The following is a 72089-nucleotide window of genomic DNA, read 5'->3' as shown; positions in this document are numbered from 1 at the left end:
TGTGAATCTCGGTAGGACTAACTCGTGTCACAGATAAATATTTATGAGACCGTCTCACTAGAGACTTACTCTAAAAATATAATTTTAAGTTTCCTCTCACCTTTATATTGAAATCCTGATTACGTGTAATAATTTCAATTAGATACAATATTTATTTACTAAATAATAAGAATTAAGGGCCAATTATACCATAAAAATTTTGTGGGGAAACTTACAAGTTTGGTTATTAAAATGCGTCGGTTTGCAATTTTTGGTGTTCTATATTATTAAATTTTATTTTAACAAGTTATCTTTGCTTTTCCCCTCTCCAATTTGGAGCTTAATTTCTAAAAAAAAGTTTTAAAATTGTAAAATAAATGACAAAATTTTCAAAAAATGAAAGATATATGGCTAAAATTGATAACACAGCGGATCAAAATCACCAAGAGCCAAATACAAATGACGGAAATATAATTTCTAAATTTGTCTAATAAAAATATTTTTACAAATGATTTCATTCTTTGAAGTCATTTTATTAATTTTAATTAAAATTGAATACTCGTGACTTACAAAGCTATATACATATATAAGTATATATATATAATATAATATAACTATTCAACGGTGTGTGACAACTGTATCTTGGCAATCACATGCTTTGATAGAGAGAATCTTAATTGATCAGTGTAATTTTCCGTGATATAGGGTTTGAGATTCTCCCATGAATCCGAAATCCTTTGAGCTGAACATGTATATACATACAATAAAAATATAATATCATATTTAAAATTAATATTGCTAAATAAAAACAATATATTATACAATTATATTTACAATAATTTTAATATAATATTTTACTATTATATTGTGAGATTTTGATATTATAACGTGCGATTTTATATTCAATCTAACATCAGATTTGATAAATAAATTTTTTGTATTGAAATTTTCTGAGTACACAAAGTTTTGTATAATTTTTGGTTATACTTTTATCATTACTCATTTAAAATATATAAATGTACAAAGATTTGACCCACAAAATAAAAAATAACGAAGACTCTCAATGACCGGGTTAAATTCAAGGAATTTAAAAAATAATAAATTATATGTTTATTATTTAAATGACAACAAAATTAGTTATGTAGACTCTTCCACATAAATAATACTCAATAAATTAATAGTTTTCTAAAATAATATTTTTTTGCTCAGTTCCGATTTGGAAGATTTATTAAATTAATAATTTCGATAAATTAATGAAATAATAATTTTTCGAAAAAAGTTATATAAAATATTTATGATCTCACTAATATCACAAAATAAAAATTCTCTAAAATTACAAGCATAACTTGGATAATTTAATAAAAAAATTGATTTTATTGCAGCTTGGTCTCTTTAAAAATTTAAATTTAGTTGGATTTCATTTCTAAATTTCTCAACGCATCCAAACGCTCCGGTGTTGCGTTATCAAACAGCGACAAAAAATCCAACAAAAAACCTTGAAGAGATATTGTCGATATAAGTGCTTCATTTCGCGTGATTGGTTCCAGAAGGACCATTGGCCACAATTTCTTATAAGATTTGAAACACTAAACATGCATCTCATTCACTCGTATGATCTAAGAAGCGATTGACGTCCATTTTATTTAGGTAACCGAGATCGTTAATCGTTGTCTCAACTCTCAAGTCCCTGAATGTGGTCTTCCGTATATAGTTGCTCCATTTGAATTCATTGAGGCTTTCGTTGAGGCTATTTGATGATGTAGGAGTCGGTTAGGTGAATTGGTGCACAATTTATCGGACATAGATGTTTACTTTTGTGTGAATATTTTTTACTTGATGAAATGAGCCCGGGTTGCTTGGCCTACACTGTGAGTACTCTTGACCGGGTAGGATGAGATTGGGTGGTCTGGTGTGGCATGTATTATGAGTACTCTTGATTGGATAGGATGAGCTCGGGTTGTCTGTTCTGCACTCTAAGTACTCTTGATCGGGTAGGATGAGATCTTGTGGCCTGACCTGTCCCGTACTGTGAGTACTCTTGATAGGGTAGGATGAACTGGGGTGGCCTTGCCTGCACTATGAGTACACTTGACTGGATAGGATGATCTCGGGTGGCCTGACCTGATCTGACCTGTACTAGTGAGTATTCTTGACCGGGTAGGATGAGCTCGGGTGGCTTGGTGTGTACTGTGAATACTTTTTTGACCGGATAGGATGAGCTCGGGTGGCCTGTAATGGAAACATAGAGAGGAACAGACCCCTCGATTATCGTGGATAAGGTCCACAATCACTTAACTTAATCTTCTTGAGTAAGCATGCCTTTCTTCGCCAAGGAAAACTCTGAAGTGCTGCAAGTGCCCAGGGTGCCAAGGGCTTCCCTGCCTGGCCAGACATATTTTCTACCCGGGCAGTTTCACTCAACCATGTCTTGTCTTGCCAAGAATATGAGCTCAGGCTTGTATGAGTTCACAGTGGTCTCTCTTCCAGAGGGATTCCTCTGATTTTAGTTTATGTAGATTTGATTTTCCACACACGACGTTAATGATGCAGTCAGAGTCAATTGAGTGAACTGGGTGGACAATCTACCAGACAAAGATGTGTACTTTCCATGTGAAGATTTTTGACTTGATGAGATGAGTCTGGTTGGCCTAGCCTGCACTGTGAGCATTCTTGACCAGGTACGATGAACTCAGGTGTTCTGGCATGGCTGTACTGTGAGTAATCTTGACCGGTTGGCCTGACCTGCATTATGAGTACTCTGACCGAGTAGGATGAGCTCAGATGGCTTCGTATGCCCTGTACTGTGAATAATCTTGACCGGATAGGATGAGCTCGGGTGGCTTGACTTGCACTGTGAGTAATATTGACGGAGTAGGGGTGAGCTCAGGTGGCCTGACCTGGCATGTACTGTGAGTATTCTTGACCAGATAGGATAACCTCGGGTGACCTGACCTGTACTGTGAATACCTTTGACTAGGTAGGATGAGCTAGAATGGCCTGGACTAGAAACATGGATCGGACCCCTCGATTACTCGTGGATAGAGTCCACGATCACTTAACTTAATCTTCTCGGGTACTCTACATTGCCTAGCTAAGGAAGACTCCAAAGTATTGCAAGTGCTCGGGATGTCAACGGCTTCCGTGCCTGGCCAGAAACCTTTTTTTTCTCAAACAGTATCATTCAACATTGTCTTATCCGGCCGAGAATATGGGTTCGGACTTTTATGAGTCCATAGTGATCTGATATGCTTCTTAGATTGTTGCATGCCCGAGGTTTTTTACCCAGGCTGGCTTCCTTCTGGTCTCCTCTTGGCTTCCTGAGACCAACCGTGGACTGGTCCTGCGTTGGTCCTCCCTTCTTGTCCGAGTTTAAGGATGACTCAAGTCCTTTCCAAGACATCACTACTATTTTATCTCATGATTTAAATTCATTTAGATTTGAGGGTACTTCATCCCTGAACGAATTTTTATAATGTTGGATTTTCTAGTAAAGTATTCTTTAAAATATTAAATTTTAAATTTGTCGCTAATAACTCTCTATATTAATAATATTTCATGGTATCAATATTATTAATTTATAAATATTTTAATGTATATTATTATTATTTGATAAAAGATGAAGGTGCTATACAGCAAAAAAATCTCTAGTCTTTTGGTGCCACTACAAAAATACAAATTTTACCCATATACTAAATTAATCTAAAATTTTATAGGCCGAAATATTATCCACAAAAAATTACTTCAAAAATTATCACGTATAATGATTTTCTTAATTGATGGATCAAATAGTTTAAAATAATTAATTATCATATAAAAAATTATCACGAAATGATATTATTTTAAAGATAAAATTTACTATATAATGCAATCTATATATGTCACTTTCTTACCAATATTTGTTAATGTTATCTCATACGGTATGTAAATATTTTTTAAAAATGTAAATTAATTAGCTGGAAATTTTATTTAAAAATAAATAAACAGATTTGCTGGAATTGCACGCATTCATGGCAAAATGTCATATATAGCTGCGTCCATATTAAGAACAATAATGTATCCATCATTTTGACAATTATAATTTTTTCCAATTTTGGTTCATTTATATTGTAAACTTTTTATCTTAATTCAATGTATCTGTCAAATTTTAATTTTTTATTTCATTTTACCGTGAGAATGTTGATGTAACACTGCACTACGTCAATGCTCACCGACTCCCCATTAAAAAAAACTACAATTATGAGAAAAAATAACAAATTGATACTGAAATTTAACAAAATATAAAATCAATATTACAAATTCACTTATCGAAGTTTAGCTAATCACAAGCGATTTTTCGAATAATTCAAACTTTAAATAATTTTTCAAATTTTACGTATCAAATTGTCTGGTCAAATACGGTAATAGAATTATTAGGAAAAATATTTGGAGATATTAAAAATTATTTAAAGAGCCGCCGATTTTATTGGCTCCTTTGCGAGCTCTTTCTTATTGTCCAGAACCCAATGTTTCGAAGCAAATTAAAATGTAGTCGCATTTGTTTACATGCTGGCGATGTTGTAATATTAATTTTTTATTTTGAAATATTAATTTTTTACTTCATTAAATATATGAGTATTTAAACATACAATAAAATTATATATAATTGAAAAAATTTAAAATTATACATAATTAAAATTTAAAAGCTTACACATTATTTTTAAAATATAATTAAAAAATAACATATATAATTTAAAAAAATAACACACGTTAATATTTAAAGACACATAATTAAGAGGTTAAGATGATTTTAATTTTTTAATGATTTTTTTTAAAATAATAAAATGATTATAACTATTGATCTACAATAACCAAATCATCCCATTCGTTTTTTTTAATGTTTAATTATAATAATAATTTTTTTATTATTAATTTTAATAATTTAAAATCAGATTAAAATAAATAAATAAATAAATAAATTTAAAAAATAAGGTTGCAGGCAGGCTTCAACGCACTGAAAGAATCTGCGCGGCCCCGCCTGCATTATCTCACGAGGATTCCTCGTCAGAGGTGGGTATGATACGGTATATCGTATCGAACTATTATATTATATATCGTACCGTAAATATCTGTATTGAATTTTTCCATACCGATACCGATACCGGAAATTCGGTATACCGCACATTTGGTATATCGAATTTTCGATATGAAAAAAATTCATACCGGATACCGTATCGACACCGAAAATTTTGTCGGTATACCGGAAAAATGTCGATATACCGAAAACATTTTCGATATACCGATATTTTTTCGGTATATCGAACTTAAATTTTAAAAATAATAATAATAAAATTTTTTTCGGTATTTTGGTATATATATCGAAATATCGAAAAAAATAATTCCGTATCGATACCGATACCTAAAATTTCGTACCGTACCGAAATTTTCGGTATATCGATTTTTTCGGTAATTTCGATATTTTTTTGATATTTCGGTATTTTTTCCGCTCCTCGTGTAACATTCTCGTCCCTTTAAATGGGCGAGGAAGCCCACGCGAGTACACGTCCTTATAATTCAAACAGAAATAACTTAAAAAAACTTATTGCAAAAAATGTCCAAGAGAGGAGGGTAGTGAATAATAAAATTTAAAATGGATCGTGTTCAATTATGATGATACTCATTCTATGTGGATTCATTGGAATCAATCGAAACATGATATTTGAGCTGTTGTATGATTTAAAAATTAGATTTGTATCGTTGCCATCAACTATAAATTTTAGTAAAATGACAAGTGTTTGATCTTACACTTCTAACTATATCAATTTTAGAATCTTTCATAAATTTATTTTAGAATTTATAAGATTGTATCGTCAAATGTTTCTTGGTACTGGTGTGCTAGGAGGCAGGGACGGAGCCACCCCAAAGGCTGGGGTGGGCTCCAGCTCAGTCTACATTTTTTGACCTAATTAGGAATATGAATTGAGTTTTTTTTTTTTTAAATTTTAGCCTTGTATTTTTAATTTTTAGCCCATTTTCGAAAGGTTTTTTTTCACATCCGTCCTCCCAAAATGGAAACAAGAGGATGAGAACTGCTAGTCTCCTGCTGGTTGAAAATTTCACGTGAAGCCAGTTGTTCCCCCCACAACCTTCGTTGGCTTAGAGGTCAGGTTTGTTTATCGATTCATTCAGCCCAGGAACAAAATATTTTCTGACTACGTCCCTGATAGGAGGTGATTTTTTTTTTAAAAAAAATGTATTTATTATTTTTCATTTCTACATATATGCATATACATATATATATATACACATGAGACATAAAACTCAAATCGATTATCAAAATTTCCATGAACTCTTGTAATCCATTTAAAAAATCATTAGCCTTGTAGTAACTTGCAAGTCATTATTCTGACAAAAAAATACATGTAATATTGTCCTCCATCATTGTCTAAATTGACAATTTTACGAATTAAAATCTAGTAAGATTGATTAATTAATTTATTTTGTTCATTTTATTTAATATTTATGACGCAAGATTTTAACTTTTATGCATAACCATCTAAAATTGACATGCATGCGCACAATTATGTAATAATTGTCACAAACTATTTTGTGTTCATGAATCCAAATGTCAACGACAAGTGAATCGTGACATTATTTGATTATTGAATAATTTCAAAATATTATTATATATACTATATATTATATATAAGCATTCATATTATGAAAGCGGAAAATTCTAAAATTGACTAAGTTGATATATATACATATATATATATATATTTGGTTAGTTTGTTGATAGTATAATTAATTAATTAATTAATTTTCACTCACATCTAATATGATTTTCATAGTTATAAGATCAAAATTCTAATATTTAAGTTAATTTATCGTACATTTCTATAACTTTTCACACACACAAACGCGCGCGCGCTTATACAAGCATTTTTTCAATATAATCTTTTTATTTTTCTAATTTTATCATCATATTCTGCAGGGCCCTTTCTTGATTGAAGGAATTTTTCATGCTGTTTTCCCTTGATGTGTTGATTAGGAAACGAGGTACATTATTCTAAGTGTGTGTGATCATGCCCGATGATATAAATTGACATTTAACAAAGTGTCGTTTCTTGTTTCTTGTATATGTGCAATGAGTAGGTCTGGTCTCACGATTTTTTATCTGTGAGACGAGTCAATCTTACCGATATTCACAATTAATATTCTTAGCATAAAAAATGTTACTTTTCATGGATAACCCAAATAAGAGATTCATCTCACAAAATATGATCCGTGAGACCGTCTCACACAAGTTTTTGTCATGTACAATTTATAAATTCTGTAATTTTTTTTGTCAAATTGTTTCTAAGTTCTATATTTATTATAATTCAACGACTTAAATATATGATATGTCAAGTAAATCTAAAATCTATTAATATTCCTCTATATATATATATATATATATATATATATATATATATATTCAAAAATTGACAAATTGTACACATGTATGCCGCGGATAATCTTGAACTTTCAACAGATTGCAACTTTGCAGCGTGCAATGCGTGCTGTGGAAAGCCCATATGCGCGCTGCGGAAAGCCATTTTTGTTGTAGTGATAAAAAATTTATTATTATTATTATTAAGACATATAGAGTCGGTGAGAGGAGTCTTTTTTGTGTCGGGTATGACTTTACTGCATTACCCATAAATTTAAAGGAAAAATTGTAACAATTTGCATCTGCAATTGGCAAATATGGAAGCACTTACTGATACCACCTAATATGGTGCACAATATCTCTTTTTCGTATCATCATTTATGATATCATATTGTAAAATTTTGACATAACATTCTCAATCTCCTGAACGGCTTGTGAAGCGGTAGAAATGATCGCTACCATCTTGCACTCAATAGAAAGGACCGGTATGTCGACAACCACAAGAGCAGGTCATTCTAAGGAATATTGATCCCAAGATGGGGAAGAAAGATTGGCAATATGATGACTACTACCGAGAACTGGATTCCGTTCCTTTATTCGAACCAGATCCTGAACCAAAAGATAGGCAGAAAGTCGTTCGTTATCTTGAAACTTAGGTTGTATAAGAATATGTCCAATGAAAGAATCCCTGAAAAAAGTTAATTATGCGGAGGATACTGGACACGTTGTAAGATCAAGATGACGATCATGATGTGTTAATAATTTGGTTGCTCGACTTTTAATGGTCATAATCTTTTGGATCAATGATAGGGAATGGTCTGTGGCTTGGGTTATGTGAGTTTAATACTGCAATGCAGCGTTTGGTTTGGGTGATTAGGTAGGTTTATTTTTTTTTTTTAACCCACCTAATCACACGTTTGGTACGTTTTTTATTTAACCAAGTCAATCCCTCCTATGAATGATTAGGTTATATTAGTGTGATAAAATAATCACTCTTCACCCACTAGGATTATTTATCTCACTCTTAATCCATCATATTTTTTCAATTTTACCCTTCTCTTAAATCCAAACTCACAACAATTTCCCTCCACCGACCGCCGGACGACCACCCCCGCCGCCGACCGTCGCCGCCCGCCGCCGCCCGCCGCCGCCTCCTCCCGTCGGCCGACCGCCGTTGTTGTCGCCGCCGCCGCTTCCGGCTGCCGACCACCGCCGCCTCGGAGACGCCACAAAACTGGAAGGACAATTTTGTTCATTCGTCAAAAGATTATTATTTATCTCATTCTTAACAATTATACCAAACATAATATTATTTTATCATTATCTAATTCAATCATTTTTTTTATCATTTTTCTCTTAATTATTTCATTATTTTATCATCCAAATCAAACGTAACACAAGATTATTATATATTTTAAGTTTGCAACACCTAGCTTTATTCATTGTTTATTTTAATTTTTTTAAAAAAATTAGATTTTCAAATTTTATTATATGATATACAATGTGTTATTATTAAAGATATTTTTTTAAAATAAAAATAACTCGATTGTTAAAAAAAAAATCGATCAAGTTGAATGATCGGCCTCAATTATACGACACTCCATTTAGGGAAAAGGGAAGTAAATTTTTTAATTATAATAGGTGTATTACTAATTTGTTTTTATATATTTATAGGAGGATATGGTGAATATAGGAATAGACGGATATTTATATCAAAGAAATTTGTTTATATTAAAATATTTTTTAACCTAATATTTAAAATCATTGCATTTGTTTGGATACATGTAAATTAAATTCTTTGGATCGATCAAGATTCCATTCATTTAATTTTTAGTTTGAATTTAAATTAACACAATTTTTTTTTGAGACAGTCTCGCGAGTCAATTTTGTGAGACATATCTCTTATTTTGGTCACTCATGTAAAAAATATTGTTTTTTATGTAAAAAAAACATTACTTATTATTATAAATATGAGGATGATTGACCTGTCTCACTGATAAAAATTCGTGAGACTGTCTTCACAATAGACCTATTAAAAATTATATGATTTGGAATTTCCGAAAATAACCTTTACTTTCGTTCGAAGAAGAAAAGTGGAGAAGGGTCCACCGACAACCATAAACACAATACATCTTGTGGATTTATACGAGAGGAGGAAGAACTGCTAGAAACATTGGGCCCAAAATACTATATATGGGATTAAGCCCAATCAACAAGACAACGGGTAGCAAAGCCCACAAACATTAGGATTCTTTTCAAAATGATTTATTTATTTTATAACGTCCACAAATTTTTCTTCAAAAAAAAAAAAAAACTATGAATTGAAACGATTCAAATTCAATCAATTCGATAAAGGATAAAAACAAAAAAAGATTTGACCAACTCTTTCATCGATAACCTCTAGATATTCATTCGATAAGTCTAGTTGTCGAACTCGGACCGGTACGGACGTACTTTATTTGATTTTCAGATAAATACAACCTATAAAAAATATTTTAATATTAACTGATTATTATATTTACATCAATTATGACAAATTTGGTTCAAAACATACGATGTATAGTATACAGATTATATATATATACATGAAAAAAATAATGATTTATAAATCTAATATTTGTAAAAAATTCAGTTATATTTCATTTCTGGGTACAAACTTTTAATAAATAAATGAATAAAAAACGACTTAGAAAATAGAGAGTGGTCAATTTGAATTTGCGACTGGCGTGACAATGTGTACATGTGAAAATTATTATTTATTATATATTTCTAAATAAAGTATGTATATAATATAATATATTTTTTATATGCCAACAAAAGAAAGGTCAAACACGCGGCAGTGGGACAACCAACATTATTGGTTCCTGGCATGTTTGACTCAATGATTTGATGGGCCAAATTGAAAACTTGGGATAATAATATAACAAATTAATAATAAATTTTTTCTTGTCTCCATTGACTTGCAACACAATTGCCAATTGAATTTATTGTCACAACCACCATCCCCTAGCACCTCCTTTTCAATTCAATATTTTAAGGCATAGTTCGGTACATGTGATAAAGAAGGGATTGATAAATAATCATCCTTATCTCATTTTTGATATCTTTTAAAAAGTATCATGGACTCTTGATAAATAATTTTTTAGAAGGATAAAATGTATCTTCTATTAGGTGTGATAATTTTAATTTAATGATAAAATAAATTACAAATGACTTAATTATCCTCAATTTATAAATGATTTTTATAAATCTATGCTAGTAGTAGAAATTAAAATAATTTTTTTTTATTTTTATATATTATATAATATGATAATTATATAAATAAATTCCAGATAATTATATAAATATCAATAAAATTATTAGTATCACCCGATTAACCTTAACAATTGATATTTGACTTAACTCACAAAATCAAGGGTTCAATTATCATATTATATAATATATAAAATTAGGTAAAAATAAATAAATCATGCAATCACTATCGGCACATGAACAGATAAAAAATATGAATTGAAACAACAACTTTGAAATTATAAAATTTATTATGATAAGGTTAATTTTGTCATTACAATCTAATATATAAATTTAATCACTCTTATTAAAATCATAACAAACATTAAATATAATATATTGCATCTTATTTATCCTTAACTTATCATTATATTATATATCACATGTTTATCCTATCATGTGTATCAAACTATGGCTAATTGTGATAAACTAATTTTCTTTCAACTTATGACAATTGATAGTTTAGAGAATCATCGAGACAGTTAAGGATTTGAAAGTGTTTGTCGTTGTGTTTGGGTCGAGTTATTTATATTTGAGCAGTGTTTTTAAAAATTCGTTATGCTTGATCTTGTTTAAACTTGAATACATAGATCTCGATTACGCATGTATTTTTTCAGAGCTTGGGAAATCATTTATTTGTTATTAAATTTAAGTGCTAAACTCGTTTAGTTTTGTAAAGCTGGAATCTGGAACTTGACCACGATTCTAGATTTTTTTTTTTTAAAGCCGATTTTGTTAATATTTAAACCCAAAAAAAACCCACAGAAATAATGTAATTTTATCTGTGTATTTATTATGAGTGAAGGTTGTATACATTTTTATCAAGATAGATACCAAACAGACACAAAAGCATCCAAATTTAGAAAAAGCAGACAAGATTTTAGTATTCACAGACGCACACCGAGTGGCGTCTGCCTTAATAGCCAGCACCGCCGTATATGCGGCGGCGACCACCGGGAATCGACCCCGCCCCGACCACCCACAAACTTAGTCAAAACCAGAGAAAAGGAACACAAATATACAGCCGTTTTTCCTTCCTTTTGAACACCCCAAGAAAAATTTACAGCCACCATGATCAAATGATATGAGGCTAAACGTCGACAAATTTGAAGAAAATTCAAGAAAACTCCACTCCACGAAACGCCATCGAACTCCTCCTTCCCCCTCCGCTGTGCGACTGCATGGAGTCCTCCGCCACCACCGGCACCGTTGCTTGGTCACTTCCGCTTCTTTTGATTTCTTTTCCCAACCCAAGAATTGCCATCATCTTCTTGCTCTGTATACTCTTCCCCTCAGCTCTGTCCGCACCGGTTTCGTCTTCAATTAGCCCAAACTTCACGGCTACTTACTACCATTACATCGATTCCTCGGGTGCATTTTTGGGTTCTCGTGACGGATCTTTCCAGGCCCGGATAATTAACCTGAAACCCGAAAACCGATCTTTCTACCTCCTTGTTGTTCACGTTTCTTCAGGAGCTGTTATCTGGTCTGCGAATCGCAATACCCCGATTTCAGAATCGTCTGAATTCCAGTTTTCAAGCGATGGGATGACTGTTTTCAACGATCAGAAGAAACCCATTTGGTCAACGCCGCGGAATCTTACTCCGGTTTCTTCTCTGCAGCTGCTTGAATCTGGCAACCTGGTCATGCTCGACGCTGCTAACAATACCGTGTGGGGAAGTTTTGATTTCCCCGCTGACGTGATTGTTGCTGGACAACAATTGAAGGTCGGAAAATCGTTGGTGGCCTCTTATCAAAATGGGGATTTAGCTGAGGGCAGCTATTCATTTGTAGTTGGAAAAACCGACGCGATGCTGCAGTGGAATGGGATGAATTACTGGGAACTATCAATGACAACTAATGTTGTCAGGAATACTAATTGGGATGTTGAGTACATGGTGATGAATTATACAGGAGTGTATTTGATGGGAAAAAATGGTGCACAAGTTGTATTTAGAATTGCGTTGCATGGTTCTGATGATGTTGTAGACAACCCAGCGGCTTTTCGGATCATGAAGTTGGATTCTAGAGGGGTTTTTAGTGTTTCAAAATTTAGTACAGGTGGATCAAACAAGCAAGAATTCAAGGTTCCAGATGATAGCTGCCGAATCCCATTTACATGTGGGAAGCTTGGATATTGTACTAATGGAGGAACATGTCAGTGTGCACCGGGTTTTCACGGTGATCCCAGGACCGGCAATGGGATTTGTGTGCCAACGGATGGATCTTTGGCTTTGCCAGGTCCTTGTCATGGATCACAGCCGAATATAACCAACATAAAGTATTCGCCATTGGGTGTTGATGTGGATTATTTCTCCAATGACTTTTCCAATCCTGTTTTACATTATGTGAATCTAACTGCCTGTATGAATCTGTGTTCTGGCAACTGTTCTTGTTTGGGGTTTTTCTACAGCCAGGGTTCTGGATCATGTTACGTGATCGAAAACCAAATAGGTTCCATGACAACAAAATTGAGCTCGCCCACGAATAAGGATAGATTAGGATACATTAAAACTATTGTTGTGGGAACTCAAATAGGTGTTAAGGAGAGCGAGAAATCAGATTTCCCCATTTTGGCAGCGATATTGCTTCCATCATCAGGGGTTATGGTCATCGCCATGGTAGCATTTCTGATTTGGTTGAGGAGAAGGCGGATAAAGAGAAGGTGGATTAGTAAAAACATAAATTCAAAGTTGGGCCGTGGTAATTCCATGTCTGCTGAGGAAGAGATGGATTTTATTTCCATACCTGGTTTGCCGGTGAGATTCGAGTATGAAGGTCTTGTAAAAGCAACAGATTGTTTTAAGACTCAAATTGGTTCTGGTGGATTTGGTACAGTATATAAAGGTACCCTTGAAGATGGGACAGATGTAGCAGTGAAGAAAATCACTTGTTTGGGAGCACAAGGGAGACGAGAATTCTTGGCGGAGATTTTGGTTATCGGGAAGATTCACTACATCAATTTGGTGAGATTGAAGGGGTTTTGTGCTCAAGGAGGGCAGAAATTCTTAGTCTACGAGTATATGAATCGAGGATCATTGGATGTCGCACTTTTTCATGGTGAACCTGTTATGGAATGGAAGGAGAGATATGAAATAGCTCTTGGAACAGCGAGAGGGTTGGCATATTTACACACTGGATGTGAGCACAAGATCATTCACTGTGATGTCAAGCCAGAGAACATTCTCTTGCACGACAAATCTCAGGTGAAAATTTCTGATTTTGGGCTCTCAAAGCTGTTGAGTCCTGAAGAATCGAACTTGTTTACAACTCTTAGAGGCACTCGGGGTTACCTAGCTCCTGAATGGCTAACAAGTTCGGCAATTTCAGACAAAACAGATGTATATAGCTATGGAATGGTGCTTCTAGAAATCATAAGAGGAAAGAAGAATTCCTTTCAAGCGAGGAGTGCTAATTCAGGGACTGACAGTAATAGGAGGAACAGCCAGTCATCTCCTTCATCGGTAGAATCTGGGCAAAGACCAATTTACTTCCCCCTATTTGCATTAAACATGCACGAGGAAGGACGTTACATGGAGCTGGCAGATCCAAGGCTGATGGGCAGGGTTGCAAGACAGGAGGTAGAGAAACTCGTGCGAATTGCTCTGTGCTGTGTGCAAGAAGAACCCAACTTAAGGCCTTCAATGGCCCATGTGGTCAAAATGTTAGAAGGTGTAATGCCTTTGGGAGAACCGAGAATAGAATCGCTCAACTTTTTGAGGTTCTACGGACGGAGATTCACCGAGGAGTCTAGATTGGGAGAAAGCAACGAGCAGAACGAGCTAAGGTTGTACAGACAACCAACGGGTACTAACACTAGCAGCTCATACAACTCTCTCTCTTACATGTCATCTCAAGAAGTCTCAGGTCCTAGATAGCATTCATCTCGACAATATCATCACCAAATTCACATTCTGAGACACCATCATTGTTGTTCTACATTTCAAGACCAATGGACATAACAGTAGGGTTTGCAGAATGTACAATAATTTTTTTTTTCAGATGCAGCAGCACCAAGGAGAAGCATATGTAATTATAGAGATTCACTATTATCTGTGATGTAAAGTTTGGAAATCCGAATTAAGAATTTGATTCAATCTCTCTGTTCTGGGAAAAGATGAGTGCTCGCTCTATCTTGAACTCGCTGGCAGGGTGGAGAAAGGATGTTGACAGTTGGCTTTGAATCAAAAGCTAACTCTCTATGCTCCAATTTCATGTGAATAAAAAGAATACTATGCTGTTTCAATCTCTGCCGTGAAAATGAAGGTTCTTGGCGGATTATCCCAATTATTTTCTTGAGGCCAAAGCTAGTTCAATGACACTAATAGATATCAAATCACCGATTGATGTTGATAAATTTTGGCAGAAGCCTTGGTGAAATGTCTTCTCTTCATTTCTTTTCTTTTCGAAAAATGGCATAGTACATGATTCCTATATATTATATTCTAAAGCAACTACAGTAATGAATTTAATGAACTAAAAACATTGGTAACCTGCTTCCTGTTGTCCACAATATGACAATTAACTCAACTTTTTCCAAGTAATAAGTCAAGAAGAGCCGCTTCTTCCCCCTGCAAGTGCAACAATAATGTGGGGAAACGATAAGATAATCAGCTCCATTCAGCTAGGGAAGCTGGCATACATACCATTAAGGCATTGAATTCAGTCTCTTCATCTATTGCACCAACTACAGCAAGCCAACTACAGCAAAATCATCCAAAAGTTCCTGTTTCCAAGAGTGAAGGTCAATTTTATCTTAAGGATTTGTAACTCCTGGCAAAATTTATAAAACACATTTATATGGTCATCAAATTTACAGCAACGGCAACCCCTCGGCACTACAATCATGACTTTCTAATAGTTGCATATGTGACAGATACTTCACATTTTTACAAGAGAGCAAATATTGCAATAAATCATATTATTGTGCAAGTGTAACTTCAACCTAAGAATGCTTACATCATGGGCTAAATATAAGGCACCATTTTTATCCTGCAACAAGAAAAGGATCGGAGGATTGAGCTACAGATACAGACGGACTTGTGGTAAAGAATCAAGCTTGTGCAAGTAAGAAATTTAAGGAAAACTGAACAAGGAACAACAATGAAGTTTCTTTAACACAAATTATTAGCAATCATTTATTGTTATATTTTAAATAGGTTGGTTATAAAGACTCACTTGCATGATACAATGCGCATAGGGCTAAACTTTATTGACATATTTTAAGTTAACTAGAAAAATGTACGTGCGTTGCACGTAAAAATCTAAACTGTTGAAAATATATGTACGAAATTTTGATAATATTTAAATGAATTAAAACATGGTTAATAACATTTATCAACTGAAACAAACTAAGCCATAAAAAATAAAAAAATCATGACCATAGACGGTATATGAATCAGATAAATTATCTTATCCACTTGACACACTTTTCAATATGCTTTTTGGTTGATTTTGACAACTCAACAACTCTTTGTCGTAGTTTGTTATAATATGCATATAACTATTTTGGTATGTTCAGCAAGTATCTGATCGTCTTTAACATCTATTATGTTATTTACAATCTTTATCGGGGATCTGACATGCTCGTAGTTTGCTTCTTTATCACGCCATTTTTTCTGTTTTCTACATTGTTTTTATCTGATAATCTTATTTTCCCGACTATTTTTTTATTGTTAAATGATTTTTCCGCTTTTGACAATCATCAACTATAACTCTTAAGAAAAAATGCTTTTTCATGTGATAAGTTTTCACTTGTGACTAAAAATATGTATAACCTATATATTCTTCAACAACATAACCAATGAATGATGTTGCACCTTCTTCAAATATTGTGATATTTGTGATATCATTTTTATATATTTAGTATCAATATTATCAACATATAGTTATAAGGTTAATAAATTTTTAACAACTATTTCTCAATCACTGTGAGAAAAATACTTGAAATCTCTTCAAATGACTATATCTTAGAATTGTGTCCTCATTTAATTTGACGCAATTGAAGAAAGTCATTTGATCGTCATTTTTTGGAAGCTTTGAAATAATGATCGCGTGCATCATGTCATGAGGATGATATAGTTTCAATCTCATTTGTTGCGTTTAGAACATAATATTATATTATTCATTGAAACTAAACAAATTTTCTTCTATCGAGTTTATATTTTGTTTTATAATATTTTATATCTTGTGGAACGATATATAAAATTAATTATTGTATTTTAAAAATCTTGAGAAGAGATACAAATAATGTAATTAAGATATGCATATGAGATATCATTCAAATATATGTCAAAGTATTTGTCTCATTCAATATCTCATGATTCTCATCTAATAATATAATCATTTAGATTTCATGAGCATTTTATGATAGTCAAAATTAATTTGATGAAATATTGTAGAATTTTATTTGAATTTCAATATTTGGCTAAGTGAATTTATTTGACGAGGGGTTTTCTATGCTACCATCATATGTGTTATGAATTAGCTGGTTAGACACTTTGACTAAAAAAAGAGACAAAAACAATCTTGTTATCACCTCGAAATATATCGAGATAATATTGGAGGAAGTCACACAATTTTTCTTAAACCATAGAAAAATATTAGGCATGTGTTAACTTGTGATATAATAAAAATTTAGAATCATGCATAATCATTGAATTAGAACAAAATCGCATGCCAAAAATCTACTAGATATTATATATTTTAATAATTTATCTATATTTGTCGTTCACCAGAGGACTCTTAGACCTACCAAATTTTGTAGTTCACCTATTATTTTCATAATAAATAATATTACAAAAATAATATAAGCAAATACATAAAAACTCAAACTAAAATGCTATCTATCAATCTAAGTTAAACAAATTGATTAGAGAATATAATAATGTCGTAAAAATTTTAAATATTGATTTATAGACAGAAGTTTGAAAATACATTTGCCCCAATAAATAAAAAATATTATCTCTTGATATTCTGAGACATAAGGTAAAAACGAAGAAATATTTCAATTTTTTTAATATTTTTTAAGTCACTTCAAAGCAGGTAATCTAAGCAAACAAAAAACATGCATTATGTGTTTAAAAATTAACAAAATATCTCAACAATAAAAAATTGAAAAATAACCATTTTTGTTGGATATTTGATTTTGTTTTCTCTTTTCTTTGTGCAAACAAACAAATCACATAAACAATCCAAACACAATTACATGATCAATACAAATGACATATAACAATCAAACATGTTAACGCTAGGGTAAAAAAACTCCTCTAATTGCAATCGCCCTAATAAATAAAAAATAGTATCTCTTGATATTCTGATACATAAGGTAAAAACGAAGAAATATTTCAATTTTTTTAATATTTTCTAAGTCACTTCAAACCAAGTAATCTAAGCAAACAGAAAACATGCATTATGTGTTTAAAAATTAACAAAATATCTCAACAATAAAAAATTGAAAAATAACCATTTTTGTTGGATATTTGATTTTGTTCTCTCTTTTCTTTGTGCAAACAAACAAATCACATAAACAATTCAAACACAATTACATGATCAATACAAATGACATATAACAATCAAACATGTTAACGCTGGGGTAAAAAAACTTCTCTCATTGCAAGAATACAAAATGGTCAAATGGAGCATGTTATTTAGTAATATTTATTTAGCATCATTTATAAAAAAATTGACTAAATATTTATTAATAATTTATTTTTATTCAATCCGACTCATCTCCCTTTGTCTTCCTGTTATTATTTGACGGCAATGTATAAATTTAAGTAATTAAAATTAAATTTAAAAGTAAATTAAAATAATAATTAGTTTGATTGAGTTAAATACACTATTAATGATCTTATTAAACTAAGATAAAAAATGACTTAAATAACACCATTAACATGACAAATTGTAAAAAAAAATAATAATATAATAGTAAGCTCACAAATAAAAGTCATATATTTAATAGATTAATAGATAATATATTATTTAGTAATATGTATTTAGCATCATATATTGAAAATTGATTAAATAACTTAAATGTTTGCAATGAAATCACTTACATACAAATATTTTCTATCAATCACGTATTTTTGTTGATACATAAGTAATCTAAATATATATACATTCTAAATGAGAAAAAAAATGTGTTATATGACCTTAATATTTATTAATAATTTAATTTTATTTAATCACACTCATCTCTATTCGTCTTCTCATTATTACCTTAATGTTCGTAATACTAACAATTTATAACATTATGATAGTGATTTTCTGTGAATTTGATCTCGAATGTGAATTGTAGATATATTTAGATTCACATTCATATATTTATATAGATATAGATTATTATTAAAAGAATATATGAAAAAGAAAATATGTATTAATTTATGTAAATTTTAAATTTAAAAATAAAAATGTATTAATGATTATTATTAAAAGAATATATGACAATTTATAACATTATGATAGTGATTTTCTGTGAATTTGATCTCGAATGTGAATTGTAGATATATTTAGATTCACAATTCACATTCATATATTTATATAGATATAGATTATTATTAAAAGAATATATGAAAAAGAAAACATGTATTAATTTATGTAAATTTTAAATTTAAAAATAAAAATGTATTAATGATTATTATTAAAAGAATATATGAAAAAGAAAACATGTATTAATGATTATTATTAAATGAAGGTAAGGATAATAGAGATATAGATATAAAATATTATTAAAAGAATATATGAAAAAGGTAAATTTTAAATTTAAAAATAAAAATGTATTAATGATTATTATTAAAAGAATATATGGAAAAGAAAACATGTAATTAATGATTATTATTAAATGAAGGTAAGGATATTTATGTAAATTCACAATTCACATTCATATATTTATATAGATATAGATAAAAATAAAAATGTATTAATGATTATTATTAAAAGAATATATGGAAAAGAAAACATGTATTAATGATTATTATTAAATGAATGTAAGGATATTTATGTAAATTCACAATTCACATTCATATATTTATTTAGATATAGATAGATAAAAATAAAAATGTATTAATGATTATTATTAAAAGAATATATGGAAAAAAATAAAAATGTATCAATGATTATTATTAAAAGAATATATGAAAAAGAAAACATGTATTAATGATTATTATTAAATGAAGGTAAGGATATTTATGTAAATTCACAATTCGCATTCATATATTTATATAGATATAGATTCACATTCATATATTTATATAGATATAGATAGATAAAAATAAAAATGTATTAATGATTATTATTAAAAGAATATATGGAAAAAAATAAAAATGTATCAATGATTATTATTAAAAGAATATATGAAAAAGAAAACATGTATTAATGATTATTATTAAATGAAGGTAAGGATATTTATGTAAATTCACAATTCGCATTCATATATTTATATAGATATAGATTATTTTATTTTATTAAAAAATATGTTTTAAAGAATATAATAAGCTCTATAACGTGCAATCTAATCAATATATTATAACTCCATTAAATCAAAATTAATTTTTTTAAAAATTATATACTAATCAGTTCAACAAATAATTGCACATTAAGTAAAAACTTGATATTATTTGTTGAAAAGTGATGTACTCAATTATGAATTTATAAAAAAAGGGATAAACTGGAAAAGGGGCGAAACAAAATTCATGAAAATATTAAGGATCAATTTGTCAATATATGCTAAATTGTGGTTTTGTTGAATGTGGGGTAGTTTGAAATAAAACCCCTCTTCCGATGGCCTAATTCACGACTTCTAGCGTCTTTGTTTGAGAGACACTACGGAGTGATTCTTCCCCAATGAACGGCAACCATGTTCTAAATTTCATGATTTCCACGGACTAAGAGTTACTTGCTAGAAAATTACGATACATGGGAAAGCCTCTGAGCATCTTTTTGTTCAGTCTCCTTCTCATAAACTGCGTGTTTTCTTGGAAGAAAGACGAATTCAGGAACTGTAATCAGACCCCTTTCTGCAAACGTGCCCGATCTAGGAAACCTGGGGAGTGTTCATTAATCGCCACTGATGTCTCTGTTAAGGAGGGTGATCTTGTAGCTAAACTTATCCAGAGAGGAAAGGGTGTAGAAAATAGTGAGAATCAGGAGCCGTCCATCATCAGTAAGCCTTTGGTTCTTACATTATCGGCTTATCAAGATGGTGTTTTGAGGCTCAAGATTGATGAGGACCAAAATCTAGGCCCCCGGAAGAAGAGATTCGAGGTTCCAGATGTGGTTTTACCGGAGTTTTTGGAGAAGAGGCTGTGGTTGCAGAGGCTGAAAGAGGAAGAAAGCCAGGATGGTTCGGGTACTCTGTCAGTTTTTTATCTTGCTGATGGGTATGAAGGTGCGATTAGGCATGACCCTTTTGAAGTATTTGTGAGGGAGAATGGTAAAAATGGGAAAAAGGTTTTGTCTTTGAACTCGAATGGCTTGTTCGATTTTGAGCAGCTGAGGGAGAAAAAGGAGGATAATGAGGATTGGGAGGAGAGATTTAGAAGTCACACTGATACACGGCCGTACGGACCGCAAAGTATTAGCTATGATGTGTCTTTTTATGAGGCTGATTTTGTTTATGGGATTCCTGAACATGCCACTAGTCTAGCTTTGAAGCCAACTAGAGGGCCGGGTGTTGAGGACTCTGAGCCCTATAGGTTGTTCAATCTTGATGTCTTTGAGTACCTCCATGATTCACCTTTTGGGCTTTATGGGACTATTCCTTTCATGATTTCACATGGGAAGTCGCGAGGGAGTTCCGGGTTTTTTTGGCTCAATGCTGCTGAAATGCAGATTGATGTTCTGGGGCCTGGATGGAATGATGAGTTCTCTTCAGTCTTAAGGCTGCCTTCTGATCAGAAGAGAGTTGATACCTTTTGGATGAGTGAGGCTGGTGTGGTGGATTCTTTCTTTTTTGTTGGTCCAGGGCCAAAAGATGTAGTGAGGCAGTATACTGGTGTGACAGGAACACCGGCAATGCCACAGTTGTTTGCCATTGCTTACCATCAATGCAGATGGAATTATCGGGATGAAGAGGACGTTTACAACGTCGACTCCAAATTTGATGAACATGATATTCCGTATGATGTTTTATGGCTTGATATCGAGCATACTGATGGGAAGAGATATTTTACATGGGACAGGGTTTTGTTCCCATACCCTGATGAAATGCAGAAGAGATTAGCTGCAAAAGGTAGGCATATGGTCACAATTGTGGATCCTCATATTAAGCGAGATGAGTCATATTACATACATAAGGAGGCTTCCCAGAAGGGATACTATGTGAAGGATGCGACAGGAAAGGATTTTGATGGTTGGTGCTGGTCTGGATCCTCATCATACTTCGATATGCTGAGTCCAGAGATTAGGTCCTGGTGGGCTGGGAAATTTTCATTTGACAATTACGTTGGTTCAACTTCGTCCTTGCACATCTGGAACGACATGAATGAACCTTCTGTATTCAATGGTCCAGAGGTAATTTTTGACTGATTCTGTATTGGTTCCTGTTACTTATTCGGCTTGCACTTTTCTTGTTAATCAATCAAATTGGTTTAGTTTCGTTGTTGCACTAAATTAAAACCTGGCACTACTAAGATCTCAAGCTTATTGTTGTTTTTTTTTTACCTGCTATTCAACTGCTTTAATTTGTATACAATATCAAAAGCTTATGAGGTTCATGCATTGCTTTAAATTTTGACGTAGGCATGTTGATCTCATTCTCATGATATTCTAGGTTATCAAGGAAGGATAGAATAATATTAATTATGATTCCTGTTATGCACTTTTTGCTGGGGTTCGAAAGTCGAAACAGACTGTCAGATGTCTGAAATCACATTAACAAACATTTATTTTTTTTTGGTAAGAGCATACATGCTAACTGGTATTAGTGTGATGTGGGTGTATATGGGTAACTGGTTTGGGTAATGTCATGATGCTATCAACATGTGAGATGGATCTTTCATGTTAAGCTCTTTTTCTAGTGAGGATGGCCTTTTCTGGTCAAGGTATTTTCAAGGGAGAGATCCCTGCTCAAGGATATTGAAGTGGACCAAGCTCTGTGGTTTCACAGTTGTGTCAGTAGTTAATACCTCTTTATTCACTGGATGAAACTTCTTGCTGCATTTTGATTTTCCTGCTTTAGTTTGTCTGTCATTGTCAATTAAGTTTTTGATTGTTGAAGGTCCAAGGCAATAATATTTATATTTCTTCTGTGATTAATACAGTTTTATACTGTCAAAGCTAATAATTTCATATAGAATTTTTTTACTTTTGAATTTTTGTATTTCCACTCTCAAGTTTTATATCGATTTTCTCCCAATAACTTCACATCTATACAAGTTACTTAGTAATCAAACACCATAATATTTTGGAGGTTCGTCAATTTCTTCCAAGGTATTTTTCCTTGGTCAGAAATGAAATGAATGATATTCTTGTGTCTTACCTTCATTAAAAATATTGGTTTAGTTATTTCTCAAATCGTTTATGTAACTAGTGATTGTCCTACCATGTAATTCTAGTTTGATGATTCACTACTTATATGGTTGAATCTGATTATTTCTACTGGATCTTCACTCCTAGGAATTCGTAGTGGCATCTCAGAATCATTTTGCAGCTACAAATTCATGCAATTTCATGCTTGTATCACTGCTATTATATTTTTAGGGTGTTCAGGGCAGATGCCTTCCTACTTTCTGGAGATTCTAATGTTTACTGAATTAGTGGATTTTTTATGCCCTCTTCAAGTGGACAAGTTTTCAATTCCCAAAATCCCGTCAAAAAATTTGTTACTCCCTAATTTTGTGACTTGGTAAATCTGGAATCATCACAAATCCTGTTAATCCTAGACCCCCCTCGTGAAAAAGTGGTTCTTTTTCTACATCAGGTTTCGATGCCTAGAGATGCTTTACACTATGGAGATGTTGAGCATCGAGAGTTGCACAATGCATATGGCTATTACTTTCACATGGCAACATCGGATGGACTTGTTATGCGTGTAGAGGGGAAAGAACGCCCTTTCGTTTTATCAAGAGCATTTTTCCCCGGAAGTCAAAGATATGGAGCAGTTTGGACTGGAGATAATACAGCTGAATGGGAACATTTAAGGGTTTCAGTTCCCATGATCTTGACACTTGGTCTCACAGGGATATCATTCTCTGGTTAGTTTCTCCATGTTAGCTTACCAATATATATGAATTTACTCTCCAGTGATTTTATATGTATTCTATAGGTGCGGATGTTGGTGGATTTTTTGGAAATCCAGATACTGAGTTGTTGGTTCGCTGGTATCAGCTTGGTGCCTATTATCCCTTCTTTAGAGCCCATGCTCATCACGATACCAAGAGACGGGAACCTTGGTTGTTTGGGTATGGTATTCTCTTTTCCACCTTTAGATAGATGCCAGAATGAGGTTAGTGTTTTCTTGCATATTGGTACGACTACAACACAAAATAGATAGAATATAAACTGATATATAGAAAATAGTGAATTAAAGAACAATGTTGCACAATTACATTGACTCAAAGCAACAATAACTACAATAATCTGAGCAAAACACCCAGCCGAGGAATAAATCATTTACAAGAAGAAAGTAACTCCTCTCCCCCTACCCTAGCTCAAGCTAGCAAAATCAAGGAAACAAATGTGAATTCCCCTCCAACCAACTCTTTTCTTATTTATTTTCCTTTTTTCCCTCCTCAAGCAACTTCTAGGCCCAATTCAATTGTTCCCACAAAACTCTTTAAACTATTTAGGCCCAATCTACTCAAGTCCCTAACACATATTATGTCTGTTAGAGAAATAAAAGTTTGGTTGAGTGGTTGGGCAATATGTTGCATTTGAATAGCTGTTTGAAAGTAAGTCATTTACTCCGTGAGACTGTGAAAGTATAGTACCCTATGTAAATCGAGGCCAAGTGACTTATGATTGAATCTCATGGTTTTCTTATCATTTCGTAAATTCGTTAATAGGCAGCCAAGTGATAAATTCGTGGATATTTGAATTTAAGATTAGGCAATGACTATGACTTATAGATGTAGTTGCACTGTGTAGGACTGATCATTGGGGAATCATTTGAGAAGATTTCCAACCCATGTGTAAGTACAAGTCAAGAGTTATGGTGTTTAGATTATGGGAGAGAGGGAGACATTATCATAGTATGTTCATCTAGTGTCTTTTCAGCTTTGATTTAAGCTTGTGTGAATTTAATATTCTCCTTATAAATTTCATGCAATGCAAGTGCCTGAAAGTTTGATCTGTTTCATTGATTTGCGTGGTGTTAATAGCTGTTATGAAACAGGATTTTGTGATGTATAATTATTGTTTGATGTTGATCTTGATAAGCTTGGCAAGACCTTGTGTATCATTACAAGACCCTCAGATATCCTTATGAAAGCATGCTAAGAAAAGGAAAGATAACTGGAGACCAGCGATTATTGCTGACAATTGTGTGAATAGATACAATAAACTAAGACTTCGTCTTTCTGATATGCTGATAACCAGTCAATCAGTTCCCTTGCTTCATTATCACTCTTATTAGTTGGTCATGCGCTTCAGTCCCTGTCGTATATGATATGTGCATGTGTAGTGAAATTTCAATCTTCAATATTATCATATTTTTGTATTAACGTGGGTTTTTTCGATCTTCCAATGATTTCATTAAAAGAATTTCCTGGCGCGTGGCTAAATTAATACTATTTGGCCAACTGAAATTGAACTTGGTTTTTACCTTTTTCACGATTCATCTCCACATTCTTCACAGCTGTTTGATTCTACTAACTGCACCAACCGTATGTATCCATTTATATTTATCAACATATTTGTCTTGTGTATAATGAGTGAGCTCTATCCATGTTTGATGCAGGGAGCGAAATACAAAACTCATGAGGGAAGCCATACATGTACGCTACATGCTGCTTCCTTACTTTTACACGTTATTCAGAGAAGCAAACACCAGTGGTATTCCTGTCGCTCGTGCACTTTGGATGGAATTTCCTTCTGATGAGAATACGTTCAGCAACGACGAGGCGTTTATGGTTGGAGATGCTCTCTTGGTGCAAGGAATATATACTGAGGTCTCTCTATAATCAGATTTATTTTTATTTTCAATGTGAGATATTTATGTTTCTCTTTGAACCTTCTAATGCATGGATGGTAAAATTTTATACAGCGAGCTAAACATGTGCCCGTTTATCTTCCTGGGGATCAATCTTGGTTTGACATGAAAACTGGAGCTGCTTACAAGGGAGGAGTAACACATAAGTTGGACGCTTTAGAAGATAGCGTCCCTGCTTTTCAACGGGCTGGTACCATCATACCAAGAAAAGACAGATTCCGAAGGAGCTCAACTCAAATGGAAAATGATCCGTACACTCTGGTATGATTTCGAATTAAAAGCTTGACCCTATTTTGGAATTTTGTAGAAATTAGCTCACTTGCACAGAATGCGGGAACTAAGCACACCCACCCTCCTCACTCCATTTAATTTTTTCCATTACTTTTGCAGTTTGTGAAACTTGATATTTCGAGGAAAACTTCAATTTTTTCAGTTTACTTTTGCACTTCAATTCTTCCTTTATAAAAAGTGAATGTTCATACCAATGACATAAATGGCAAATGATATAATTTGTTTATCTTTGTCGATATAATGGTAAAAAAATATGAAATTTGATTATCGTCTTTGTGCTTAGCCATTAGTGTGTATCTCGGGCCGCCATTCTATATAAAATGACGACTATCTGTTCCTTCACGGTTCTATTTTCTTTTTAAGCTTAAGACGGGGCACCAAATTAGTAATCATGAATGAAATATAACGACTTGGCTAGTCTTTTTTTGTTTCTTTTTGGACTATGGTTCCCATTCTTGATGAGAGGACCAATTCATATATCTCCTGTAGCGAAGCAATGAATCTTACTTATGTCAGCGGACTAATTTTTTATCCATTGTATATGAGTATCATACTAGTATGGAAACAAACTGAAAAAGAGAGGGGCCTGCTGGTCTGCCCATGGCTTCTGCTGGCTCTCCTTCCCTTACGGGATAACATGTTATACTAATTTCCATTTCTTGTACCTCGCAGGTTATAGCTCTTAATAGTTCCAAGGCTGCTGTAGGTGAGCTTTATGTTGACAATGGAAAGAGCTTCGAATTCCAGCAAGGAGCCTACATACACCGTCGTTTTACATTCTTGAACGGAAAACTCACATCATCAAACTTGGCGCCTACCGGAGCTGGCAGCAACAAATTTACCTCAGAATGCGTTGTGGAGAGAATCATACTCTTAGGTTTGTTTCCTCAACCGAAAACTGCTCTGATTGAACCGGCAAACCAGAAGGTTGACATTGAATGGGGTCCACTCCTCCTTCGAGTAGGGAAGAGCTCATTGGTTCTGACCATCCGTAAGCCTAATGTTCGAATTGCAGACGATTGGACGATCAAGGTTTCATAAGAATCTCTTTGAGGGTTGTTCTGACTGCTGTAGCCTTTTGCATTTTAGATGGGAGGGAGGGCCTTCTGTATCAGTATCATGATTCATGATCTGCGGATTTGAGTAAGATTAGATTTTGACTCAAGATGAGAAGTGATTTTGGAACTTAGGACAACAGCTTTAATACTTCCATGTATTTTTGAAAATGTTGATGTTGCAAGATCATTTCTGACCCAGAGAATTATCTGTGTGTTGGATCACAAGGAATGAAAATCCTCTTTTCCACGTTGCACTTAATTTCATGCTAAACAAATATAAATAAAACTATAATTTCAATTATGTAAAGAGTTATTTGCCAAATAATTAAAATTAAAGTATAATCACACGTTTATGTTTTTGTAGCAAGAAAAAAAAAATTACACAAAATGAAGCATGTGGTTTCATCCTGGATTACAAATCTCGATGAGGAAAAATGTTATTTAATACACAAAATTTTATATTTTGAGCAAGTTTTGTTTCCTTTTATGGAATATGAAACAATGTTTTTGTTATTTGAAATTATATTTTTTGACTTAATATTTGGATCTCAAATAAATGTCTCAAACTTTAAAATTTTGACTGCAGGGATTAATTTTTAGTGGATTTGATTTTTAATAAAATTATATATTTAAATTTATTTAAAAGCAATGAAAATTGATTTTCAGTAGTTATGGAAACAACTATTACAAATATATTTCTATATCAGAAAAATAAAAAATATATTTTCTCATAAAAATTCGATTTTTAACATTTATATTACAATTTTTATAAAAATAAAATATTTTTAATATTTTTAATTATTAAGCAAATTAATTAAATTGCCTTAAAAACAAATTAATTAAATTATATAACAGTATATCATATATCAGCAAAGGATGTGCATCGTGCCTATTGTGCACGCAAACGCTAACGGACAGCTCTCCTCCAGGACTCTAGCTCGAACTCAAACGCCCAACGCCGGCCCACCCAGACGAGGTTTCTGCGCACTTTCGAGTCTCAATAAAGTTGACATCACCGGTGCGCTACGTCATTCTTGAATCTCCGTTTTTCTGGTTTTGACTTAACCCCATCTTTAATTCTGTTTGTGCTGTCTATTTCGTGCAGTAAACGATGTTTTTTTCTTTAAAAGAACAGATTGATCTGCTCATAATTTAAAGTTCACGTTTTTCGATTTGATTGTGGGGGAATTTGTTCTTTCTTTCCTAGATGTTGGATTGTTGTCGTGGGATGCTGTTGTTATGCGGCGCCGATTCTTTTTAATCCCTGGTGTCCATGATTAGTTCATGAAGAGTTTACTAGAGAAAGATAACGATCCCATTTGTAATCCCGACAAGAAAAATCGTAACTTTGATTGTTGTCCGGAGGAAATTACGGGTTCTGTCTCGCCGGAGGCAGAATCGAGTATTGGCAATAGTAAGAATCAAAAGCCTGGAGTTCTTTGGTCAGGTTTATGGCCACCTGCTTTATCTATCTTGGGGAATTTGAGTAGCAATCACGGAAGAAGTGACTCTAATAGTTGTAGTGTTAGAAAAAAGTCTGGTAGTGGGAAGAACTATTATGAGGGGTGGAGGACTTCTGTAAGAAGAGTAATGATGAACGGTATATCAATGAGAAGACTATTGGGGTTTGGTAAAACTGGAAGTTCGGCTTCCAAGAGCGATATTTGGCTTTTGGGTATATGTTATCAGGTTGCACAGGAAGGCGACAATGCCAACTCTTCAGATCCAGCTGAGAGTGAGGGATTTGCATCGTTTGTCGAGGATTTTTCATCGCGTATCTTGATCACGTATCGGAAAGGTATTTTTATGCTTGTTGAATGGATGTGTGAATGGGATACTTGGATGATGACGATGTAGATAATTTGGTTTTGTTTTATTCCGTAGGGTTTGCGCCCATCGGGGAAACAAAGTACACTAGTGATGTTAATTGGGGTTGCATGCTTCGGAGTAGCCAGATGCTTGTTGCTCAGGCATTATACTTGTTGCTGTTTGTATGTCTTTACTGATATCTGGGATAATCATTTTTACTGATTGTGTTGCATGTTTACACAGGCATTTCTGTTTAGTAAATTAGGACGATCGTGGAGGAAATCTCCACACAAGGTAATATACAAGTTACGCCAAATTAAATAATTAGATAGGGATGGTTCATTTCTGTTTTATCTTTTGTTCATTTTTAAGATGGAGGATGTCTTCATCTTTATCACATAGTAACCCAGGAGATTCGGCCATGGCTTATGGCAAATAAAACATGTTGGTTTGTTTCTAATTATGCAGCCAATTGACCAAAGTTACATGGAAATATTGCATCTTTTTGGAGATGCTGAGGATTCACCTTTCTCTATACACATTCTTCTCCAAGCTGGAAAGGTTTACGGCCTTGCTCCGGGTTCATGGGTAGGCCCGTATGCCATGTGCCGCACCTGGGAAAGTTTGGTGCGTAACAAAATCAAGGAGACTGGTAATGGAGTTCTCTCCTCTATGATGACCATATACGTCGTCTCTGGTAGCGATGGGGAAAGAGGTGGAGCTCCTGTCCTCTGCATTGAGGATATATCCAGACATTTGTCAGAGTTCAGCGGGGGCGAACTTGTTTGGGGTCCTATTCTATTGATGGTTCCGTTGGTTCTAGGTGTGGAAAAAGTCAACCCAAGGTACAGTTTCTATTCTGTCACGATTATGGATTTGATTGTATTCATAGAAAATTTACAGTCTATTCTGTCATGATTATAGACTTGAATGTATACCACAGTAAAATTTGATTCCATCTTTTTATTTTTTATGAGGCCCGTAAAGTTGCCAGTTGCCACCGTAGACATATTTGATCTGTAGTTGAGAGATGGCTTGCAACATGGGATCCAGTCGATAACTGGTGTCTGAATCCCATTGCAAATGCACTTGTGAAACTTGCTTTAAGTCATGTTTGACTATGAAAGGATTTTTTTTCAACCTGTGAAATGGTGAAAAAATCAGCAGGTATAATATTAGGGAAAAATAATTAGATTCAGGTTTTTCTAGACTAGGGCTAGTTATGTTTTAAACAATGAAAATTACTCACTGGTTTTTGCAAGCATATTTTTAATCCATGCATCGTGACATTATGCATAGTTATGGTGTTGTTCTATCCACATGTCATGGAGAGCAGTTGGAAGGTGCTTTATTTGGAATCTTGAGTAAGGTTCTGAAATGAGACTTTGAAGCAAATCATCATAAAAATTCTTATGCATTATTTATTTATTTCTTTTGATTACTTTATTACAATATGCGAGTTTTTGTAAGATGCCAATTGGCTTAAGGTATTCTCTTTCAACGGTATGCTCCATGTGGAAAGCTATTTGGCAAGGAATTGGTGGTAAAGTGATGGAGAACTTATTTCTTTCTGTTTGTTACATGAGACATAGACAGGGAGGAATGGTGGGTTGGCGCTTGATTGGAATGATTTTTAATTTTATTTTACACCAGTTACGATAGGTTGATCAAATTGCACTTATTGTTTAAGTTTCATATGAGAGAGTAGGAAGGATAGGACCATTCAAGTGTGGCCGAAAAGAATATCTTTTATAGGTTGAAAAGATATGTGCTTTTGAGCTAAAGTGTTACCAATAAAGCACGGTGGAGTCCCCCCCCCCTCCCCCAGCAAATCTTGTAAAAATGAATGCACGAAGGACGTAATAAATTTAGCATGTCTTTAACCATAATTTATGAAAGGCAGGTAGAAGTATATGCATCATAGAAATAGCATATCATGGTGTAACTTATGATATTGTGGACAATATTCGCAAAACTTATTGGATGTCCTGTGACCGCAGTAAAGTTGTTGAAAAAACGTGTGTTACTCCATAATGCCTTCAGTTTCATTTTATGAGTTTCCTTTGGGCGTTCACAATATTTTCTCTTTTTCTATCTACAGGTATCTTCCACTTCTGAGTGCCACACTCGTGTTTCCACAGAGCCTCGGTATTTTGGGTGGCAGGCCTGGTGCTTCAACATACATAGTTGGAGTGCAAGATGAAAAGGCTTTCTATCTGGATCCACACGAGGTTCAGCAGGTTCATGAAATTCATGCCCTTATAGTCTCTTGACAGGATCTTGCGTAAAATCTCAATCTCATGATCACAAATTCCAATTCCCGAGCCTACCCTAATAGAGATAGTGTGTATCCTGTCTGATATTAACATTTTAATATGAGCTTTAGAATTGGCTGAAGTATGATTGTTGTGCATGCAGCATACTATCTTTCGGAGAACATGCTATTGAAGCTTAACAAGCCGTCTTAGTTGTAATTACATGAGAGATTTTGTCGGTGTCCTGCCCGATCTTACATGCTTTCTGCTTTCGAATTACTACGCGTTAGGCATATCCAATGTTTGGTCTTATTTGAGCATTCTAGAAATGGAGAAACTCACCTGTTCCATTATGTTTTCAACTCTTGAATAGTTATGAGTGATGAACAACCTTCACGGGCCAATTATTTGAACATATTTTGTAAATGGAGTTCTTTTCTAATGATAAGTCCGAGTTTGGCGCTAAAAGTTTTAACTTAGTTGCCATTATCTTTACTAAGTCATGTGTGCCAAAGGTAGTCGCTCCTTCATCTGTCTCACAGAACTGTCATATCCGTGATAAAAAGCCTTGGAATAGGAAATTTAAGGTCACTTATATTTGAAACGCTTTGAATTATCTGATTAAGATGTAGCACTTGTCTGGATCCTTCACGACAAAGGTAAGCATGAGACTTATGCAGTCTGGCGACGCCGCAACCGTCAACGTAAAGCATTGTAACAAGCCATGGGATTCATTCCTTGACCATGATGTCAGTGATCTCTATCGATATTTTATCACATTCATTCTCTTGTGGTACCATTGAAACACGATTCTATGATTTTAAATCTTTCTTTCCATTGTGATTCGCAATATAGTCCACTCCCTGTTTCTGTTGAAGTTTTAATGATTTTTTAACGATGATGGCATGCTGTAGCATCAACTCACCATGATCTTCATTGGCAGGTTGTTGACATTAAGAGGGGTAATTTAGATGTCGATACTTCAAGCTACCATTGCAAGTAAGTTGATCCCGCGAATTTAACTCTACTCTTCTTCAACCATGATTGATGTTCAAGTTACCTGATTTTCTACATCATCTGACTTACTACTATAATTTTACAATCCGTTCTAATTTTTAACTCAACTCCTCTTGGATTTCACTGCAGTATTGTAAGACATATGCCCCTCGACTCGATTGATTCATCCTTGGCCATTGGGTTTTACTGTAACGGCAAGAGTATGCATGCAGCTCTCCAATGTTTTCCATAAATCATTTGAACCTTTCTCATCACAATCGATTATTCTAATGTGAACCCTCTATCTTGAATTTCTTCCTCGGTCAGGTGATTTCGATGATTTTTGTTCGCGTGCTTCGGAGCTGATCGATCAATCAAATGGTGCTCCGCTTTTTACAATAACCGAGACCCATCTTTCCCCTAAGTCCACCAGATTTCAGAACACATCGACGGGCCACACTTCTGAGTCTCGAGAGGTTGATCTCGTAAACGAGTTCTCCTCTGACTCGCCGGATAATATTTGTGCACAGGAAGACGATTGGCAACTGCTTTGAGCCCCCCTCTTCTGCTTCTGACATAAATTTGAAAACTTGTATAAGCTTGTAGGACTTAATTTAACCATGTATTGCATCACTTTGAAAACCCACAAATTTGTGTGCTTTCCCCCTTTTATATGTTGATTGATACAATCAAAATATGTATGTATATATATTTATTTTTAGATTTGTTATATTTTCACTTTTAATTCTATTCTCATCACTAAGTTGGTTGACTATTTTTATTGTATTTAACAAATTAAATTATATATTTGTGCATATACTCATGAGATGCCAAATCTAACATATATATCTAATATCTATCTAATATTATTATAAATATATGAGTTTGAATTGTGAGTTTACTATTTTACCTTTTTATTTATTTTACAATTTATCATTTTAATGAGGTTCTTTAAGTCATTTTCTATGTTAGTTTAATATAGTCATTAATAATGTACTTAACTCAAACAAGATAATTATTTTGAGCTTACTATTTTATCCTTTTATTTGTTTTACAATTTATCATGTTAATGAGGTTCTTTAAGTCATTTTCTATGTTGGTTTAATATAGTCATTAATAGTATACTTAACTCAAACAAGATAATTATTATTTTTATTTTACTTTCAAATTTAATTTAATTAATTATTATTTTGATTTTAATTTCAAATTTAATTTAATTGCTTAATTTTATACATTTCCGTCAAACTCATGAAAAATCCTTATCATAATATTACACATTTAAAAAAATTGCTAATATTACTAACATATATTACTATTATAAATAAATATTATAAATATATGACTTGATTTTACTTTCAAATTTAATTTAATTAATTTTATACATTTCCGTCAAACTCATGGAAAATCCTTATCATAATGTTATACATTTAAAAAAATCGCTAAAATTACTAACATATATTACTATTATAAATAATAAATAAATATTATAAATATATGACTTTTATTTTTAATTTACTATTTTATCATTTTGTTTGTTTATAATTTTCCATGTTCATGAGGTTCTTTAAATTATTTCAAAGTTAGTTTAATATGATTATTAATAGAGTGCTTAACTCAATCAAGCTATTTATTATTGTAATTTTAATTTTACTTTTAAATTTAAAATTAATTACTTTAATATATTTTACATTGACATTAAATTCATAGAAATCACTATCATAATGTTATAAATTAAATAAATTTCTAATATTATGAACATTAAGGTAATAATGAGAAGACGAATGGAGATGAGTGTGATTGAATAAAATTAAATTATTAATAAATATAAAGGTCATATTAAACATTTTTTTCCCATTTAGAATATAGATATTTTTATACTACTTATGTATCAAAATAGATACGTGATCGAGAGAAAATGTTTGTATGTAAGTGATTTAAATGTAAACATTTAAGCTATTTAGTCAATTTTCCACATATGATGCTAAATAAATATTATAAAATAATATATTATCTATTAATCTATTAAATATATGAATTACTTTTGTTAGCCTGACTATTTTACATTTTTTTGTTTTACAATTTGTCATGTTAATGATATTATTTAAATCTTTTTTTATGTTAGTTTAATAGGATCATTAATAGTGTACTTAACTCAATCAAATTAATTATTATTTTATTTTAATTTTAAATTTAATTTTAGTTACTTAAATTTATACATTGCTGTCAAATTCATGGAAAATCTCTACCATATTAATGATTGGTAATAATGGGAAGACGAAAGAAGTTGAGTCGGATTAAATAAAAATAAATTATTAATAAATATTAAGGTCATATAAAACTTCTTTCTCCCATTTAAAATAAATATATTTTCAGACTCTTTATGTGTCAATAGAGATACGTGATTGAAAGAAATTATTTAATGTAAGTGATTTCAAACACTGTTTTTAAGCTATTTAGTCAATTTTTTTATAAATGCTGCTAAATAAATATTATTAAATAATATGATTCATTTGATCATTTTGTATTCTTGCAATGAGAGGAGTTTTTTACCCTATCGTTAACATGTTTTATTGTTATATGTCATTTGTATTGATCATGTTGTGTTTGGATTGTTTATGTGATTTGTTTGTTTGTAGAAAGAAAACAGAAAACAAAACCACATATCCCACGAAAATGGTTAATTTTCAATTTTTTATTGTTGAGATATTTTTTTAATTTTTAAACACATAATGCATGTTTTCTGTTTGCTTAGATTACTTAGTTTGAAGTGACTTAGAAAATATTAAAAATGCAGAAATATTTTTTTTTGTTTTTACCTTATGTATCAGAATATCAAGAGATAATATTTTTTTTTTTGTTGAGGCAAATGTTTTTCCAGAACCCTGTCTATAAATCAATATTTAAAATTTTTTACGAATTATTGTATTCTCTATTCAAAATTTTTGTATTTAGATTGATAGAAAGTATTTGAATTTGAGTTTTTATGTGCTTGCTCATATTATTTTTGTAGTAATATTTATTGTAAAAATAATAGGTGGACTAAAAAAATTCGGTACGTTTAGGAGTCCTCTTGTGGACGACAAACATGGATAAATTGTTAAAAGATATAATATCCAGTAGATTTTTTGCATGCGATTTTGTTCTAATTCAATGATTATGCATTATTCTAAATTTTAATTATATCACCAATTAATGCATGCTTTGTTGTTGCTAGATATATTTTGTCAACGGTCTAATATTTGTCTTTGGTTTAAGAAAAATTGTGTAACTTTATATTATATTTTTACAACAATTTTTCTAAGTGATTTTATTGAAGGATTTTTTGATGATGATTTCGAGACACCATTTTTTCCTTTGTGTGTGTGTTTTTTTTTAAAAACGATGTGGAATATCTATGAAATAATGACGTTAATAAGACGCCTTCTCTTTATTTGAAAAAAATATTGGAAAATTTATACAAATTGTGAATAATATGGGTTAATATTTAATTTGAGAGTGATTTGTGCTTTCTGTTGCTCGTATATACTTCCATTTCTGTGTTATTGTACTAAATAAATTATTTTAAACTTTAAGTTATCATTTTTCTCTTATCGAGTTTGTTTGTGTTATGATTTTTTATTCATTTTGGTTAATATTGTTGGCGGTAATTGATTTTTCTGATATTATATGATGTGCTTTGTTGTTTATATGAAAATAAGTATGAGAGTACACCAATCAAAACCACGTATTTTGGGTCTTCTGTTCTACGAAGATGATAATAGATGGCTTATGTGAAATATATAATTTATTGGTTCTTTATACATATAGTCTACGAAATACGTCAAACTTTGAACAAAAAAGTTAAGACAAATATAGTGGATAAAAAAGACATGTTAAATAAAAAATAATGTTGCGTATTAATATGTCATAATTTCTGTATGATATAATTCAAGCACATTTTTTTATAGATATTTGAAATTAGGTCTAACTAAGCAACATGAAACATATACATATATATTAAATCGTATTTAAAGCAAAATATTAAGATCAAGAATGATTCAGATTTAAATTTCAATGAAGCATAATGAAGAAGAAATTGAAGAATTGTATGTGTACGTTAAGTGTTATATAGTGATTATGGTTCTACTTCATGGTTTGCGACATATGGATGCCATATAAAACGTCAATATTTCTAAAAAATAAAATAGTTTTTCAAAAAGAAAAAAATTCTTCAGTCAGAAAAAAATACATGAAAAACAAAATATGCATAATTCTCATTCTATTTATAATAGTATGAGAATAATTCTAAAGCGTTGTGGACACAATAAATCAATTTTGTGCATTTTATTGAGACATTGAGTCATTTCACTTTATTTCCTCTAATATTATCTCGATATATTTCGAAGTGGCTAAAAGGTTGTTTTTGTCTCTTTTTTTAGTCAAAGTGTCTAACCAATTAATTCATAAGATATACGATGCTAGCACAGAAAACTTCTCGCCAAATAAATTCACTTAGTCAAATATTGAAATTCAAATAGAATTCTACAATATTTCATAAATACTTTGACATTTATTTGAATGATATCTCATAAGCATATCTTAATTACGTTATTCGTGTCTTTTCTCAAGGTTTTTAAAATACGATTATTAATTTTGTATGTCGTTCCATAAGATATAAAATACAAAATATAAACTCAATAGAAGAAAATTTGTTTTGTTTCAATGAATAATATAATATTATGTTTTAAACACAACAAATTAGTTTGAAACTATCTCATCCTCATGACATGATGCACGCAATCATTGTTCTAAAGCTTTCAAAAAAATGACTAACGAGATGACTTTCCTGAATTGCGTCAAATTAAACGAGGACACAATTCTAAGATATAGTCATTTGAAGAGATTTTCAAGTATTTTTTTTATCACAGTAATTGAGAAATACTGAAATAGTTGTTAAAAATTTATTAACCTTATAGCTATATGTTGACAATATTGACACTAAATATATAAAAATGATATAACAAATATCACAATGTTTGAAGAAGGTGCACCACTTTTCATTGATTATGTTGTTGAAGAATATATAGGTTATGGATACTTTTAGTCACAAGTGAAAATCTATCACGACTAAAAGCATGTTTTCTTAAGAGTTATAGTTGAAGATTGTCAAAAACTGAAAAATCATTTAACAACAAAACAAATAGTCGGAAAAATAAGATTATCAGATAAAAATAATGTAGAAAATCGAAAAAATGCCGTGACAAGGAAGCAAGCTACGAGCATGTCAGATCTCAGATGAGGATTGTAAATAACATAATAGATGTTAATAACGATCAGATACTTGTTGAGTATACCAAAATGGTTATATGCATATTATAACAAACTACGACAAAGAGTTGTTGAGTTGTCAAAATAAACCAAGAAGCATATTGAAAAGTGTGTCAAGTGGATAAGATAACTTCTCAAATTCATACAACATCTATGGTCATGATTTTTTATTTTTTGTTGCTTGGTTTGTTTCAATTGATAAATGTTATTAGCATGTTTTAATTCATTTAAATATGATCAAAATTTCGTATATATCTTCAGCGGTTTATGTCTCACGTGCAACGCACGTGCATTTTTCTAGTACATATAAATATATGACTTCGAATTGTGAATTTTCCAATATACCTTATTCATTTAATGTATCAAATTAAATCAATAATTTTTTTGATGGGTTCTTTTATAATTTATTGTCAGTCTTAAATGCTTTTGGATATTAATGCATATTGAATTTATCAATTTACCCATAATTTTTCTTTGTTGCTAACTAAAATTTGTTATTAAATTAGTGTATTTCTTCATGGTTGTTAATGAATATTTAATATTTATATCTTATCTTTTCTCTTTATTTTATAAATTGATTTAAGTAATAATTAAATAAATAGTTACTCAATAATTTATTTAATAATTTCATTTATGATTCATTATGTATTATGATAATATTTTAGATAATAATGTTTTTAAAATTAAAGTTCTATTATTATATATTTTGTTATCAATTTTCAATTGCGTTCTAAACATAATACAAAGTATTATTATATTAGCATTATTCAATTACGAAATCATCATATATAATATATTGATTTGTTATCTTGTTTGTTCTTTTCAACCTATTAATTAATTTCTAATTGTATATGATGAAATTACATACATAAAAAACGATTTTTTCTCTTTTCTACATATTAATTAATTTATCATTATATATGATGAATTTGTATATATAAAAAATATTTTTCACATTTCAAAATAAAATTGTTATTTAGTATTACTCACATATTAAATTAACTAAGTTTTGTTTATTAGTTCATTATGCATTATTACTATGACGGCAACTTAATGAAGCGTATGTGATGTCATAGAGTGGTCACCCTAACAATTAATATTTGTGTTTAAATTGTTATTAGTAATTAAAACTACTTTGTGTTCGATGAAATTATTTGATTAGTGAGAATAAATTTGATTTAGAAAAATGATTTCTAGAATGTAAAATAACAAATATATCATATTTGTTAGGTGCAATAGTTGTTTAAGTAAGATATAACAATCCAAATGTGACGTTTGAGTTGTTTTACGATTTTAAAAGATTTTAGTTAATGTGTTATAACTTTTGATAAAGCGGCAAATGCATGATCTTACAATTGGTATATATAAGAGTCAAAGTCAAGAGATCGATTCTCATAGATTGCAATTAGTATAATGATTGATATTGTTGGAGTGCAATAATTGTCTTTGTTGGATACATTGATTGAATCATGACGATTGAGCTACTATACCGTTTAAAATATTTGAGTTGATGTGTAATATCTATTCTAAAAAAGGAAAAAAGTTAAACAAAATTCTCAAGGAGTTAAAAGTTAGCAAAAACACAATTGATATTTAACTTAATAACAAGTTTAGGGGTTTTATTTTAACATCATTATGATAATTTAGTTAATTAAGAGAATTTTATTTGACAATCACTATATGCACTCCATTTAAATACATTATGATTTTGGTTTTAGTAAAATTTACTATTCTCTTAATTTTATTTTTATTGTTTTTCATTGTGAATGATATTTGGATGAAAAATATCTTTGTTAATTTGAGAGAGCTGTCATTATGTGTGAGAACCCAAATTTTTGGACACGTAATTAATTAAATATAGACATGTATAAGACTTTATTTTCGATTTATAATAAATTCGAAAATATTAAATAATACATGGTATTGGAGATTTCAAGCCAATAAATACATGAAATTCAAAATACAGTGCAAATCATGTATTAATTTCGAAATAAGGCTGGACATCAATCAAATTGGAAGGAAATATTACGTACAATGCAGCTTTTCTCAACAAGGGAGCATATCAATATTTATGGAAGAAGCATCTCCAAATTTTGGAAAGAGTATCAATCGAATTATGTTAAGATTTTCATCTCACCCCTATAAATAAGAAGACACTCTCATTCAAAATTCACCCCTCATTCTAGCAAGCAAATTTCGAAATTTTGCTCTTCAATTTTCGAAATTCCTCCCAAAAATTCTGCACGAGTCGTCAAAATTCTTTCGAAGTTCAGAAATTCGTTTCTCTTGTTCGAGTATTCAGAATCTGATCTCCACCGTTCAGAATATGCTTCAGGTATGTTTCGCATAACATATCCAAATTTCAGCAAAATCCAACGGTTAGTTTTCGTTTATAGCATTTGAAAGAAAACTGCTCAGATTTTAGGCGGAAATTCAGCATACCTACGGTTTTTCTGTATGAACAGGCCTAAACGGCTTCGAAACCCGATCTCTACAGTTCATAATATATTTAACGTACTTGTGAATGTACTGTAAAATTTTGAGTCCGATCCAACGGTGAAATAAGGTGCATTGAATTTTTCAAGACGACTGATTTTTCGGTAGATGTGCTGCTGCGTTTTCGAGGGGTTGGTTGCATGATTCTTCTATAGTTTCAGAGTTTTTCACGTTTTCTTCCAGTCTAAGGTAAGTGGGCTTGTTTTAAATATTAAACTTTCATTTATGCATATTTATTTCGTTTTTTGAAAATACGGTCGAGTACGTTCTTCTTCTACTCCGTTCTTGTGTTGGTTGTCATACGGTTTTGGGCACTGTGAGGATTCGACTGTATATGGGTGGGAATCCCAACCATGACGTACCCTTACGCGGTGGGGGACATAACCGCTATACGGCCTCGCCCCCTTAGAGGAATAAAAATTAGGGACTGATATCAGTAAACCATAGAAAGTGGATGAATCTCAGTGCTGGTAAATGTTATGCATGTGATATGAATGATGTCATGTAAGTGCAAGTCATGTGATTTTCGAAATTATGCATGTTGTTATATTGTGCTCGAACGGCCCCCACTTGCTGAGTATTTCCCAAAATACTCACCCCTTACTCTACTCTCCCCAGATAAATCAGAAAAGAAAATCGAAGAGGATGAGTAAGACCAGTTTTGGGGCTGATAATAAGATGATTCAAGAAGTTTATTTTAGTTTTGGCTTAGTAAGTTGTAAAAGCTTCCGCATATTATTTTTATCATTTTAAGAATCTACGTTGTAAAGACAATCTTTTGATTGATTATGAGTAATAAACTGATTTTTGGTTTATACTGTACTACGAGGCTTGTTGTTTTCAATTGTGTGGTTGTAAAACAACGCCGGTGTCAACTAACCCCGGTCTCGGGGCGTGACATTTAAGTGGTATCAGAGCCGCCAGGTTCATAATCCAGTTGGGAAGAAAAATTTGTCAGGTTATGGCAAAAGGCTGATGCAGTCCCTTTCGGAACTCTCAACAAGTATTATTCACAACTTTGATGTGAGGCGTGGTCCGAAAACAAGAAAATCTTTCGTTTAGACCTCCGAAATCGCGTTTTTTTGCTATTTTAGGAAAGTTTCGTAGAATTCCTAACTTTTCACAGGAAACTCAGAATTTAATTCCGTCGACTGTTCTAGAATCCTCTCGACGTATTCTTTCTATCCATGGGTCAATGTCCAAACTTTCTACTTTTGGAAACTTTCTCGAAAATCTCGTTCAACGTGTTTCTTGAACTACTTGTCGATTTTTTTTGAAATTTTATTACGAGGATAATTATTATTTGTATTTATTTTGGAATATATCTATCAGAGATAAGTTGACTTAAGCTTCTGATTTAAGGAAAAAAAAATTGACTCGATGATGATAAGTTATTTATGAAAACTAATATGAGAAAAGTTGATATAAGGATTATATCATAAGTTTTGGGTACTGTACTATAGAAGTTGATTTTGTGTCGATAGTTAATTGTGTGAGCAATATGTTTGGGTTATTAAGAATATTAAGCGCTAACTTTAAATATGTAGAACATTGGAATATCTTGTGAGAAAATATCATCAGGTTAAGGAATTTATATTATTTTGGGATAACAAGTAGGCTACGACCTTACGTAAAACAAAAAAAGTAAGTTATGAGATATTGATGGGTATCAAGGAAAGTATAATACAATAAGTTTTGACTTTTATGGTACTAAGAATGATTCAAAGAGAATGAAATTCAATGAACTCCTTTGTTTTAGAGCGTGATAGGCTCGTGATCTTGATGAAAATAAGATTTAGTAAAAGAATAATTATTTGAGATAACGACTAGGTTATAATTTTTGGGATTTAAGTCAATAAACTATAGATCAATACTGAGTTAAGTTTCAATATTCTATATGGATTTTAAGTTTTGAGATAATAATTGGGGTAATTTCAAGATAAGATAAAATTAGTATCAATTCGCATATATTCAGTGCCGACTTAATTCAACTCACTTCGGTAGATTTCGACGCCATCCTAAGGATGAACTGATTAGCTAAGAGCCGTGCGATAGTAGATGGCCAGAGTAAAAATGTCAAACTCTGAACCTCAAACCAAGAAGAAATCAGATACCATGGCGATGCCAAGGAACATAAATGCATTTTTTCTGTTACCCAGAATTGGAAAGCCATAATATCGGGAGAAGAAGTTTACCTAGCAATGGTGAACAAAGTGCAAGAAGGAGATAAGCTGAAATTAGAAGATATTCAATTAATACAAAAATTTTCAGACGTTTTTCCAGAAAGGCTTCTTGGAATGTTCTCGGACTAAGAAGTAGAGTTCGAGATAAACTTGGTACCAGTGATGCATTAATCTCCAATAAACTGTACCGAATGGCTCCAGATGAAATCAAGGAGCTAAAATAATAACTCCAATAGCTGTTAGACAAAACTAAAAAAAAAAAAATGGATTAGGCCAAATGCATCTCTTTGGGGAGCCCCGGTCCTATTTGTAAAGAAGCATTATTAAAGTATAAGATTGTGTATAGATTATAGAGAACTCTATAAGATCACAATCAAGATAAATATATTCTTCCAATAATAGATGGTCTTTTCGATCAACTTATATGAGCTACAGTCTTTTCCAAACTCGACCTGAGGTCAAGCTATAATCAGCTAAAGGTTAGAGCAGAAGACACCCCAATGTCAGCATTCAAAATAAGCTCATCAGTGGAACTAAGAAAGTAGAGGCAATTCTAGATTATCCGAAACATAAGAATGCAACCAAAATTAGAAGCTTCTTTGGATTACTAGGCTATTAGCTGAAATTTGTCGAGGGCTTCTCTTCAGTAGTCGTATCACCAATGAGACTCGCACAAAAGAACTATGAATTCAACTGAAGATAAAGATGTGAAAGAGCTTTCAAACATTAAAGGAGAAGCTAGCATCTACACCAATGTTGGTATTGTCTACTGAGGACAAGGATTTTACCATCTACAGCGAAGTATCAAAGGAAGATCTCAGAGGCGTACTCATGAAAGACAGGCTAGTCAACTAAAGCCGCATGAGCAAAACTACCCTACTCACGATCTCTAGTTGGCAGCAGTGATTTTACTTTGAAAATTTGGAGACACTATCTCTACGATGCCAAGTGTGAAGTATTCACTCACTGGCCACAAAGTCTCGAATATTTGTTCATTCAAAAAGAATTAAAAATGGGACAAGGACGGTGGATAAAGTTACTCAAAGAATGTGACTTGACAATAAGCTACCACGCCAGCAAGGCAAATAAGGTAGCCAATACTTTGAGTCGAACATGGGTAAGATAACCCTAGCATCACTCTCTGTGCAATCATGTCTTCTAGAAGCAGTCAAGCTAAATCAGAGTCGAGACATGACACTAGAGAAGTTCAAAGAACAAGCCAAGGAAATAAAGTCGTCAGATTTTTAAGTGGGCCCAGACATGATCTTGGGGATGAGAGGACGATTGTGTGAGCCAGACATCGACAATCTTCGATAAGAAGTGATGTTAGAGGCGCATAAGTCAACATTCCAGATCTATAACATCAGTACAAAGATGTATAGAGATTTGGAAAAAAAAAAGTTTCTGGCAAAACAGAATAAAAATAGATGTCGCCGAGTTTATATTTAAGTGACAAGTATGCCAACAAGTGAAAGTCGATCATCAGCGACATGGAGAATTACTGCAACAGTTAGAATCCCATAATGGAAATGAGAACATATTTCCATGGATTTCGTAGTAGAATTTCCAAAGTCAATACATAGTCAAGACATGATATGGATAAGCGTAGATAGACTCACAAAATCTACGTACTTTCCACTCGTTCGAAGGAATTAAAATATTGACAAGTTGACTACTCTATACGTGGATAACATTATGCGGCTACATGGTGTGCCAGCAATCATAATGTCGGATAGATATCCAAGATTTGTGTAACGTTTGTGGTAGAGCTTTCAAGAAGCCATGAGAACAAAAGTCACTCTTAATACGGCTTATCGTCCTTAAAATGATGGTCAAACAAAGAGAATGATTCAAATCCTAGAGGGTTTGATAAGGGCATATGCCATAGACTTCAGTAGTAATTGAAGTGAACATATACCCCTGATAGAATTCGCCTACAATAACAGTTATCACGTCAATATTGGAATGACTCCAGTTGAAGCCTTTACGGACGGAAGTGTCGATCACCACTGTACTGGGACAAAATAAAGGAGACATCCATAACAGGCCAGAACTATTCCAAGCGACAATGAAAAAATTGGCCATTATCAAAGACATACTCAAGGCTGCGTAGGACCAGCAAAAGAGTTAGTCTGATCTTAAAAGAAGACAAATGGAATTCACATTGGGTGAACACCTTATATAAGGGTCTCACTGATGAAAGAATCATTAGATTCAGTAAAGTTTAAAAAGTGAATCCTTAGTACATAGAATCATTCAAAATTCTGGAGAGATTGACACATTGGCTTACAGAATAGAATTGCCACCAGATATGTGTAGAATCCGCAGTGTATTCCACAAGTCCAAACTAAGGAAATACATCCCGAACCCAAGTAATGTTGTGGAAATTAAACTGCTCATGATCAAATGTAACTTGAGGAAAGAGCAGAAATATGAAGTTGTCTCTATTCATATTGTGGACATCAAAGACCAAATACTGAGACAACGTATCATTCCCTACGTCAAGGTGCAATGGTCAAACCACACAGAACGAGAAAACTACTTCGGAGTTTGAAGAGAAAATGTGCAAGCAATATCCCTACCATTTAGAAAGTCAAGCCGACTCAAGTTTCGAGGACGAAACTTCTAATAAGGAGGGAGGGATGTGAGAACCCAAATTTTTGGACATGCAATTAATTAAATATAGACATGTATAAGACTTTATTTTCGATTTATAATAAATTCGAAAATATTAAATAATACATGGTATTGGAGATTCCAAGCCAATAAATACATGAAATTCAAAATTCAATACAAATCATGTATTAATTTCGAAATAAGGCTGAATATCAATCAAATTGGAAGGAAATATTACATACAAGGCAGCTTTTCTCAGCAAGGAAGCATATCAATAATTGTGGAAGAAGCATCTCCAAATTTTGGAAGGAAAATCAATCGGTTTATGGTAGGATTCTTACCCAGCACCTATAAATACCCCCTAAGCCTTTGAAATTTTCACCCCTCATTCTAGCAAGCAATTTTCGAAATTGCTCCCAAAAATTCTGCACGAGTCGTCAAAATTCTTTCAAATTTCAGAAATTCGTTTCTCTCTCTCAGTTGCTCGGAATCCGATCTCCACTGTTCAGAATATGCTTCGTTATGTTTCGCATAACATATCCAAATTTCAACAAAATCCAACGGTTAGTTTTTTGTTTATAGCCTTTGAAAAAAAACTGCTCAGATTTTAGGCGGGAATTCAGCATACCTACGGTTTTTCTGTATGAACAGGCCTAAATGACTTCCAAACCCGATCTCCACCGTTCATAATATATTTAACGTACTTGTGAACGTACTATAAAATTTTGAGTCCGATCCAACGGGGAAATAAGGCGCAGTGAATTTTACAAGACGGCTGATTTTTCGGTAGATGTGCTGCTGCGTCTTCGAGGGGTTGGTTGCATGATTCTTCTATAGTTTCAGAGTTCTTCACGTTTTCTTCCAGTCTAAGGTAAGTGGGCTTGTTTTAAATATTAAACTTTCGTTTATGCATATTTATTTCGTTTTTTGAAAATACGGTCGAGTACGTTCTTTTCTACTCCTTTTCTTGTGTCGAATTGTCATACTGTTTTAAGCACTGTGAGAAGTCGACTGTATATGGGTGAGAATCCCAACCATGACGTACCCTTACGCGGTGGGGGACATAACCGCTATACGGCCTCGCCCCCTTAGAGGAATAAAAATTAGGAACTGATATCAGTAAACCATAGAAAGTGGATGAATCTCAGTGCTGGTAAATGTTATGCATGTGATATGAATGATGTCATGTAAGTGCAAGTCATGTGATTTTCGAAATTATGCATGTTGTTATATTGTGCTCGAACGGCCCCCACTTGCTGAGTATTTCCCAAAATACTCACCCCTTACTCTACTCTCCCCAGATAAATCAGAAAAGAAAATCGAAGAGGATGAGCAAGACCAGTTTTGGGGCTAATAATAAGATGATTCAAGAAGTTTATTTTAGTTTTGGCTTAGTAAGTTGTAAAAGCTTCCGCATATTATTTTTATCATTTTAAGAATCTACGTTGTAAAGACAATCTTTTGATTGATTATGAGTAATAAACTGGTTTTTGGTTTATACTGTACTACGAGGCTTGTTGTTTTCAATTGTGTGGTTGTAAAACAACGTCGGTGTCAACTAACCCCGATCTCGGGGCGTGACATACATAGCAGTAATGCTTAGTATATTTCAAAATGATTATATTATAAGACAACTTTTTTTGAAGGATAGAATTTTCTTTTATTAAAAGAAGAGAAAGTAAAAGATACCTGACACGCACTAAATAACAATAAATTTTTAATTTATTATAATGGATTGCTGATGGAATAGTGGTTAATTCTTATAAAGATTTGCAACAATCAAAACTTTGCACAAAAATTCCTAGGAAGCAAGATTCCCAATAATTAATAAGAGAAATGCTATTAATATTATCTATTATCAAGAAATAATAAGAGAATGGTCCCTTTCAAACTTTTTTTAGGCTTGTCTAGCCCACTTAACTTTTATTCATCGGCCCATTATGTATCCATGTGTAGATCATGGTATTTTGGGTTCCCATCCTTCTGGCCACGAAGCATTCCAAAGAAAGTGGCGAACTTTTTTGTTTTACATGGATTTGAACTCATGCTTCTTATTGGGCCAAAAAAATTAAAGAACTTGAACAAGACTTGGTATTTGATCATCTATTAGTTTGTTCCACTCAACTATTCATGAGTTTGATATGTGTCAAATTTTGACACATGTAAACTGTTTTGTATGAAGTTGACATGTATCAATGTCTCAATGGTTTAGCACACTAGCCATGTAGGTAGTGTGGAACAAACCCATCTATTGGACTTCGTTCCAAAAATAATATGTTTGGTTTCATGCCTAGAGTGACAGCTATCAACATCTATGCTTGTATTTTGTGTATAAATGTATATCATCGACATTATTAATTTTTTGACACTGCCGAAATCCATCTATGCATGACTTGAATGCACATAAAACATAGTTCAATGTTTTACTGCGTGTTGTCACTAGGCATTATAACGTCTGGGACAACTTTGATATCTGATACACACAATGTTTTTACCGTTTATGTTAAACAGAAATATCATACAGTATATATGTAGATCATAAAAATATAAATATTCATGATAATGTTGTTGTAGATAAGATTTTGGTACTCTAATCAGCCTTTCTTATAAATGAAATCAACTGCTTTTTCACGTTTTTTTCAATTTCATTGAAATATTGATATGACATTAGACACTGTTGATATGCTCGACTGAAATTGAATCGGATTAAAAATATTTAGACCGTGAAGAATAAGTAAAGAAACTAAAATACGCGATGGATCGAAGTATAGTCATGCACTGATTTTTTTTTTTTTATGGAGCTATGTGCACGAATACATGTGAGATTGAGGTCGTTTTTCGGTGAATTTTTGCGGCCCAATTAGGGGTGAGCAAGATATCGGTTAAACCGAATTAACCGACCGAACCGAGCAAATTGGGAAATTCAGTTCGGTTATTTCGGAAATTCGGTTTTCAAATTTAAAAAAATCGGTTATATCAGTTAATTTGGTTCGGTTACGGTTTTCAAATTTTTAAAATCGGTTAACCGAATTAACCGATATAATAAATATTATTTAATAAATTTTTTTATTTATCAATTTTTATAAATATTTTAATTTTAAAATCGATATAATATGTATTAATTGTGTTCAAATAAGACTTATATATTTGTGATGTGTGTGATTTTATGTTTTTATGTATTTGTGTAAACTAATTGTGTTAAAAAAAATTTACATATATAATTAAAGTTAAATCACAAAATTTTTTTAAACTAATCAGTTAATTCGGTCACCACCGAATGCTCACCCCTAGGCCCAATGGCGGTCTTTCCCCGTGGAGGAACTCGGTCACACTTTTTACCATCAAAACTATTTAAATAGTTAAGCTTAAAATATTTTAGATTTATCATTTGATTATATTATAAATATTTTGAATACTACGTAGTGTTATTATCTTTGATATTGATTATATGATCCACATGTTTATCTTCGAAAAAACTATGAAAAATATTAATTTTTAAGTTAGACTTTGTTAGTTATCCCCCATCGATTGGATAAAATATTTGGGAGTTGTATATATGGTCTTGAACAATCCTTCTCCCTTGAGCTAGCTTTTGAGATTGAGTTAGGTCCAAGTTTCAATCTTAACATGGTATCAGAGCCCATGTTCCATCGTTATGTGTTGGACTGTCCATAGTTGGTTCACATATTCTGCCCATAATTGAGTCATTTGTAAACTTTACGATCCAGATGTTTAGGTCCAAGTTCCAATATTAAGACTCAAATAAAAATTCTCATATACAAATCTTTTAATTTACTCGGTGACTGACGGAAGAATACATAAGCTTTGGAACATTTGACGCATAATTTTGCATGTTGCTACAAAAAATTTCAACATGAATTACTTGTATCGTATATATTTCATTTCTAAATTACCACTTGCAATTAATTAATTTGATACATAGCTATCACTAATCGACAGGAACCTTCCACTGCTGGAACTGGCTGCCATGCATGTCTTTGACCAATCTTTCAACCATTTGAAATCAACAAATTTTATCTAGTTTCATCTTCCCTTGTTATTTATGTCTCATCATTCAAGAGACAAATGCTTTTTTTTTTAAATCCATAAATTTTCTTTTCATTTTAATTGTTAAAAAAATAAATCAGGGAAAATTTATCAAACCTCGGTGATTTATCCATTATTCGCCATTGCAACGTGTGTTCGTGAACGTTAGTATCAACTTCAGAAGTTTTGTTATATTGGGAGTTATATTCTCATATATATCAACCAAAGATTTTACACATGTTAAAATTCAATGTTTGGGGATACAACATCGAGAGTTGAAGGATTTGAATATTAGGCAAATTATTCTCAGTTGTAATTCTCGACGAGACGACAAAATTGCAGAGAGTAAATAAGTTGAATGCTTGTGTGGGGAAAAAAAAAAGGAAACCCTAATTCAGTCAATGGGATCCACATAATACTTAATTAGGTCATCTGTAATAATTACTAGTACTTTTTATTTAAAAAAATTTAAAATTTTATTACATGTTTAATTTAATAATAATTTATAGAAATCATTGAAGGGTCATAGCGCAATTTGTAAATGGTCATATTGAAAATAAGTCAGTGCATGGTAATTTTGAGAAAAGAATGTTTGTATTAAAAAAATTTTAAAAACAAAAAATGATGTATTTTAGGTAACATATTGTTTATATAATAATAATATAGATTAGCAACAAAAATAAAAAAAAATTATTATAAAAAGATTTGGATAAAGATGGTTGCTTTCGAAAGACAAATATGTGGGTGAGAGGCAGCTTCCGAGGTTTGAACAAAAATACGACCTTATCTATGTTAATGTCATGGAGCACGTCATGCACTCTCGCCATGTAATCATCAACTTGTCACTCAATCTACATAAAAAAAAATTCTTATTTTAAAATATATATTATAAATTTTAAAAACATCGCAGTGTCGATATATGTATTTTTCATTTCATCGATAAGTTATATGCTACATCGGAAGAACAACTCCCGATGTAATCCCATTCCTTGGATTATCGAGAAGGATGAGAAAATTAAATCATACGTAAAAAAACATTCTCGATGCCGTAAAATTGGTAGTCAGATACGATAACTCCAAACTCCACATTCATAGTATAAGATTAATCATTAAATGCGATGAATCCCATGTAAGATAGAATTTCTTGGAAAAGTGAGGTCTACATTGATCCAATGTTTATATATTGATAGGGAGTAAAATCTTCTTGTAGACAGTTGTCTCTCCCGACCACATGAGACGAGACCTGCTCAAAACTTACGGTGGGGCAGTGACGGAGCCAAAAATATGGTTCTGTCCGAACTAGAATTTTAAACTCTAAAATCTTTTAATATTTTAAATTGATCTGTCCGGGCTAATATCATATTATTCTAAAATTATACAAAATTTATATATAAATTTTTTTAAAAAAATTGGGTCACCCGGACTTTTAATCCGGATATAAATACATGTGCCTCCGCCCCTGGGTGGGGTAGTGATAGTTGTATCATATAGACCACTTGATCAATCAACGTAAGGAAAAGAAATCATTTTATTTTGACACAAAAATTTATGTGAAACCGTCTCACAGAACAATTTTGTGAGACATATATTTTATTTGGGTCACCAATGAAAAACTATTATTTTTTATGTCAAAAAAATTATTTTTTATTATAAATATGGGTAGAGTTGACCTGTATCACGAACAAAGATATGTGAGACCGTTTCACAAGAGACTAAGGATGGCAAGGGGCCGGGGCTGGGGCGGGTTTGCCATCCCCATCCCCGAATTCCATCCCCACCCCCATCCCCGCCCCAATCCCCGCTTTTTCGAACCTCTCATCCCCGTTCCCATCCTCGTTTCAAAAATAATAATATGGCCAGACGATGACGAATTCGAAGATTTTCTCAAATCAAAACTTATTATTATCTATTATTGTTATTATTATTAGAGATAATATTAATATTAATATCAATATCAATATCAATATTAGTAATAATAAGATTATTAATATTTTAAAAAATAATATTATTATTAATATTAATAATACTATTATTTTATTATTGATATTATTTTCGGGGCGGGTTTGGGGATTTCGGGGATGGGGATAATAATCTCATACCCGTCCCGAATTACATCGGGGATTTTTTTAAATCCCCAAATCCGAACCCAATCCCGAAAAATCGAAAATCCACATCTCCGTTTCGGGCTTTCTCCGTGGGACCTCAAATCCGTGGAGAAAGTTGTCATTCTTACAAAAGATCTACTCTTTTTTTTATTTTTTTTCCTCAATGTTATAGTTGTAATTTTATTCATGGTCAAGTTTCTTAATTTTATAATTAGGTCGAGTTATTGATAAAAAAAAATTCAAAGTTAAATTTTCAAAAAAAATTATTATATGATGTATAATTTAATATAATAAAAATTATTTAAGATAAATCAAAGCTTAATAAACCGGAATGATACTTTTAAGAGGTGGTTGATGGTTGACTAGACCGAGTCTAATGTGACATAATAAATAGAGTAGTGAATATTAGACAAACAATTAATATTTTAAAAGTGACTTTGGGAAAAGTTACACATGCATAATGTGTACACAAATTCTATTTAGAATAATTAATAATTAATTTAAAAGTTTCTCTCTAAAATTAATTATAGCTCGCTACTTTCTACTACAAAAATGTGTGTTATAGAATTTAAAATTGCTAATATTTCATAAAAAAAATTGTAACCATATTATACTAATTATTTTTCAGGTCATAACACATTTTTAAAAAAAAATTGCAATACAAAATATACCATATTACATACATTAAAAAATACTAAATTTCCCTTTATTTTATTTAAAATTATATATAAAACGGTTTTATCCTGAATTCGCTAGCACACAAAACTATCTCAATCTTACTTAAATCTCATCACCAAAAAATTATGGTGAACCACAGTAAATTTTTATAACAAGTATTTAGCAAAAGTTATCTATAATTTCCAGTTTTTTAAAACAAAAAACTATTTAACATAAAAAAATTTAAGGAGATTTCAAATTTTGTCATCGTATTTCAATTTTGATAATCAATATTATCAAAATCAGGTCTTAGTCACGTGTCTCTCAACAATTTTAGTTCTTTTTTTAACGGAGAATGTCGATAAACAACAGAAAATATAAGAAAAAAAAAATATATATATATATATATAAAAGAAATAAAAAACAAAAATAATATACTACGACTAAAATTTGATTAAAAACTAAAATTACAAATATATAATTATACAAAATTAAAAATATAATCTGCCCCAAAATTTTAACATAAATACACCCATCGTCTCCAAAACAACCTTCCTCATTGTTCAACGGTCCACAGACGCACGCCCTACACCGGATCCCAAGAGTCATCCTGTTGACTGGAAAATTAAATCGTTCAACAGATGACTTTTCATAAGCCCAAGTGACGAGTTCAGTGACGCAAGCAGTGACGTCTATGCCACACGTGTGGGCAATTTACTTCCCCGTATGTGACATTTTTCCATTTGACCGTCAACAAATTCCAGTTCAACCCATCACAGCAAATCTTCAAAATTTTCATTAAAAATTAATTTAAAATAATAAATCGTATTACCCCTCACAATATGTGTATATATAAAAACAGCATTTGTGTTGCATATTCATTGGGTGAATTATTTTTCATATAAATAACATAACTTTAAATTGTTATACGATTTAGAAATTTAGAATTAACGTTGCTAGCAATTACATATTTGAGTAGATCATAAAAAGCTCGATCATACGTACACTTCACTTTATAATCAATTTTATGCATAAGACGAAATGCGGTGCAATTATGTAAAATACTGCAAAGGTGGTCATCTATCCGAAAACTTAAAAGTGGAAAATAATACTTTTAGTATAATCGGATCGAATTGAATATCTGTCTCACAAAATCGACACATGAGACCATCGAAAAATTGTTTATGTTATTGTAAAAAAACTAAAAATACTTGAAAATGAAATTTTTGCTCACCTATTTATGAAATTCTACTTCCCCCCTAATGCAGATTACAAGGTCCCCAAATTTTTATGGTAAATAAAATTGATAAACATCTTGAATTTGTTTAATCATTTTAAAATATGTCATGTATTAAGATATATATATTAAGTCTCTTGTGAAACGATCCCACGACTCTACCAATATTCACAATAAAAAATAATACTTTTAGCATAAAAAATAATATTTTTTCATGGATGACCCATATAAGATATTCGTGTCTCACAAATACGACTTGTGATACCGTCTCACACAAATTTTTGTCATATATATTTATATATATAATGTACCTATTGTTAATTTATTTAATAATAATTCTCATGTATTAAGTTTTCCTTGCTGCCCACGTATTCCACGACTCAGCCCTCCTCACCCAAAATAGCACGTTTTATTATTATAATTATGATTAGCAATTATATTTTATTCAATTTTTTATAATATTTTTTATTCAATATATTTTTTTAAAAAAACAATTGTGTGTATTTATACGACGCCGAATCCTCCATTTTATTTGTTTCAGAGCTCGAGTGCTAGAAGTCTACCCCATAAATCCAGATTCAACCACAGAAAAGAGAAAAGTGTTTGGCAAATCAAGAAGATTTTGGTGTGAATGAAGGTTAGTGATCAGCAATTGAATCTGCCAGCCGGATTCAGGTTCCATCCGACGGACGAGGAGCTGGTGGTGCATTACCTCTGCCGTAAGTGTGGGGGGCAGCAGATTGGTGTTCCGATCGTAGCTGAGCTTGATCTCTACAAGTTTGATCCATGGCAGCTTCCAGGTAATGTGTTCTTTTTTATGTTTATTGTTTTTGTGTGATGGGATTTTCAAATTCCCTTTCTTTGAGTTTGGATGTTCGAGGTTTCTGGATGATTGTCATCAATTTTTCCATTTCATATAGTCAGATTCGATGAAATTCGATTTTCTTTCTTGAATACTCTGTCATGTTCTGTGATTTTCCACCGAAAGTATCTGAATAGTCAAGTTTGGATATTTTCATCATTTTTTTTCGTATCTTTTAGTCAAGTTTGATTCTCTTTTTTGGATATTCTTTCATGTTGTGTGATTTTCCATTAAAAGTCTCTGAATTTATGTATTTTATTTTTTATTCTGACCACCCGTTAAAACATTCTCTGATTGGTAACAGGTATGGCTCTGTATGGTGAAAAAGAGTGGTACTTTTTTTCTCCAAGAGACCGCAAGTATCCCAACGGTTCCCGACCGAACAGGGCGGCCGGAACCGGCTACTGGAAGGCTACCGGAGCTGACAAGCCGGTCGGAAAGCCAAAGACTCTGGGAATTAAGAAGGCTCTGGTGTTTTACGATGGAAAAGCTCCAAAAGGAGTTAAAACCGATTGGATCATGCACGAATATCGTCTAGCTAATGTGGATAGGTCTGCTGGCAAGAAAGACAATTTGAGGGTGCATATCCTACACTTTGCAGATGAATTTTTCAGTTCATTTTTTAATAATTTTGGCAAAATTTTGATTTGGATATTCGGGTTAATTAATGTAGTATTTCTTATACGTTGCAGCTTGATGACTGGGTATTGTGTCGAATATACAACAAGAAAGGAAATCTTGGAAAGCGATACAATGTCATAGATGAGAAGGCGGAGCAGTTCTCAGATGTTGAAGATCGAAAACCAGACGTGAATTCCATCCTTTATAGTGGAATGGTAACAAAGACGCCTTTGGTGCAGGCTCCGCAGTCCTTTGAATTGCAGAAGATGGATGATTATATGCATTTCGACGCATCCGAGTCGATGCCCAAGTTGCATACTGATTCGAGTAGTTCAGAGCACGGGTTTTCCCCGGAGTTTATATCAGATTATAAGGAGGTTGGGAGTGAATCCGAATGGAGACAGTTGGAAAAGTGTCTCCAATATGAGGAGTTCAGCTACACGGATGGCTTACTAGGTGATCCTTTTGCATCCCAAATGCAGGATGATGATCAGATGTCTCTGTTTCAAGAAATGTTTGGCTACATACAGAAGCCCTTTTAGTTAGTTGATCAAGATTGGTCTGGTCATCGATATTATAGTATCAATCAAGTTTTCGTAGCCATGTACATCCATCAGTTGCATAGTGACACCAGATTCTTGATTTATATATTCATTTTGTCCTAAGAAAAAAACAAGGAAAATCTTGAAATTCAACAAGCATACTAGATTACCAGAAATTCAATCTGGGTTGCCATGATGTAGACGAGATGAATGCGACACATCAATCGGGCAGCGATGGATTGAAGAATTAGCATGATTTTTAAAGCTTGAGTGCAGCTGTGTTGAGATATGCAACAAGTAGGGCATTCTTGTATGTTAGAATCTTAGCAGATGTTCAATTTTATTATTTCTTTGTATTGTACGTCTAGAATGTAGCATTTGCCTCGTTCTTTAACCCAGGCTAGAACATCTAGCCGTAAGCAGATACTGCTAAACTTGGTTTGAACTCTTAAATTTCTTGAAAACTGGTATAAACACAACGCAGTGTAATCAGTGCTTATCATATTGTATCGGTTGAAATCAAGGTTTAGAAAGTTTATACCGACATTTAGGAGAGAAGCAAGAGATAAGAGGGTAACATCAAATCAACGTTGGTTCTGAATCAATGTTTCATTTCTATATATATATGTCATCATTAGTCCAAGAAAAGCGTTACGATTCTGATTTGATTTAGTCACATAAAAATTCAGAAAATCTCGATTGTATTAAATTTTTAATATCTCTGTGACTAAAGCCAGGGAGAACATTTCTTAAAAAAAGCGTTGCAAACGTACTTTAGAGTTCATTCACATTTTTCGAAATAATCTCACAACATCCTGTAGACCATCCCCATGAGGTGGTGAAGGTAGAGCCTCAATTGATAAAAAAACTCAAAATTCCTTGGAGTTATTCTGTGCTTGGAAAAAGTAGAGAAAGAAATAAATATAGTGATAATTTGATTATTTTACTCACTAACATTCTAGAAGATTTCATTGTCCATCGGATTAGAATATCCTAGGTCTTTTTTGTTTAAAAATATTATATTATCAAATATTTATTATTTAAAATTTGGATGTTAACTTTTAAGAATAAAATAAATAAAAGTTAACGTAAAAAATATTTTTTTTAAAAAAATAAACTAAAATTTTATTTAAAAAGCTCGCCTTTTTTCATGTTTAATGTGATATTGACTCATCGAACTGTTAGTCACGCTTCGCACTTTATGTGCTTGTTAGAACACTGAAAATGTATAAAAGAGATCGCATACTAGAGTTTTGACCCATAACTAAAGTTGAAACTGTTTTTCTCATGAACTCAAGCTCATAAAAATTGTCTCAAATGATAGTTTTATACATCAATAGTGTTGCGTCACTCAGTCGATGTTATACTATTTAATTACAAATAATATACAATTTTTCTTGTTCCTTCCACCAAATTAAGTCATTGATACATAGATGAACCAACAACAAAACTAAAAGCTATCTACATCATGTGCTGATAATGGGATCCTGGTTTCGGAGTTGGATTTCGGGTGCTGATCGCAGTTGGCAGGCGTCCACCCGATTTTTTGCTTCTCATTGTCATAGATCAAAACCTTATCCTGCATTGATATATCTGCATAGAAAGGCCATGGTGGTTGATTATAGTGCAAAACCATGTGAAGTTAAATGGTTTTTCATAATCAAGTTTTACCTCCAATCATGTTGAAATTGTTCAATCCAACATCTGTGCCATTCAAGATTCCCAAACAAGCATTGCCCTTCGACTGAAAGTGCATAAAAAATCTAAACTTACAGTTGCTAAGCAGTGACAGGAAATGTAATATGCAACAATAAGCTTGAAATTCTTACCGAGATTATGAGATATGATTCAGGGTTGATTTCAAATTGAGCTTTAGATCTCCAACCATTGGCAAAGCTGAATGTTAAATTCTTGAAGTAGCTTCGGACTTCACGAGTAGTCTTGAAAGGTTTCTTGCCTTTCCAGCAGAATGGAAGGGTACGGTCGTCGGTTGCTTCTTTTAACGAGTTCTTGGTTATTTCTTTCTTTATCTAGAAACCCATATTACACATGAAGACACCATCAACGACTAGTAAGTTCAGAAGATACTTTTTGAAAAACAGATTGATAGTTCAAAATGAAAATGGTGTGTTATCAGTTTCTTGGGCTTAAGTAAGATATTTTAAGGAAATCAAACTGGAGAAATCTTCAGAACTAGCTCACCAAAGAAAGGAGAGTGTGGTAAATCTGAGAATCGAAGTATGTGTAAGAACTCCCACTGTCGAAAATTACGTTAAGATTCTTGAACCCTGTGCTTTTCCCACCAAAAAGAAGTTCTGCCAATCCAGCTGAATAATACTTTCTGTCAAATACATATAAATTGATATGTATGAGAACTGAAAGAACTTTTCTCCATATGAAATGTGGACAAAAGCATATAGGTAGCACTCACGTGTGATCAAGGGACATTGGCGTCCATGTAACTCGTGAATAATCATAAGCATCTTCTCCAAAGAAAAGAAACCCACCTTTTCCACTTAGACAGTGGCCAACAACATTTTTCACGACTCCCTGATCACGAAGCTGTGACAGAACGCTTGATTTTCCTCTTCCAAGGCCGAGCACTCCATCTAAGGGGTGATCGGATGATCCTGATAACTGATCATATCCACACCTGATATTACATTCTGAATCTGATAAATGCTTCATATTGACATAGAAATGCAGAGGTTGAAGCCTTATCAAGGAAAGGTTTTAAAAAAGACTACCGACCCAAGAGTTAGACGAGGACTCATTTGCGTTCCGGACGTGAGATTGAGGGTGAAGAAATCATTGACAAGAACACCGAGGGATGAACCTCCATCTGCATACTCAACCTCGTAATCACATTGCTCTGGAGTGTCGCATTTATAATCACCTGCGTGCAAAGATGCACAAAGAGGGTCTTTACAGATAACAAGGTCGTTGCTAGGTCTGTATAGTGGGTGAAATCCCTACAGGAAGAGCATTAAGGATGAGAAATTCATCTTCATAGCAAAATCATCAAAACGGTCATTTGAAAGCACATGCAAGGCCAAGAAAGAAGACAACATGTGAACAATTTATCTTGAATCATGAACCGCCAGATCATTGCAATGTCTCAACCTTAAAAGTTTCTACAACTCCAAATGTTCGGTGACGATTAGTTTTCACTCATAGTTATAGTAGTATCAAGCGATGGCCAGTATATTAAAGTTAACTAGAATGTAACTCAAAATATTTTAAACCACATATCAGTTCAAGCATTCTATTTCAATCACTTCATCATAAAGACAGCCACACAAAACGTTAAAAGTAATTAATACTTAAACACACACAACAATCCGACCCCCCACAGTTGTTCTCGCAACTCGTAGGAACTGAATTGCTGACTATAAACTTAGATACAAATTTTAGAACCGAGTCATTAAATCAATAGCAACTCATGAGAATTGAACATGGGACTATAAACTTTCATACAGATCATAGATAATTCCATATTTCGACTCCCTGTAGGACACGAGGGGCATTTGATGACAACACAAACTCAACAAAGCTATTATATGCTTCTTGAGGATAACAATGCATCAAAATTTACTAAATCTTACCGAGGTGCAACGAACACAAGGGGCGTCACATTGAAGCCAAGTCAGGTCACTGCCTGTGTCTGGATCAAGAAAATACGGCTTTGGAGGGTAACCTACAAAAACTTGGACAAAATAAAACCTGCAAGAAATGCAAAAGCTCATCCCATTACAATCACATAACCAATAACTCCTCCCACGAATCAGTGATCTTCATTCCTATCTATACAACTCAACAAAACTCCCACTCATCAGCTGAAAGAAACTAAAAAAAAAGATACCCTTTTCTAACACTCACAAAACCAGAATCACGCCAAGACACCAGTGGTGTATCGGCATAACCATCTATTTGGGGTTCGATCCCACGTTAAACAAAACCCCGCCCAATTATAATAATAATAAAAAAAAAGTTCTGTGCTAAAATCCATTTAAAAATTGAGAAAAAAAATCGCATACCCATTGGGATAAACATTCCCATAGAGTGGGAATACCACTGAAGATGTGCCAGCTTTACTGATTCTTGATGGGCAGCTTTCAGAAGGCCTCAATTTCCTCCATTTCTGCTGCTGCTGACCAGTACAACCCCCACATATCACACTCAACACCACAAATAATATCATAAAGATGAACTTTTTCCCCGTCATTTTTTTTTTACTTTTCGCAACCTTTTAATCTAGTGTGCCACTTTATCTACAAATTCAAAGCTTTTGGACAAATCCCAGGTTGTTTTTATATGGAACTTTGGTCCATTCCTCTACAATAAATTGTTTTTTTTATTTTTTTGGCCGAGGGTCATGGAATTTATTCTGTTTGCTCTGTTTCATGCATTCACTCATTCTCGACTTTTCTTGCTTCGGATCTTTGGGATAATTTTGATCTGAAATCAAGGGATACCTTCTCAATCTGTGTGATTCTTGCTTTGATTCCTTGCTTCTCTGATATTTCAATGTTGCGTTTGATGGGATCTGAATATTACTATCACCAGGTCTCGCAATTTCAAAGGACATGTTCCACGTTCGTCTTTATCAAAAAAAAAAAAAAGACTCTGCCCAAACAATGAGTCAATCCTTGCTTGTAGATTTGATTCAAAGAGACAAATTGACCATATTTTTAAAATTATATTTCTTAATTTTATATTAGAAACTTCAGTTCATATCATTAAAATTTGAAATTTGCAATGTTTAACAATGAATACAATTGACTCAATGCCAAACTGGGAAAAAAAAACATAAATATTGCATTGTAGTAGTTAGTACATAAGAACTTTTTCTACTTAGATTGCATTAGATTTTTGTTTTGTTTTGTTTTTACATATCAAGCGTTCAAGGTTCACCCGACTAATCTTACAAGAAAACAGTATGATATAGTTTGGATCGCCGGTTGATTAGTCGAACGATGTAGCATGGTTGACTCATTAATCAGTTTAGATATATTTGCAATATTAGAAAGCTCAAAGCTCCCACTGCAACTCAAAATCTTGCAATTGTAATTTGCTAGATCAAATTTTAGGTTAAGTATAAGCAAAATCTTCTTTCATTTTAATTTAGACTACACGAAACAAAAAAACAAAGACAAAAATTCATGAAAGACGGTCTCACGAATCGTATTTTATGAGACTAAAAGTATTATTTTTTATTGCGAATATCGATAAAATTGACTCGTCTTACTTATAAAAATTCGTAAAAATATTTCACAAAAATTTAATAAAGAACAAATGCTTTACCATGCAAAATTAGGTTTTTAATAAAAGCACTCCTGCAGCACTGCACAAATATCTGTCTCAATTGTCCGGAATGATTATTTGATTATTCCTCTGCGGTATTTAGATGTGCTGATTTGGATAGGACTAGGAAATTTGTGCTTTATTTTTTATATATTAAAATAAATTATTATTGCTCTAAAAGTTTGATGTTTTGCATTTATATAACCGGAAATTATCAATAAATCTCCAACATTATGTTTTTATTGATGTCAGTTCATGTCATTCCCTCCTCTAAGGGAAAAAAATCAATTTTTGGCCCACATTTTTTTCAAGAATTAAAATTAATACAAAATATTGGAAATAGTATATTGATATATGATATTTGAGTACAAAATATTTCGCATTTGCTACTAATATATCATTTTTGAGTACTCAAACATGTAACAAGTATTGTTATTAATGACTCTTGTCTTTTCTCGGAATAAAATCAGTACAAAACATTGAAAATGTGATACTAATATATGATATTGGTATATTAAATGTTTTAGATCTAATACAAAAAATAAGATTTTGAAACATATATTAATACCGAATCTGAAATATTTTATACTCAAATATCATATATTAGCAGCATATTTTCAATATTTCGTATCATTTTCATCTATAAAAATATATGTGAGCCAAGGAAAGCGATTTTTATTTTTTTTTTGTGAGTAAGAGAGTGCGTAAACTTTTTTTATTTGATCGAGACCGAAAACATATTAATATTTGTACTTAAAGGATTTAAAAACAAGTTGCCCTTTATATAATAAAATTTGTTGTTTTTTGTGCTAAATTTTCTTGCTTTTCTTGATTATTTTTTCATTTTTTTTGTTGGAACTTGAATTAAAATGATATTTTTTTGAATTATCTGTCTTGGATCTTTGATATTGTAATTAGAGTAGTTATATTATGTGACGATTTTACTAATAAATATTTGTGAGATAGATCTACTCGATTCATATATGCCAAGAAAAGTAATATTTTTGACATAACAAATAATATTTTTCACCGAAATCATCATATATTACACAATATATTTTGGACATGGAAAATGTTTTTTAGTCAAATCAACATATATACACAATATTTCTTCAGTAACATAACGAACAAAAAATATAATATTTTTGTTGTGAAAAATAAATTTTGGACATAAAAGATATACTTTTCATTGGCATATAAAATTAGATATCCATCTCACAAAATTGTATCGTAAAACTGTCTCAGATGAAGTTTTTGTGTTATAATTCATTTTTAAACTTATGACTTTGAGTGAGATAAATATGATTAAATTATTAATTAGTGTTGAACTATTAATTCAAATTGAGAGTTTTCGTTCTATAATTGTCGGAAATAAATCATTAATCATATTATTTATTCATATTTGAAACAAATACTTCACATCAGAACTACAATTTTTAACCACACCTGATACTCACGAGAAATTTATTATCCGCTCCCAGCAAGTGTCACTAGTACAGACCCAGGGTTTTGAAATTGTCCTGAGCCTGAAATCACGAAAAAGACCGTTAAAGGGGGCCAGGAGGGTGTCCTGGCGTAGCCCCTCCGACGCTCAAGTCAGTGACTGAGGATATATGGGAGGAGCAGCTAAGGGTGCTGCTGAAAACAATATAATGAATAATCTAACTGAACAATCAAACCTGGTATTTATAGGAAGATACCTGGACCCTTGATGGACTTGTCTTCCATTTGGGCTAATGATGGGCCAAGAGTAGTGGGCCCATCCATGTCTTCAATTTGGGCTAGAGATGGGCCAAGAGTAGTGGGCTCATCCAGTCTTCCATCTGGGCTAAGCCCATCCATGGGATATCACACACGCATGGCTTGATGGCTACTTCTCCTTCCCTTTATTTGGGAACTCACTTACAAGCTGCTTTGTGGTTTATGAATATTTTTTATCAACCAAGAAATTTACTCCGTATAGTAAAGTTACATCTGTAAAATAAAGTGCTTTTGTATTTAATTAAGATCAGACTTAAATATAAAATAAATAATTAAACACATATTATAAGTTTCTACGATAAATTTCATTAATTTTAATGAATCTTATCAATATTCATGATTAACTTACATAAAAAAAAATAATTTAAATTTTTAATAGTAGAAAATTAATGTATTTATCAAAAGAACAAATGTCAAAAAACGGTTTTTTTAATAAAAAAGTTATGAGTACGTCTCATATGGGACGCTCTCACGAATCTTTACATGTGATACGGGTCAACTATACGGATATTCACAATAAAAAGTAATACCCCTACCGTTATTCACAATAAAAAGTAATATTCATAACATAAAAAGTAATATTTTTTTATGGATGACCCAAATAAAATATATGTCTCACAAAATACGACCTGTGAGACCGTCTCACACAAGTTTTTGTCAAAAATTATTATTTATTCTTAAACAAATAAAATGTGATGGTTAGGTTGTTACATATTTTAAAAGATTTAATTTGTTTTGTTGTCATATGTTATAATTTATAATGAAATGAATCTCTTAATCCCATGTATTTAAATAAAAAGTTCGACATTCTAATAAACGAAGGACCAAAATGTTAAATTCATTTTATGTATTGATTCAAATTTTAAAATTAACCTAAAAAAATAAGTTAAGCAAATCGGCATGGATTATTTTTAGCTCTTTATTATTTTATTTCATTTTTTTGTATATAAAAATAAAATGACAGTCTCGTATTAAATATATAATTTCAAATTATTTATTAGTATGCTGGTAATTAATATAATACATATGCCGCGTGTATCTAAATTAAATATATGTTGAAAAATATTGGTGTTGTTAATTATCAAATTTTTATATACTGTCTCATTTTTCAATGTCATTTTATATAATAAAAGTACACAAAAGTATTAATTCATTAATATAATAAATTTCAGGTTTTTATGTCACTATTAGAGAGATTGATATTTTTTAAAAATATAATGAATTTAGCTATTCAATAAAAAGATTAAGAAAGCCAAATAAAATATATTAGTCTATGTAAATGACAAACAGATAATAATTAAGTGTATAGCTACATAAAAAAGATGTGGAATAAATAGAGTACAACTATCGACTTCTAAATTAAAAATATTTGTATTTTAATTCAATTTCTTTAAGAACGTGAATTTGATCCATCTCAAAATTTTAATTTGGACATAATAAATACTTTTTTTATATTTAAAAAGTCATATGGTACTCATATAATATCGTAATTTCAATCATTTCTTCGTACATCATAGATACGATGATATTAATACGACATTGACATTATTACTCTTTTGGTAATAATGATTAAATCTGTCAAAAAAAATACAATACTACAATTAAAATTGGACAACATGGCTTACGAATATTGAGAGAAATAAAAAAAGTAATTTTTTCAATGCTTTTATTTAATAAAAATATTTTTAGGCAATTTCTTTAGAAACAACCGTAGTTCCATTTATTTAGACAAAATTCTAAACATCAAATATTTTAGTGAGTAGTCTCTTGTGAGACGGTCTCACGAATCTTTATCTGTGAGACGGTTCAAATCTACCAATATTCACAATAAAAAGTAATACTCTTAACATAAAAAGTAATATTTTTTCATGAATGACCCAAATAAAAGATCTGTCTCACAAAATACGATCAAACACAAGTTTTTGCCTATTTTAGTTATGTCTTTTATTTTGTTTTTGAAACAATATTTATCTATTCAAACAGTAACAGTTTTTTAAAAATAAAAATAAAAAGGTTTATATTTATAATTTTTTGTGAAAAACTAAATGTTTTTTCCAATAAAGATGGGAATCAAATCCTGGTAGACCAAACTCCCTCTATTACATCGACCCTAGGAAGATTCAAGCTCCTGCGTCCTTCCATCCAATCAATTCACGACACGTCACCCTTCCTTCCACGTTGCTCTGATTCATCAACCCTATATTAATGGCTTCTCCCCCTTCTCCTTCTTCTTCACATGCAATAATCGGAAGAATCAACTTTTCGGAGGGAGGAAGGTGCAATAATGGGCATGGAATCTAGAGCTCGGAGTGGTATTTTGGTGGTTTCTTTCGTGCTTCTAGCGTTGCTGAATATATCGCCCGTGGCGGCGGGAGGGGAAGGGGAAAAGGTGTTGACTTTGGACCGTTCCAATTTCACGGAGACGGTGTCCAAGCACGATTTCATCGTCGTCGAATTCTACGCTCCTTGGTAAGAACTATACGTGAATTGTGCGTATCTGTGTATTTGTTAGTCTATTGGATGGCCAGGTTTTGGTTTTCAGTATTCGTGAGTGATTTTTGGGTCTTTCGAGCATGCCCAAGCTAAAATTTTGAGTTTGTGAGAGATGCTGTGCTTTGGCCATACTTTGTGGATGAATGATTGGTCATAACAATTAGATTCAGTTAGTGTTATGGATTAGTTAGAGAAGTTAGATTTTGTGACTGAATTGTGCATAAGGTTTAATTTATCACGTGTAATTGATTCATTGCATAATATTACAGAAGCAGATTTTCATCTCCGTCTTTGCTCTTCAGTTTCATCATCTTCATGCTGCCACGGCATCTTCATCAATCTGCATGTTAAACTAAACAGTTCGATGTTTCTTTTTACTTTTGAGCTTGACCGATAATTTTGTCGCGTCTGTTGTGTTGATGCTAATGCATTGACATAAAATGTATCCAGCAAATGAACAAGTAGTTTTTTTTTTTTTTTTTTTGCATTTTATAAAAATTGCTTTCTTTTGTGATTTTCGTCGGCTGTTCTTATTTTCTTGATTGTAATCCCTTTCTCTTGATCGTGAATATGCTGAAGTATTTACGTGCACGAGCGATCTTGTTTAAATTGCCAAGACTTCTTTTAATGTTATATCGATTTAATGAATGGTACTTTCTGTAAAGAGCTCAGGACCCATCTTTTCTTTTGTTCTTAATTAAAGTAAGAAATGTCTTTTCTAACTGCTTTGAAAAATATATTCGATGCTTTCATATACTTGCCTCGCACTTGTATAATGCACCTGACAGCAGCTATACATACCTATGTCATTTAGATTAGTGGTAAATCGTTTGTGTTCCATCGATTCTAATTTATTAACTTCCCATTCTTTGTTATTGTGACAGGTGTGGCCACTGTAAGGCTCTTGCTCCCGAGGTAAACCATCTGTTGCAAGTTCTGGATTTCTTTATTACTATTTTTTTTTATAGAAAGAAATCCTTTCAAGCAAGTCTTGTATTATTAGCTAACTCCGTAATTTTCTGTCAACTCTTTAGTATGAAAAAGCCGCATCTACCCTGAGCAACCACGAGCCTCCAATTGTTCTGGCAAAAGTAGATGCAAATGAAGAAGCAAATAGAGAACTAGCTACTGAATTTGAGATCCAGGGTTTTCCAACCATTAAAATCTTGAGAAATGGGGGAAAAAACATTCAGGAATATAATGGTCCTCGCGAGGCTGACGGTATTGTTGATTACTTGAAGAAGCAAGTTGGACCAGCTTCAGCTGAAATTAAATCTCAAGAAGATGGTAACAGTCTTATTGATGAGAAAAAGATTTTTGTTGTAAGCTACCTGTTTTTCTTTGTTTAAATATCTACCTTTTATCTTTCTCGTTGCTAATACATATAATAATCTACAAGGTTGGGGTGTTTCCGAAATTTTCTGGGGAGGAATTTGAGAATTTCATGACTTTAGCCGAGAAGTTACGTTCTGACTATGATATTGCTCATACCCTCGATGCTAAATTCCTTCCCCGGGGTGAACCGGTCGACAAGCCAACTCTTCGCTTACTTAAGCCTTTTGATGAACAGTTTGTTGATTTCCAGGTGTTTATTGAAAATGCTTTCCTTCTTATTTGCCCACTCATTTTGAGTCTCTTTTATCTGTATGTCATGTTTATGGTTGTCTCATCCTGACAAACGTTTCTATCATGTTATAGGATTTCAAAGTTGATGCCATGGAGAAATTTATCGAAGAAGCATCCACACCAGTGGTGACTGTCTGGGATAATGATCAAAGCAATCATCCATATATTAACAAATTCTTTGGGAGTTCCAATGCCAAGGTAATCAAGCTTTCTGTATTTATAAGAGTACCAAAACTTAAAGACGCGCAATGTCTACTCCATAGTTATTTAGGGCGTAAGGCGCACTAAAGCGCTAGGCTAACCTGGAGCCTGAGGCGGAATGCACGAGATGAAGCACACGCTTTATCGAAGTAAAGCGCATTTGGCATAAATTTTAAAATTCAATATATATAAAATGATTTATACTATAAATCAATAATATTAAGTAAATTAAATATTTTTCACAAATATAACAAACATTATAAATAAAAATCTACTAATAGATAATGTAGCGTAAATCATAAACAGAAGAAAAACTTTAATCATCTAAAATTCATTAGTAATTCATCATTTCACATCTTTTTAAGAAAAAAGCTTCAATTTCTAAATCATCAAATTTCTTTTCATCCTCCTCTACTATATCATATCATCTTCCAAAACCATGGTGAATCATGAGTGTAGAAGAAATTAAAGTAAAAATTTACATAGAGGACATCAAATTCTTCTTCATCTTTCTCAACTGTATCATCATCATAGGGGGAAGATGACAGTAAAAGTTTGCATGTTGGACTTCTGAACTTTCTTATAAAAACTCTTATATAAATGAGTGACAACATGGCTCTTTTATCATTAAATAGCCACAAGCTTTGCTAATTGAACTTCAAAATTAGTTGGGTTCGAGTTAATTTTTATTTACTTACAAAATATCAGTCAACTTCTTTAAAGCGCACGCTTCTGCGTTTCTCAGATTCCTTGCGCCTAGGCAGAGGCACACACTTTAAGCGTGGTAAGCCTGGATGGGCATGTCGGTTAGGCACAACCAAGCGCACGCATTTAATTACTACGGTCTACCCCTACTAATTTATGGGTAGAGAGCATTGCTGCTATTCTAAACATCATGGCTGCTGATTTAACTTGGTGTTTTAAATTAATTTTTCTTTGTTAAAAATAAATCACATCAAGTGGAGTATTTGGTGGTGGTATTGTTGTTGTGGAAATACCCACATACAATTTCTTTACAAGTGGGATATTCTGGTGGCATTTCTGATTTGTATTTTTTTAGGAAAAAGAATTAAAGTTGGAGTTGGTTCAAAATGAAAACCTTTATTAGTGAAATTATAAAATGTTATTGTATGTTTTGCATTGGAAATACTTTACATTGGTGATTCCCTTGATGCGGGAAATCACTGAAGCTATTATAACTTTCAATGCACACATTTTTATTTTTGCATCCTTTGGATGTCATTCTACATCTTTAAATTGTCTCGGGTGTTTTGTGCCATTCAGGACTGTCTTTTTATTTGTCATGGTTCACACTAACTTTTGGAATCAAAATGTTATCTAGAATACTGTTGACATTTTCATTCACCTTGACCACTAATAATTGTTCCAGTATTTTTCTGTTTTTGCATGGTACAGGCCATGCTATTTGTGAACTTCAGCAAAGAGCAAGATTCTTTTGAGACCAAATATAAAGATGTAGCAATCCTGTATAAAGGTAAGGGTGTTAGTTTTCTGTTTGGCGATGTTGATGCTGGTCAAGGTGCCTTCCAGGTTGGTTTTTCTCCATGAATTTCTCATGGTTTTCTTTTGAGTCAGCAAACTTGGTTTGACTCAATATACAACCATATTTTGGATCGCAGTACTTTGGACTCCAGGAGGAACAGGCTCCTCTGCTAATTATACAGAATGCTGAAGGACAGAAATATCTCAAGGCAAACATAGAGCCTAGTCAGATTGCATCATGGCTGAAAGATTACGTGGTACTTTTACACTTTTTTACCTAAGAATTATCAAATATACTGCACAGATTGAATTGATTTTTGGTGTTTTCCATCACCTAAATGTATTGTGATTATCATGGGTTCCGATTAAATCTTATCAAATTTGAAGATTTTTGGTATTTCAAATGGTGACAGGATGGACTAGTGAAGCCATTCATAAGGTCAGAGCCTATCCCTGAAGTCAATAATGAACCTGTCAAGGTGGTCGTCACCGACAGCCTTCAAGACATGGTTTTGAACTCGGGAAAGAATGGTTAGGAAGTACATCCTTTTTATTTTCATCACATCTGATCATTTTTCCTAACATTTATATATAGTCCCTGAGAAGTCAGAATTTGGCCCGGGTTTTGTTTTTGATGGGCGATGGAGTGTATTTTTCTTTTTCCTGATTTTCTTAAATTTTAGCAGTTTTACAATTTCTCTACCGTGCTTCTGATTTTGCAGTGTTGCTAGAGTTCTATGCACCGTGGTGTGGACATTGCAAAAAGTTGGCTCCGATCTTAGACGAAGTTGCAATATCATTTGAGAATGATTCTGATGTTGTAATTGCAAAATTGGTAATGATAATGATATAATTCTGTGGCAAAGCCTTTTATTAAAGTTCCATGTATCATCATTTGAAGTGAGTAAATTTAGTTCCGTTACATCACTCTTAAAGGCTAAAGCCCCTAATATATTTTCAGGATGCAACTGTGAATGATATCCCAAGTGACACCTTTGATGTACAAGGATACCCCACTCTCTATTTCCGTTCATCGAGTGGTAACTTATTACCATATGATGGCGAGAGGACAAAGGAAGACATCATAGAGTTTATTCAAAAGAACCGGGATGGTCATGCTGATTTGGTTTCTACCAAATCTGAATCAGTGAATGCAGATTCTGTTAAGGATGAATTATGAAGAGGTAAATATCGATCTCTACTTGAAATTAGAGACTGAATTACTTTATATTCTTCACATTATAGAATCCCGTTTTATGGACTTCTATCCGACTTTTTTGGTCTTCTTGATTCAGAGGTTCCTGCGGGATCGCTGTTCTGAAGTGTTGCGGATTTGATTTCTGTTTGGAGGCTTCTTCTTCTTTTCTCTTTTTTTTTTTTCTTCCTGTTTAACTTTTGTTTTATTTGCTGCATGTGAAATAAAATGGGTTTCTCTCTACCCACTACTGTCTTGTAGGATCAGATTATGGTTTACTGCAGTTAGATGTCTTATGCTTCAAATGTTTCTTTAATTTTGTTCAAGAAATGGAACTGTAGAACTACAAGAGTGGTATTAGTTTATATTGTTGCAATTTTATTCATATTACTCCAATGAGAGCCAGAGGTAATCAACTAGGGTGCAAGTGTAATACCCCAATTTGACGATTGTCTCCAATGTACAGTCACGGGTCTTTCCACCATACTTATGTTCTCACTTACATGCATCTTGAGAAGCTTTTCACGAGTAAACCATTCTAAAATTCCCGCAAGCATGCAATGTGATTGACACCCAACGCTTAAATAGTGAGATGCCATCGTTAAAAATTGTGGGAAACCAAATAGCACACCACCATGCTACAGCTTGCACCATTCACCTTTTCTCTTGTTTGGGGTTGCAACTTTTCTTAATACATTTGAGCTTGCTTCATTAATTCTACATTATGTCAACCATTATCTTTATCATCACCAAGCTCCCGTATAAAAACTGGAGCATGAAGTCCAGTTATAGAGGCAAAAGTCAAATAGCTAAGTTACTACACACTAAATCTTGAAAAATATGTACTTTCCATATAATTGGCAGGGTACTTGTTTGTACTATACAACAGGTGTAGAACAGGAGGAAATTAGAAGACAGCACTCAGTAGACTGAATAAAAATGCCTGAATATGAAAATCCACCAAGAAAGAGTCAACACCATAACATAACATTCCCAAGAAAAGCAAAGCAGAATCATGAAATCCTCAAACTAGATTAACAATCAAAATCCCCTTCGGTTATAACCTATTTTTTTGTATGTACTGGTTCCTAGCCATCAAAGTGGTGCAGCCAGAAACTGGAACATAGCGACCTGCGGACCGAACAGACGTGCAAAACATAAAAACCCACCAAGAAAGTGTCAAACACCACAACAGAACATTCCCAAGACAGCAAAATAAGATCATGAAATCCTGGAACTACATCAAGAATCATAAATCCCAATCGGTTATAACCTATTTTCTGCATGTATATTAGTTTTATCCATCAAAATGTAGCTGAGTCTGATCACCTTCGGCAGCTTGGTGAATTCTAGCATCCCTCTTCTCCCCCCATTCATGAAATCTCAAGTGCAACTCAGCTGCAGCAATCAAGAAATGCACACCCTGTATAGGACTCAACAAACTAACCACTTTTCTCAGTGTGTTCAGCCTCAAATCATCTGCTTTCTGCAACACTTGCATCAATCCCTCCTCCTTTGGCCCCAGCGTTGCCTCCACCATCCGCTCATCCTCCGCCGCCCCTTCCCTCATCATCTCCGTCACAGCATGTGACAACTCAACCATCGACTAATCGCCACCGCCTCCTGCTTCTTGGCCATTTTTTCACTCAATTCCTTCTCCTCCCTTATCGTCAGCTTCTGCAATTCGTCCACGTTCTCCAGCTGACCCGACGAGAGATCACCCAAATCACCCGTGCTTATCCCCCGTAAGATCTCCACAATCCTGGCTTCAAGCTGCAGCCCGGATTTCGAATACAGCAAGTGGAAAGCCATACTTGGGCGCCACACGCCGATCCAGAGGAAAGCATCTTCAAGACTACTCGTCCATGAAGGATTAAACATGATCAAAACATCGTTCTTGGCCCATCTGGATTTAGCTCTGTAATAATGCTCATAATGCTGGATGACCTTTTCAACTAAAGGAATCAAGATGGTTTCATCCAATTCCCGTTGACTTACAGCCTGTTCCTGCCGTTGCTGATTCTCTTTGGAGGCTGAAACAAGCTTTTCCAAGAACTGGTTCTGCTCAACGAGCCAGGACTCGAAGAACTTGTGGAAAGATTCAGAGTCCTCAGTCATGTATGGGGCGCTTCTGGTCGGAAAAGACATGAGAATTTAGCTTTGTTGTTTGATCCTGTTTTGTAGTTCAGTTCAGTCGTGATTCGTGAAAGAGTGGAGCTGGAAGGGAGCCATGGGGTTATTATACATATTTTACTCTTTTTTTTTCTTTTGTTTAGTCATTTCATGTGGATAATAATATTATTAAGCAGAATATTAGCAGGGAGAGGTTATATTTAATTTCCTTCTCATTTTTAAATTCGAGCGTGGGTGGTCATACTACCTAAAAGGGAAAAATATTAATTGTTTGAGCAAATTTTTTTTAAAAAATAAACCCATTTGGACAAAAATTTGTGTGAGACGGTCTCACGGGTCATATTTTGTGAGACGAATATCTTATTTGAATCATCCATGAAAAAATATTACTTTTTATTGTGAATATCGGTCGGGTTGACCCGTCTCATAGATAAAGATTCGTCAGACTGTCTCACAAAAGATCTGCTAATACATTTTTATAACATCCAACCATTTTCTAAGTCTATCTAAAGTATAAAAAAAAAATCGAACCCACTTATTGAAATTCAAACTTTATTATATGCAATCACTTTTAGGTCCACCCTCAAGTGCAAAGGAGTCGAGTCAAGTGATTTTCGTACAAAAAATTTAGAAAATCAAGAATTTTATAGATAATTTCTAATGAATGAACGTTTTTGTTGCTATTATTCTCAACATTTATGATATTTTTAAAATATTTATGAAGTGAAATATGAAGATGCAATTAATGTCCGACGGAATCGGGCTAATCTAATGGGTCTCGGACATTTCTGCAGTGCCGCAAATCTCCAAACCCGTACTCTATGGTTTTCTTGCATCTAAATCAGCAGATGACATCCCCCTCTGAGTTACCTAACTTACACCTCAGACGGGGTATTTTATTTTTTAACTTCGGTCAACTTTTTTTTTTTAAATACACTTAACGAGGTTATTTTTTTTAAAAAAAG

The 72089-nt window shown here is 32.7% G+C and overlaps 6 protein-coding genes and 1 pseudogene across 9 annotated transcripts; 5 read left to right on the top strand and 2 right to left on the bottom strand.

Annotated features, from left to right (window-relative positions):
• The first annotated feature begins 11491 nt into the window (after window positions 1-11491).
• Window positions 11492-15075, top strand: LOC142549574 (G-type lectin S-receptor-like serine/threonine-protein kinase At5g35370). Its single transcript, XM_075658582.1, has one exon. The coding sequence runs from the start codon at window positions 11860-11862 to the stop codon at window positions 14554-14556; it is 2697 nt and encodes an 898-aa protein (XP_075514697.1). The 5' UTR covers window positions 11492-11859; the 3' UTR covers window positions 14557-15075.
• Window positions 15076-20447: 5372 nt separating this feature from the next.
• On the top strand, window positions 20448-27482 carry LOC142549573 (putative glucan 1,3-alpha-glucosidase). Its single transcript, XM_075658581.1, has 6 exons — window positions 20448-22189; window positions 23598-23871; window positions 23943-24078; window positions 25575-25785; window positions 25881-26087; window positions 26790-27482. The coding sequence occupies exons 1-6, from the start codon at window positions 20594-20596 to the stop codon at window positions 27156-27158; spliced, it is 2793 nt and encodes a 930-aa protein (XP_075514696.1). The 5' UTR covers window positions 20448-20593; the 3' UTR covers window positions 27159-27482.
• A 572-nt stretch (window positions 27483-28054) lies between these two features.
• LOC142549572 (cysteine protease ATG4-like) lies at window positions 28055-32958 on the top strand. Of its 3 annotated transcripts, none has more exons than XM_075658578.1 (9): window positions 28055-28193; window positions 28383-28973; window positions 29060-29145; window positions 29228-29278; window positions 29453-29829; window positions 31086-31224; window positions 32183-32238; window positions 32386-32456; window positions 32563-32958. In XM_075658578.1, exons 2-9 carry the CDS (start codon window positions 28460-28462, stop codon window positions 32787-32789), a joined length of 1521 nt encoding a protein of 506 aa, XP_075514693.1. In that variant the 5' UTR covers window positions 28055-28193; window positions 28383-28459; the 3' UTR covers window positions 32790-32958. The 3 variants fall into 3 exon arrangements, with proteins under 3 accessions (XP_075514693.1, XP_075514694.1, XP_075514695.1); XM_075658579.1 differs by having other exon boundaries at window positions 28281-28973; XM_075658580.1 differs by having other exon boundaries at window positions 28056-28193; window positions 28334-28973.
• Window positions 32959-53413: 20455 nt separating this feature from the next.
• On the top strand, window positions 53414-55372 carry LOC142549571 (NAC transcription factor 32-like). The gene is made up of 3 exons (XM_075658577.1): window positions 53414-53683; window positions 54050-54324; window positions 54438-55372. Exons 1-3 carry the CDS (start codon window positions 53515-53517, stop codon window positions 54906-54908), a joined length of 915 nt encoding a protein of 304 aa, XP_075514692.1. The 5' UTR covers window positions 53414-53514; the 3' UTR covers window positions 54909-55372.
• Window positions 55373-56173: 801 nt separating this feature from the next.
• On the bottom strand, window positions 56174-59377 carry LOC142549570 (aspartic proteinase Asp1-like). Of its 2 annotated transcripts, none has more exons than XM_075658574.1 (8): window positions 58946-59377; window positions 58514-58631; window positions 57660-57880; window positions 57340-57561; window positions 57111-57249; window positions 56738-56938; window positions 56580-56652; window positions 56174-56501 (listed from the first exon to the last, which is right to left on the bottom strand). In XM_075658574.1, the coding sequence occupies exons 1-8, from the start codon at window positions 59131-59133 to the stop codon at window positions 56359-56361; spliced, it is 1305 nt and encodes a 434-aa protein (XP_075514689.1). In that variant the 5' UTR covers window positions 59134-59377; the 3' UTR covers window positions 56174-56358. The 2 variants fall into 2 exon arrangements, with proteins under 2 accessions (XP_075514689.1, XP_075514691.1); XM_075658576.1 differs by having other exon boundaries at window positions 56866-56938.
• A 4693-nt stretch (window positions 59378-64070) lies between these two features.
• LOC142549568 (protein disulfide-isomerase-like) lies at window positions 64071-69376 on the top strand. Its single transcript, XM_075658573.1, has 11 exons — window positions 64071-64442; window positions 65351-65381; window positions 65501-65788; window positions 65866-66051; window positions 66165-66290; window positions 67710-67844; window positions 67934-68053; window positions 68210-68327; window positions 68519-68631; window positions 68758-68980; window positions 69092-69376. Exons 1-10 carry the CDS (start codon window positions 64258-64260, stop codon window positions 68974-68976), a joined length of 1521 nt encoding a protein of 506 aa, XP_075514688.1. The 5' UTR covers window positions 64071-64257; the 3' UTR covers window positions 68977-68980; window positions 69092-69376.
• LOC142549569 (protein DOG1-like 4) lies at window positions 69182-71217 on the bottom strand (annotated as a pseudogene).
• Between the last annotated feature and the right edge of the window lie 872 nt (window positions 71218-72089).

This window comes from Primulina tabacum, chromosome 6 (assembly GCF_025594145.1).
Source record: "Primulina tabacum isolate GXHZ01 chromosome 6, ASM2559414v2, whole genome shotgun sequence".
NCBI lineage: Eukaryota > Viridiplantae > Streptophyta > Magnoliopsida > Lamiales > Gesneriaceae > Primulina > Primulina tabacum.
Note: the sequence above shows the minus strand (reverse complement) of the source record. Positions and strands in the feature narration are given on the sequence as shown.

Bases quoted from the DNA above. Each gene is read 5' to 3' on its own strand.
- LOC142549574 (XM_075658582.1), top strand. From the start codon at position 11,860: ATGGAGTCCTCCGCCACCACCGGCACCGTTGCTTGGTCACTTCCGCTT.
- LOC142549573 (XM_075658581.1), top strand. From the start codon at position 20,594: ATGGGAAAGCCTCTGAGCATCTTTTTGTTCAGTCTCCTTCTCATAAAC. The intron at 23,872-23,942 runs GTTAGTTTCTCC...TGTATTCTATAG, and splicing joins CACAGGGATATCATTCTCTG to GTGCGGATGTTGGTGGATTT. The intron at 26,088-26,789 runs GTATGATTTCGA...TGTACCTCGCAG, and splicing joins AAAATGATCCGTACACTCTG to GTTATAGCTCTTAATAGTTC.
- LOC142549572 (XM_075658578.1), top strand. From the start codon at position 28,460: ATGAAGAGTTTACTAGAGAAAGATAACGATCCCATTTGTAATCCCGAC. The intron at 29,830-31,085 runs GTACAGTTTCTA...TTCTATCTACAG, and splicing joins GTGGAAAAAGTCAACCCAAG to GTATCTTCCACTTCTGAGTG. The intron at 31,225-32,182 runs GTTCATGAAATT...CTTCATTGGCAG, and splicing joins ATCCACACGAGGTTCAGCAG to GTTGTTGACATTAAGAGGGG.
- LOC142549571 (XM_075658577.1), top strand. From the start codon at position 53,515: ATGAAGGTTAGTGATCAGCAATTGAATCTGCCAGCCGGATTCAGGTTC. The intron at 53,684-54,049 runs GTAATGTGTTCT...GATTGGTAACAG, and splicing joins TGATCCATGGCAGCTTCCAG to GTATGGCTCTGTATGGTGAA. The intron at 54,325-54,437 runs GTGCATATCCTA...TATACGTTGCAG, and splicing joins GCAAGAAAGACAATTTGAGG to CTTGATGACTGGGTATTGTG.
- LOC142549570 (XM_075658574.1), bottom strand. From the start codon at position 59,133: ATGACGGGGAAAAAGTTCATCTTTATGATATTATTTGTGGTGTTGAGT. The intron at 57,881-58,513 runs GTAAGATTTAGT...CTCTTCCTGTAG, and splicing joins CTTGTGTTCGTTGCACCTCG to GGATTTCACCCACTATACAG. The intron at 56,502-56,579 runs GTAAAACTTGAT...CTTTCTATGCAG, and splicing joins CAATTTCAACATGATTGGAG to ATATATCAATGCAGGATAAG.
- LOC142549568 (XM_075658573.1), top strand. From the start codon at position 64,258: ATGGGCATGGAATCTAGAGCTCGGAGTGGTATTTTGGTGGTTTCTTTC. The intron at 65,789-65,865 runs GTAAGCTACCTG...ATAATCTACAAG, and splicing joins ATGAGAAAAAGATTTTTGTT to GTTGGGGTGTTTCCGAAATT. The intron at 66,291-67,709 runs GTAATCAAGCTT...TGCATGGTACAG, and splicing joins TTGGGAGTTCCAATGCCAAG to GCCATGCTATTTGTGAACTT.